The sequence below is a fragment of the Lathyrus oleraceus genome, chromosome 7 (assembly GCF_024323335.1).
Source record: "Lathyrus oleraceus cultivar Zhongwan6 chromosome 7, CAAS_Psat_ZW6_1.0, whole genome shotgun sequence".
Lineage (NCBI taxonomy): Eukaryota > Viridiplantae > Streptophyta > Magnoliopsida > Fabales > Fabaceae > Lathyrus > Lathyrus oleraceus.
The window spans coordinates 413,539,142-413,611,230 of NC_066585.1; the positions used below are offsets into that span (position 1 = coordinate 413,539,142).

The 72,089-nt window shown below is 37.8% G+C and overlaps 1 protein-coding gene and 2 pseudogenes across 1 annotated transcript; 2 read left to right on the top strand and 1 right to left on the bottom strand.

The window, feature by feature from the left end:
* Window positions 1-15,872: 15,872 nt before the first annotated feature.
* Window positions 15,873-16,798, top strand: LOC127104107 (choline/ethanolaminephosphotransferase 1-like; annotated as a pseudogene).
* LOC127104108 (cyclin-dependent kinase F-4-like) lies at window positions 16,799-17,645 on the top strand (annotated as a pseudogene).
* Window positions 17,646-24,217: 6,572 nt separating this feature from the next.
* Window positions 24,218-43,243, bottom strand: LOC127103042 (cytochrome P450 CYP82D47). Its single transcript, XM_051040335.1, has 2 exons — window positions 42,171-43,243; window positions 24,218-25,211 (listed from the first exon to the last, which is right to left on the bottom strand). Exons 1-2 carry the CDS (start codon window positions 43,113-43,115, stop codon window positions 24,579-24,581), a joined length of 1,578 nt encoding a protein of 525 aa, XP_050896292.1. The 5' UTR covers window positions 43,116-43,243; the 3' UTR covers window positions 24,218-24,578.
* Between the last annotated feature and the right edge of the window lie 28,846 nt (window positions 43,244-72,089).

Genomic DNA, 72,089 nt, shown 5'->3' on the forward strand with positions numbered 1-72,089 from the left:
GATGATTTGATGGACCAGTTGGTTGGTGCGAGTGTGTTCAGCAAAATAGATTTGAGATCTGGGTATCATCAGATACGTGTGAAAACTGAGGATATTCAGAAGACCGCTTTCAGAACAAGGTATGGACATTATGAGTATTCTGTAATGCCTTTTGGTGTGACTAATGCGCCTGGAGTATTCATGGAGTATATGAATAGGATTTTCCATCCGTACCTAGACAAGTTTGTTGTGGTGTTTATTGATGACATTTTGGTGTATTCGAAATCTGAAGAAGAGCATGCTGAGCATTTGAGAATGGTTTTAAGAGTTCTACGAGAAAAGAAGTTATTTGCTAAACTGTCAAAGTGTGAATTTTGGTTAGAAGAGGTTAGTTTTCTTGGTCATGTGATTTCAAGAGGTGGTGTTGCTGTTGATCCTTCTAAGATAGAAGCGGTGTCTAAGTGGGAAGCTCCAAAGTCTGTTGCTGAGATTCGCAGTTTCCTGGGATTGGCTGGTTACTATAGGAAATTCATTGAGGGATTTTCTAAGTTGGCGTTACCGTTGACGATGTTGACTAGAAAGGGGCAAGCATTTGTTTGGGACTCAAAATGTGAAGAAGGTTTCCAAGAGTTAAAGAGAAAGTTGACTACTGCTCCTATTCTGATATTACCGAGTCCGTCGGAATCATTTGAAGTTTACTGTGATGCTTCATTGTTGGGTTTGGGTGGTGTGTTGATGCAGAATAAGCAGGTTATAGCTTATGCTTCGAGACAACTGAGAGTTCATGAGAGGAACTACCCGACACATGATTTAGAGTTGGCAGCTGTGGTATTTGTTCTGAAATTATGGAGGCATTACTTGTATGGGTCAAGATTTGAGGTTTTCAGTGACCATAAAAGTTTAAAGTATTTGTTTGATCAGAAAGAGCTGAATATGAGACAGAGGAGATGGTTAGAATTTCTGAAGGATTATGACTTTGGTTTGAATTACCATCCGGGTAAAGCAAACGTAGTGGCTGATGCATTGAGTCGGAAATCATTGCATATGTCTATGTTAATGGTTAAGGAATGGGATTTAATTGAGCAGTTTAGAGACTTGAGTTTGGTGTGTGAGAGTACTTACAATAGTGTTAAATTGGGAATGTTGAAGTTAACGAGTGGTATTCTGGATGAGATCAGAGAGGGTCAGAAATCCGATGTGCTTTTGGTTGATAAGTTGACTCTAGTGGATCAAGGTCAAGGTGGTGAATTCAGAGTTGATGAGAATGGCATTTTGAAATTTGGTAATCGGGTGTGTATTCCGGATGTTACCGAACTTAAGAAGAGTATTCTAGAAGAAGGACATCGTAGTGGCCTGAGTATTCATCCTGGAGCTACGAAGATGTATCATGATTTGAAAAAGTTATTTTGGTGGCCGGGAATGAAGAAAGAAATTGCGAGTTTTGTTTATTCCTGTTTGACTTGTCAGAAGTCAAAGATTGAGCATCAGAAGCCGTCTGGGCTAATGCAACCGTTGGCTATTCCAGAGTGGAAGTGGGATAGTATCAGTATGGATTTTGTTTCTGGTTTACCGAGGACAAGTAAGAATTGTGAAGCTATTTGGGTGATTGTTGACAGATTGACAAAGTCGGCTCATTTCATTCCGATCAGAATGGATTATCCGTTAGAGAGATTAGCCGAGTTGTATATTGAGAAGATTGTAAGTTTGCATGGTATTCCGTCGAGTATTGTTTCAGACAGAGATCCTAGATTTACATCGAAGTTCTGGGAAGGTTTGCAGAGGGCTTTGGGAACTAAGCTGAGATTGAGTTCTGCATATCATCCGCAGACTGATGGTCAGACTGAGAGGACGATTCAGTCACTAGAGGATCTTTTGAGGGCTTGTGTTTTGGAAAAAGGAGGTGCTTGGGATTGTTATTTGCCTTTGATTGAGTTTACCTACAACAATAGTTTTCATTCGAGCATTGGTATGGCACCGTTTGAAGCTTTGTATGGTAGGAGATGTCGGACACCTTTATGTTGGTATGAGTCCGGTGAGATTGCTGTGGTTGGACCGGAGATTGTCCAACAAACTACGGAAAAGATTAAGATGATTCAGGAGAAGATGAGAATTGCTCAGAGTCGTCAGAAGAGTTATCATGATAAGAGGAGGAAGTCACTTGAGTTTCAAGAGGGAGATCATGTGTTTCTTCGTGTCACTCCGATAACTGGTGTTGGGCGAGCTTTGAAGTCGAAAAAGTTGACACCTCGATTTATTGGTCCTTATCAGATTTTGGAGAGGATAGGGGAGGTAGCCTATCGTATCGCTTTACCGCCGTCGCTTGCGAATTTGCATGAGGTTTTTCATGTGTCTCAGCTGAGGAGGTACATTCATGATCCGTCGCATGTAGTCCAAATAGATGATGTACAGGTGAGAGATAACCTGACTGTTGAAACATCACCTATGAGGATTGAGGATCGAGAGTTGAAGCAGTTGCGGGGTAAAGAGATTGCCTTGGTGAAGGTAGCTTGGGGAGGACCAGCAGGTGGCAATGTGACTTGGGAACTGGAGAGTAAGATGAAGGAGTCTTACCCAGAGTTGTTCGCTTGAGGTATGTTTTCGAGGACGAAAACTCTTTTAGTGGGGGAGAGTTCTAATACCCCGATAATAATATGGTAATTATTTAAATTAAGTTAATAATATATTTATTAATTTAATTAGATAATTGGATTATTATTATTATTATTTTGGAATTATTGAATTATTATTATTATTGGAATAATAATTATTTGAAAATATATAAGCTGGAATAAGTAAAAAGAGTTCATTTTGGAAAATAAGGTTTTCACGTGAAACTCAGAGAAGCGGCTGAAAGAGGCAGAGCAAGAGGAAGAGCTAGAGAGCAAGGGTTGGAGAACGGAAAAGCTTGAAAGCTCAAAGTTGCCGGATTAAATCAGGTAAGGGGGGTTTATCGTCGTTTAATGGGGATTATGGGTTAGCATGTAATGGGTAGTGATAAACCGTTGAATTGACCCTAATTGGGATTTGTTGAATGCTGAATAATTGTGTTGGATAAATTGTGTTGAATCTGAAATTGAATCCGTAATTGTGTGAGTCGTGTTTTCCCGAACGTATAGTTTTCTACGGAATTGGAATCGGAGGTCCGGAAGTCCTCTAACGGCGGAAAATGCGGAGAATTCTGCATTCTGCTTTGTGTTAGCGCAGGAACTGCTGTTTTGTCTGCGTTAACCGGTTAACCCAGGGTGTTAACCGGTTAACACTGTTACGAATTGAGAATTAGTGTTGTTTTGCCTGCGTTAACCGGTTAACCCAGGGCGTTAACCGGTTAACACTGATAAGTTTTGGGCAGTAAGCGTGTTTTGCCTGCGTTAACCGGTTAACCCAGGGCGTTAACCGGTTAACACTGTTGCAGTATGGAAAAATTGTTAATTTAAATGTTGTGTGCCTAATTAGTGGTTGCCTATATCAGTGTGTGATATGGTAGGGATTATTTCCCGCTGTTTTGAGCAGTATAGGTGTTAGTAGAGTGTGCTAATACTGTGTTCAATTATTTGAGACGATATGATGTTTTGACAAATGTGTTGATGATGTATGATGATATGCATAATGTTGTGAATGTATATATTATGCATGTATTTGTGAATGGACTGTTGTATAGCTTAGAGTATGAGCATATGTCCATTGTGGATTGTTGTTGATGTTGCATTGCTAGATGATTAGCGTGCATAGCATAGCCCTTGGGGTTGTAGCTAATTCCTATAGTGAGGAATTAGTGAGTGAATCATTGTGGATTTGTTGTTGATGTTGGCATGCTAGGTGATTAGTGTGCATAGTCTAGCCTTTGGGGCTGTAGCTAATTCCCATAGTGAGGAATTAGTGAGTGAGTCACGAGGTCTCAAATGAGTGGGACTAGTGAGCTTAGTAGCCGTATCTGGATTGATCGGTGAGCTTGAACTATATGTTCAAGAATAGTCGGTACCGCATGTGTGGAGTCTCATTGCATAATGTATGTATGGCGTATAATATGAATGGATGTATTCCAATATTATACTTGTGGTTGTGTTGACATTGAGTATGAGTATGATTGAGTTGATATTGCCGTTGCTGAATGTGTAATATGATTTGGGTGATGAAATGTGTTATTTACTTAACATGACATGATAATTTATAATGCTTATTATATCGATTGAGGAACTCACCCTTACAACTATTTTTCAGGTAACGAGCAATGAGTTGAGTAGAAGCTAATGCTTGGAGTCTAGTGTAGTCTCCTTAGTGGGTCATGCTCTGATAGATGTAACATCGGGATGGGATGTTTTAACTTGTTTTAAATGTTTTATTGTTGGTTATGAACCATTTTACATGTAAAGTTTTACATGATTGATGAGATTTCTATCCGCTGCGTTTTATGCAAATGCTTATGTTTTGAATTAATAAAAGAGCATGACCGTTATATTGGTGAATGGTGTGAAGTAACTGTGTGACACCCTTGATTGCATATTACTCTGTTTGACACATTGTTATTTTAATTAAATAATTGGGGTATTTAGAAGGGTGTTACAGGTTTCCCTAAGCGAGTCCCTCCTAGCTTTTGTAGGTTTCTTGTTTGTTGGGTGTTTATTCTTTTGTACAGTCGTTTACTTTCCGGATTTACCTGCTTTATCTTATTGCATTCATGTACATATGTTTGTTGTATCTGTGGGTTCTGTTGGGTTGTTTGTTTGTTGGGTTGGGACTGTTCTATGAGAGATAAGCCCACTACCCAGGCTTGAGTGCACACATAGGTGTTAGAGTGGATAGTCATGAGGCTTGCGTGGTATGTTGCTACGTTAAGTCGTTCATGAGACCCACGTTCCAGACGAGGTTTCTTTGGATATGTTTAGTCCTATGGGTGTTCCATAACGACAAACGTTCCTTTAGAAATCGTCGACTCTGGTGGCCATTTCCCGAGAACTCAGTCGAGGCCTCTCCTCCAAGACGCGTTTGTGTTAGCTCTGGTGGGCGCATTCTCGCTGCTCAATCCGAGGACCCCGAGACTGGGAACTTGCTTTAGGATATCCTGTTGAGGAGAGTCAGCAGAGGTCTTTTATCCCGTAATAATGCCAAACCTTCAGTGGTAAACGTATTATTCTCGACTGAAGGGCTAAAGCTGACAAACTTCTGTTCTTAGAACCTACCAGTGAGGGGCGGGCTAAATTCAGGAAACCTTAACCTCCAACCAACCCGGTTTTCTGGAGCAGAGTTTTGATCTTATATTATATTCTTCAGTGGGTTTTCTCTTCAGACAGTGCAACCCGACAGTTGCTCAAGCAGATACAATAGTCCTGATTTCCATGTCACTGCATTGCATCACATCATTCTGCATTCATATCATTCAACACATGTTTATCTATTCCCAGGGGCTGATATCTTCTTCTTGATTCTGGTCGGGGTTTTTCTTACACTTATTATCTGACGAGAGATTGGAATCAAAGGGTTAGAATACCTTTTGGAATTGATAAACATGTCATTACATTTGCATATCCATAGCATGTCTTGCATAACAGGTACCGTCGCGGTGTTCTCATTTTGTGGGGTGTTCCATTAGCAGGATAGCTGATTCAGGAATTCACTGGTACGGTACCCGCAGAAACCAGCAGAAAGCAATGGAGGGTCTACAAGCAGAACTTGCCGAGATGAGGGTCCGCATGAACCAATTCATGGATGTGGTTCGGGGAGTAGCGCAAGGACAGCAAGAGATTAGACAAATGATACAAAGGAATCCCGTAACTACTCAACCAGAGGTCGTGACTGATCCTCCAATTGCAGAGGTTAATGGACCGGGGCCTGTCCCGATCCCACATAACAACCACGATCAACGACCCATCCACGATGATCAAGATGATCAGTTCTTGCTGCCAGAAGACTTTGGTTTGGGCCATGGCATGGATCCCATGTTCAGGAGATTAGAGGAGAGGCTGAAGGCGGTGGAAGGACAAAACCCTCTAGGGGTAGATGTTTCTGACTTGGGATTGGTCCCAGGCGTGAGGGTCCCACCGAAGTTCAAAGTCCCAATCTTTGACAAGTACAATGGTAGCTCTTGCCCGAAGACCCATGTGCAAGCCTACTTCCGAAAGATGGTTGCATATTCTGACGACGAGAAGCTACTTATGTATTTCTTCTAGGACAGCCTAGCTGGGGCATCCCTGGAATGGTACATGAGGTTGGATAGAGTCCACATCCGTTGCTGGAGGGATTTGGCGGAAGCTTTTGTGAAACAATATCAATATAATGCGGACATGGCCCCGGACAGAACTCAACTCCAGAATCTGTCTCTAAAAAGCAATGAGTGCTTCAGGGAGTACGCTCAACGCTGGAGGGAGACAGCTTCCCGTGTTCAACCCCCCATGTTGGAAAAGGAAATGGCCAACATGTTCATGAATACGTTGCCTGGACCTTACCTGGAGCGTCTGGTGGGGTGCAATGCCTCCAACTTTGCTGATGTGGTCTCTACCGGAGAGAGGGTAGAAAATTACCTGAAGACCTACAAGAGCCACAATGGAGGTGGATCTTCATCAAGAGTAAAGAAGCCGTTTATGGGAGGACAGAAGCAGAGGGAAGGGGGTGTGAATTCTGTATCTTCATATCAAAATAGGAATAACCAAAGGAATAATTTTCAAAACTATCATCAGCGACCGTATGTTGCGGCTGTGACCATTCCAGCTGCAGCACCACTACAACAACAACAACCACAACGTCAGCAAGCTCAGTATCAACAACAACAACCAGGTAATAGACCCGCCTATCAACAGAGGCAGAGGATGATGGACCGGCGTTTCGACACTCTTCCAATGTCGTGCGCTCAACTGCTTGCTAGTCTTCAAAAGCTACAACTTGTGCAGCTACGCACTCTGGCTCCTCCGGTTGGTAGACTTCCGGTGGGTTACGATGCCAATGCTAGGTGTAGTTTCCACTCTGGGGCACCTGGCCACAATATTGAGAACTGCAAAGCTTTTAAGCACGTAGTTCAGGACCTCATAGATTCAAAGGCTATCAACCTTGCACCGGCTCCTAATGTCGTCAACAATCCCATGCCACAGCATGGTGGTGCAAACGTGAATATGCTGGAAGAGGAAGCCAAACCCATTAAGGATGTGCTGAAGTTGAAGACTCTGTTGTTGGAAATTAAGGAATGCTTGCTGAAGGCAGATGTTTTCCCCGGTTGTGGGAAAGGTTGTTTGGATTGCGCTACACAGGGTAAGGATTGCTTGAAGCTGCAGCAGGGTATCCAGGTCTTGCTTGACAATGGTACCCTCCAAGTTGAAGACTTGTCTGTCAAAGAGTTTGCTGAAGGGGTAGTTGAAGAGATATTTGAAGATGCTGTTGAAGAATTCACAGATGTTGTTCCTGCTGATTGTGTATTTCCCATTGATGTATTTAATTTTTCATATGTTGTTGCTGATATACCAAACAATGTGTCTAATCTTGATGTAACTGAACTTGATTCCGGTGTTCCGGATGTTTTTGTTTCAATGAATGAAATTCCCGAGTATGACTATGATGTCGCTACTATCACCATCTTTTACCCGACTAATCAGATCAGTGTGCCAGAAGCACAACCAGTGCCACCAGTGCGACCGGCCGCTATGACAATCACAACCCCTGGTCCTTTACCTTTCACAAGCAATAGGGCCATTCCTTGGCATTATGGGGGGAGTGTATACACACACGATCATGGGGTGGAACGACCTTTGAAGGTAGAAGAGGGTCAAAAGTCTGAACTCGAAGCTGAAGGTCCCGCAGTGGACAATGTTGGTGGAATCGGGCGATTCACCAGGAGTGGTAGATTGTTCTCACCACCGGTTACCCAAACTGAGAGCACTGATGCCGCGGTTAAGGCCAAAGGCAAACAAGTTGTAAATGAGGGTACCTCTGCACCCCAAGCTGGTTCTGAGCCCACTTTTGCGAAGGATGTGGACGAGCTCTTAAGAATTATAAAGAAAAGCGACTACAAAGTAGTCGATCAGTTGATTCAGACGCCGTCTAAGATATCCATTCTCTCACTCCTGTTGTGTTCATAGGCACACAGGGAGGCACTTCTGAAGATCCTTAATGCTGCATATGTGCCTCAGGAGATCTCAGTAAACCAGCTAGAAGGGATCATTGCAAACGTTCATGCAAGCAACGGGCTGGGCTTTACTGATTCTGACTTAACACCGGTTGGACGCAATCATAACAAGGCTTTGCATATCTCAATGGAATGCAAAGACACCGTGTCATCTCACGTTCTGGTGGATACAGGTTCCTCTCTCAATGTGCTACCCAAGAGAGCCCTGTCAGGTTAGAAGTAGAAGGTTTGATCTTGAAACCTTCCGATCTCATGGTGAGAGCCTTCGATGGTTCTAAGAGGTCGGTGTTTGGAGAGGTAGAATTGCCAATTCAGATTGGATCACAAACATTCAACACCGTATTCTATGTGATGGATATCAGTCCCTCGTACAGTTGCCTTCTGGGTCGTCCTTGGATCCACAATGCTGGGGCAGTCTCCTCAACACTGCATCAGAAGATCAAGTTCCCAGTCAATGGAAGAATTGTCACCGTCTGTGGTGAGGAGGACATACTGGTAAGTAACCTGTCTACCTTCAAGTACGTAGAGGTAGAAGGTGAAATTCATGAGACTCTCAGTCAGGCCTTTGAGTCAGTTCAGATCAAGGATGCAGCTCCGGTGGAAGGGGCTAAAGCAGGAGCCCCTATCTCATCTTTCAAGCAGGCGCAAGCCTTGGTGGATTCAGGTGTTGCTCCTGGTTGGGGGCGTCTGTTGGAGTTACCAATGAAAGACGACAAGTTTGGGATTGGGTATCAACCAGCGCTGACTTCTACAACTTAAGCATTTCAGACTTGTCAGGGGCCGATTACTTTCTCCAGTGCTGGCGTCATCCAATATGGCCAGATCTCTGCGATCAACGATGAAAATGGAGATAGTGATTGCGACATCGACAACTGGGTGCGTCCGAGGATCCCTGGTGAAGTCATCAACAATTGGTCTTCCGAGGAAATTGTCCAAGTCACTCTTCTAGAGGAGTAATTTTTCTTTGTTTATTCATGCATGTCCAAGTCTTACGTTCCGCCCAGGGCGTAATGACTCATTGTAGGGCTCATCTATGTGAATACCTTCATTGTTTATCATAAATGAAGGACATCTTTTGCATTCAAATATTTTGTTCACTGTCTTTCTATTTTTTGCAGTTTTCAGAATTTCGAAAGAATAAAAATATTTGGCAATGTTTTGTTTAGTTTTCACTCACTGTTCACACTCATAAGCACATACCATCACTCATGCAGATGCACATCACCGGATCCTATTGATAACAATTCTGCTATGGCTCGCTTCGACTTCGAAAACCCAATCTTCCAAGCTGAAGAAGAGGGTGATGAAGACTGTGAACTCCCTGAAGAACTTGCCAGGCTGTTAAAACAGGAGGAAAGGGTCATTCAACCGCATCAAGAGTCTACTGAAGTGGTTAATCTTGGCACCGAGGACGTCAAGAAAGAAATCAAGATAGGGGCTGCTTTGGAAGACGATGTAAAGAAGGGGTTGATTGAACTGTTGCAAGAGTATGTTGACGTCTTCGCTTGGTCTTATCAGGACATGCCAGGGCTTGACACAGACATTGTGGTACACCGTTTGCCTCTCAAAGAGGATTGTCCTCCGGTCAAGCAGAAGCTCAGAAGAACAAGACCAGAGATGGCTGTCAAGATAAAGGAAGAAGTGCAAAAACAGTTGGATGCAGGGTTTCTAGCAGTCACAAATTATCCGTCATGGGTCGCCAACATCGTTCCAGTACCTAAGAAGGATGGAAAGGTACGGATGTGTGTCGACTACCGGGATCTGAACAGAGCTAGCCCTAAAGATGATTTCCCATTACCTCACATCGACGTTTTGGTGGATAACACAGCTCAGTTCTCGGTATTCTCCTTCATGGATGGCTTTTCTGGCTATAACCAAATCAAGATGGCACCAGAAGACATGGAGAAGACAACTTTCATAACCCCATGGGGCACCTTTTGCTACAAGGTGATGCCGTTTGGTCTGAAAAACGCTGGGGCAACATATCAACGAGCTATGGTGACTCTATTCCATGATATGATTCATCATGAAATCGAGGTTTATGTGGACGATATGATTGCCAAATCTCAGACAGAAAAAGAACATCTGGTAAATCTGCAGAAGCTGTTTGAGCGGTTAAGGAAATTCAAGCTGAGGCTTAATCCGAACAAGTGCACTTTCGGGGTGAGGTCTGGAAAATTGCTGGGTTTTATTGTTAGCGGAAAACGGATTGAGGTGGATCCTGACAAAGTGAAAGCAATACAGGAAATGCCTGAGCCAAGAACAGAGAAGCAAGTCCGTGGTTTCTTAGGGAGGTTGAACTACATTGCAAGGTTCATCTCTCACCTAACAGCCACGTGTGAGCCAATTTTCAAATTGTTGAGGAAAGATCAGGCTATCAGGTGGAATGACGATTGTCAAAGGGCTTTTGAAAAGATAAAATAGTATTTGCAGAATCCCCCTATCCTCATGCCTCCAGTCCCAGGAAGACCGCTGATTATGTACTTGACAGTACTCGACAATTCCATGGGTTGTGTTCTCGGTCAACACGACGAGACAGGTAGAAAAGAGCATGCCATCTACTACCTGAGTAAAAAATTCACAGATTGCGAGTCGAGATACTCAATGCTTGAGAAGACATGTTGTGCACTTGCATGGGCTGCTAAGCGATTGAGACAAAATATGCTGACTCACACAACCTTACTGATCTCCAAAATGGATCCAGTCAAGTACATATTCGAGAAGCCAGCTCTCACCGGAAGGGTCGCTCGTTGGCAAATGGTACTGACAGAGTATGATATCCAGTATACATCCCAGAAAGCCATCAAGGGGAGTATTCTGTCAGACTATCTTGCTCAACAACCGATTGAAGACTACGAGCCGATGAAGTTTGATTTTCCAGATGAAGACATCATGTTCCTCAAGATGAAAGACTGTGAAGAGCCAGTTGTTGGGGAGGGACCTGATCCAGATGAAAAGTGGATTTTAACGTTTGATGGGGCCGTCAACGCCAAAGGAAGTGGAATTGGCGCTGTCATTACTACTCCGAAAGGTGCCCACATGCCTTTCACCGCTCGTCTGACTTTTGAGTGCACCAATAATGAAGCTGAGTACGAGGCCTGTATCTTGGGTATTGAGCAAGCCATTGATTTGAGAATCAAGACTCTGGACATCTTCGGAGATTCAGCTCTAGTGATCAATCAAGTGAATGGTGATTGGAATACTCTCCAGCCCACCCTGGTCCCGTACAGAGACTACACGAGAAGACTGTTGACTTTCTTCACGACAGTAAAGTTGTATCATATACCTCGTGATGAGAATCAGATGGCAGATGCTCTTACTACTCTATCCTCCATGATCAAGGTGGTTCGGTGGAACCATGCTCCTAGGATCGATGTTATGCGCCTTGATAGGGCCGCGTATGTGTTTGCTGCTGAACTGGTAGTCGATGACAAGCCCTGGTATCACGATATCAAGTGCTTTCTGAAGAATCAAGAGTACCCTATAGGGGCATCCAACAATGACAGAAAAACTTTGAGAAGATTGGCAGGCAGTTTCTTCTTGAACAAAGACGATGTGCTGTATAAGAGGAACTTCGACATGGTTTTGCTCAGATACGTGGACAGACACGAAGCAGACATGTTGATGCAAGAAGTTCATGAGGGCTCCTTCGGTACTCACGCCGGCGGACATGCAATGGCTAAGAAATTATTGAGAGCGGGTTATTACTGGATGACCATGGAATCTGATTGTTTCAAATATGCTCGGAAGTGTCATAAATGCCAGATTTATGCTGATAAGGTGCATGTACCGCTGAATCCTCTGAATGTGATGTCTTCGCCGTGGCCGTTTGCAATGTGGGGCATTGACATGATTGGAAAGATTGAGCCGACTGCTTCCAATGGGCATCGCTTCATCCTTGTTGCCATCGACTATTTCACCAAGTGGGTCGAAGCAGCATCGTTCGCGAATGTCACCAGACATGTGGTTGCCCGTTTCATTAAGAAGGAAATCATTTGTCGCTATGGGATTCCCGAGAGAATCATTACTGATAATGGTTCCAATCTCAATAACAAAATGATGAAGGAGTTGTGCCAGAACTTCAACATTCAGCATCACAATTCTTCCCCCTATCGTCCTAAGATGAACGGTGCTGTTGAGGCAGCAAATAAGAACATAAAGAAGATCGTGCAGAAGATGGTCGTTACATACAGAGATTGGCATGAGATGCTACCCTTCGCCTTGCATGGGTACCGCACTTCAGTACGTACATCGACCGGGGCAACCCCTTACTCCCTTGTGTATGGTATGGAAGCGGTCCTGCCTATCGAAGTGGAGATTCCATCTCTAAGAGTCCTGTTGGATGTCAAGCTAGACGAAGCTGAATGAATTCGAACAAGGTTCAATGAGTTGAGTCTTATCAAAGAGAAGCGAATGGCAGCCATTTGTCATGGGCAGTTGTATCAGAGTCGGATGAAGAGAGCCTTTGACCAGAAAGTGCGTCCTCGATGTTTCCAAGTTGGAGATTTAGTGTTGAAAAGGATCCTTCCTCCTCAGACAGATCACAGGGGCAAGTGGACTCCTAACTATGAGGGACCGTATATCGTCACCAAGGTTTTCGATGGTGGGGCCTTAATGCTTGCAACGATGGATGGTGAAGACTTCACTTCCCCGGTAAACTCAGACGCAGTTAAAAAATACTTCGCATAAAATAGACCCGCTGGACGGTAAAAAGAATAGTCCAGGAAAAAATGGGCATCCCGACGAACCAAGAAAATGAAAAGGTTCGGGAAAAAAATTAGGGATTTAAAAATGAAAAGATCGTACACCCGGTAAGTTGAAAACCTGAAAAGGCAACTTAGGCAAAAATGGGTATCCTGGTGGATTGAAAACCCGAAAAGGGCGATCCAGGCAAAAGTTAGGGATTAAGCGAATGACTGCGTTCTGAGTTAGTTCTGAATCTCATCTCATGTCGGTGACTGGAAACTTTCAAAAGGAAAGAAACAGTCCAATCACCCTTTCTCAGAAGGCTGATCATCTGGAGGATCTTGAAGACGAACAAGTCATAGCAGAATTGGAACCCAATAGAAATCCATTTCACATTGCCATTAGATTAATTCATATTTTATCTTTTGTGCAATTACCTCTTTCCAGGGATTGCTTCCTGATGTAAATGCCTATTCAGAGGCCATTCAATCAATAAAATCATGTTATTCAGTACATCTCTGTGTTCATTTTCATCTTACTGTTTTGTTTACAAAAATGACGTCCGAATTTTTGATAAACATTGCATCATGAAACATAAGAGCTTTACAGGTACATGCTGAATGAACATTTAAAATTGCTGTAAATTTTAAGTACTTTGAATCATCTATTCAGAACAGGTACACTCGGGGCATTTCCTTAAGATTCCCAGCAGGTTCTCACTACGGTGCTTCCCAAGCATGTGCTTCAGACTATACACTCCCCAGCGGAGTTGACAGTACCAGACTGTATCTTCCCAGCAGAAGCAGCTGCTCCTCGGAGTTCGATGGCAGATCGATGTTTTCAATCCCAGATCGATGATCTCTTTCCTAGAAGCATAACCTCGGTACCGTATCGGTGTTTGCCTCCCCCTGCTGAGTCATCTCTCATAGATTATGGTTTCCAGAACCACTATCGCTTCCCCCAACAACAGGTTTCCAGTGCCGTTCTCTCCCCAGTCAGAGTCTCGGTATCTCGCCATTGCCAGAACACCGCGCGGCCGGTCAGTTCCCCACATAGTTCATTATGCTGTGCATCTCCAACAGTAGTGCCAGGGTCCGGAAGATTATAATCATTTCCCCAACGGGATTCCTTGCTTCAGCTTGGCATTTTCCCCAGCATTTCGCATCCCTGCATGTAGAATCATATTGCATTGCATCCTCCAAAATCGCAAAGCATTTCCATTCTCATGGAGCATTACGCCATTGAAAAATTCAAACATACGCATGTAAGCATAAAACATTCTCGGCATCCCAAGTGACAAGCCAGAAGTTTGTTTCTAGTGCTCAGACTGAAGGTTGTTCATTACTTATTATCCCCAGCATGGGTCGTTGGCCCACGTGCCGCCTCAATTATCATTTTCCCTATTTCTGCCGATGCTGACAGGCATGAAGTTTCCGGTATCCAGACCGAAGTGGCATTCAGGCCAGTTTCCGGTATCCAGACCGAAGTGGCATTCAGGCCAATTTTCCGGTATTCAGACCGAAGTGGCATTCAGGCCAATTTTTCGGTATTCAGACCGAAGTGGCATTCAGGCCAATTTTCCGGTATTCAGACCGAAGTGGCATTCAGGCCAGTTTTTCCGATATTCAGATCGAAGAAGTTTCCGACATTCAGGTCGATGCAACTTGTGGCATTCAGGCCAGTTTCCGGTATCCAGACCGAAGTGGCGTTCAGGCCAGTTTTTTCCGATTTTCAGATCGAAGAAGTTTCCGACAATCAGGTCGAAGCACTTATGGCATTCAGGCCAGTTTCCGATATTCAGATCGAAGAAGTTTCCGACATTCAGGTCGATGCAACTTGTGGCATTCAGGCCAGTTTCCGGTATCCAGACCGAAGCGGCATTCAGGCCAGTTTCCGATTTTCAGATCGAAGAAGTTTCCGACATTCAGGTCGATGCAACTTGTGGCATTCAGGCCAGTTTCCGGTATCCAAACCGAAGTGGCATTCAGGCCAGTTTTCGATTTTCAGATCGAAGAAGTTTCCGACGATCAAGTCGAAGTACTTGTGGCATTCAGGCCAGTTTTCCGATTTCCATATCGAAGTGGTGTTCAGACCAGATTTCCGGTGATCAGACCAACATTGATACTCTCATATTCCGATGCTTAGTGTTCAGACTAATGTGCGGCGTTCAGGCCATGGGTATTCCTGTGTTACCATTTATTTTGGTATCCATGTCAACTTTCTGTTTCGGTACTCAGGCCGATTTTCACCGTACCAGACGGATTATTCTTTTGAGATTGCTTCTTTGACGATTCTGACAGGCATTGCTTCATAGGGATTCAGGATCAAAATCCGGGTCTTCTTAGTATTTAACCATCTCCCACTATGATCATATGAAGAACGAACTGCTTCATATTCTCTAGTTGAAGACGCTTAAATAGGGGCAACTGTCATACCCCGATTTTGGTCCTGAATCTTTTTTATGTTTTCACTTTTGTTTAGCACGTTTGGCCTAACCTTACTCTGGTCTTATATGAGGATTGGTCTTGGTCCAAAGTCATGGTGTGGTTCATGTGATTGTTAATACTCATATGGTCTTGGTCATCCAAACAACCAAGCTTCTTGTGTTTCAAGCCACTTGCTAGTCATGTTATTGGTTCATGGATACTATGTCAAAACCCTAACCTTATGGTCTCATTTCATGGCCTTGTTCATGTGCATTATCAGTCAAGTTATTTTTCAAAAGTCAAACATTCAAGTCATAAATAAACCAATGGTAAAACCAAATTTCAAATCATTTTTCAAACCATTTCAATCCATTTCATGTCATTTTAAGCCATTACATTTGATTCTACACAAGAAAATACAAGTCTTGACAATTTTTGACCAATTGTTGACTTTGGTCAACAGTTGACTTTTTGGTCAACATTGACCAAAGTCACCCAAAATCCAAAAACTCTAAAATTTCACCATAACCATTTATTCAATGTCCATTTACAAAGAAACTACAAAGAAAATTGAATTTTGACCATTTTGTTGACTTTGGTCAACAGTTGACTTTTTGGCCAACTTTGACCAAAGTTAACCTTCCCATTTTTGACCCTCTTAAACCTAACCCTTCCATTTCCATGAACCTTCTCCTCACGCTCCAACAGACGATTTCGTAGAGTTGAATGACTTGCATATCCAACTTTAAAAATTGGCATTGGATCAAAGATTAAGAACAACAACTTATCTGCAATCAGGTTGTTTTATTAGAAGTTGTGCTAAGGTTTAGCTTGTACTTGAAGCGTATTTCATAGTTTTGCATAGAGAGAATGGGTTATATTGGGTCTCATGGTGTTGCAGCTCTGCATAGATACAAATATAGTGGTGTAGATCATTCCTATGTGGCAAAATATATACTACAACCCTTCTGGACTCGCTTTGTTCACTTTTTCCCCCTATGGATGCCTCCAAACATGATAACTCTGATGGGCTTTATGTTTTTATTATTGTCTGCAACGCTTGGCTATATATACTCACCTCATTTGGACTCACCTCCTCCAAGATGGGTTCATTTTGCACATGGGCTACTTTTGTTTTTGTACCAGACACTTGACGCTGTTGACGGGAAGCAAGCTAGACGGACAAATTCTTCAAGTCCATTGGGGGAGCTGTTTGATCATGGGTGTGATGCACTTGCTTGTACATTTGAAGCACTTGCTTTTGGGAGCACATCCATGTGTGGAAGAAGTACTTTCTGGTGGTGGTTAATATCTGCAATTACATTTTATCTTGCAACTTGGGAGCACTATTTCACCAATACACTTACTGCCTGTTGTAAATGGGCCTACAGAGGGTCTTATGATAATTTACTTTGCTCACTTTTTCACTGCTGTCGTTGGTGCTGAGTGGTGGGCTCAGCAATTTGGAAAGTCTTTGCCTTTTTTGAATTGGTTGCCGGTTCTTGCTGATGTCCCAACATTCACAGCTATATTGTGTTTGATGATAACTTTTGGTGTTATACCAACAGTCGCATTCAATGTTATTAATGTTTCTAAAGTTGTTGCAATCAAGAAAATGAAGAAAAAGTATTACTCTTGGGAGGAGTGTGTAAACTTAAGTGAAGTCAAGTCATTACGAAAATGAACCACCCAAATATTGTGAAATTGAAGGAAGTTATTCGAGAAAGTGACATTCTGTACTTTGTTTTTGAGTACATGGAATGCAATCTATACCAACTTATGAAAGACAGGGAAAAATTGTTCTCTGAAAGTGAAATTAGAAGCTGGTGTTTTCAAGTTTTCCAAGGTCTGGCTTACATGCATCAGCGTGGTTACTTCCATCGCGACCTTAAACCTGAAAATTTGTTGGTTTCTAAGGATATTATCAAAATTGCTGATTTTGGCCTTGCCTGAGAGATCAATTCACAACCACCCTACACTGAGTATGTCTCCACATGATGGTATCGTGCTCCTGAAGTGCTGCTTCAGTCTTATATCTATAATGCCAAAGTTGACATGTGGGCAATGGGTGCTATAATGGCCAGCCACCGAATCATGGGCAGTTGGACTCAAACTTGCAAGAGATATTAATTATCAGTTTCCACAGCTTGCTGGCGTAAACCTTTCTTCATTGATCCCATCTGCAAGTGATCATGCAATCAACCTTATCCAATCACTTTGCTCTTGGGATCCCTGTAAGAGGCCAACAGCTTTAGAGGCCCTTCAACATCCTTTCTTCAAGAGCTGTTTTTTACATCCCTCCATCGCTTCGCACCAGAGCAGTAACCAGAACTCCTCCATCTGCCGGAAGAACAACCGTGACAGTAAGAATATCCTGCAGCAGCAAATCCAAGCAAGGCCAGGGCGCATTAAAACCAAGCATGAGAATTATAAAACTAAAATCATAACAAGCAATTAACTAATTCACAACTTGCAATGCGGAGCAACCAATGGCATGATGATGCAAATAGACCATCCTGAATCACACAAGTTGTGCAGTAGACCTAACACAATCAAAGATTTCAAGCCAACATCAACCTTGAGCAATAGAAACTCTACCTTGGTTCAGCTATGGCACAAAAACAGACAAATGCATTCCAAGTTTTAGATGACAGCATACCACAAGTCTACTGCAACTGGCCTGTAATCAAAACAAAATATCTAAAGACATGAATGCTAACAAGCCATACCAATAGTCATCATGCAAACAGGCCAACCAATTCACAATGCATCACAAACAAACCTGCAGTGTATCAGTTGTAGCTAAAGCATCAATGCACCATGACCTTAGCTTGCTACAGAAATTTAGAGGAAGCCTTGCAGACCAGTCATGACCTGCTACAAATATGACAACCATGGTCATTAACACCTACTGCAAGTCCACAAGGCCTACAACAAAAAGAATCGAGATAAATGAAATACTTCACACCCTTGGGTTTTTTTTAGCTGGTTTGATGATCTGGTCGCAGACAACTGATTTGCCCTTTTCTCTGTACAAAATTTTGTGATTGAGGCCCCTCATGGTTTTAATAAGCAAACACCATGGTTATTCTTCAGGGACATGATAAAAGGCATTTTTCTTTCCATAATAATTGGCCCTCCTATTGTGGTTGCAATCATTGTAATAGTACAGAAAGGAGGTCCATACTTGGCCATCTATCTCTGGGCATTTATGTTTGGTCTTTCTCTTGCGATGCTGACTATTTATCCAATTCTAATTGCTCCACTCTTCAATAAGTTCACTCCTCTTCCAGATGGTCCACTCAGGGAGAAAATTGAGAAACTTGCTTCGTCCCTCAATTTCCATTAAAGAAGTTGTTTGTTGTTGATGGATCCACAAGATCAAGTCACAGCAATGCCTATATGTATGGATTCTTCAAGAACAAGAGGATTGTGCTTTATGACACATTAGTTCAACAGTGCAAAAACGATGAGGAAATTGTTGCTGTTATTGCCCATGATCTGTTCCAAAGTTTTGGGTTTGATTCACAGCCAGTTCTCATTGGACTCATCCTCACCGATCCGGAACCCCTGTGACAGCCAAAGTTGCAAAATAATTACCAAGCAGTAAAATTTTAAAGAATTCCCAATTTGGCATCCAGACAAAACAGAGCAAGAAAGTACAAAGGTTCAGATTACCATTTTCGAACCTAGCATCAAAGAGGTCAATCCAATTTCTGAACATCCAAAGTGGTTGGCAGAATTACTCTTCTGGAACACAAAAGACGCCCTTTGAAACCCTAATCAGTGAGCATAAAAGGAGAAAAAGAAATCAGTGAGAAGAACAGAGAAAAACTTGGAGGCGAAGAGATTTTCAAATACAAAAACCCTAAAATTTGGAGGCGGCCGCGATTTCAAGCGAATATAAGCTAATTCCAAAATCAAAGTCGAATCGGGATAAAAGAGGCGAGGGAAGAAGATTCGAGATTTACCTGAGTCATTATCGTCGCCGGAAGTAAGTTTTCATTTGGGGATTTTCCTTTTTACCTTTGATCGTAGCTCGCCTTTGGATGTGAGATTGTGAGCTGAGAGAGCGTTTGAGTGAGATTGAGAGTTAGGAGCGCGCTTGAGAGAGAAGTGTAAGGTTGGGAGAGAAGAAAGAGCGTGAGGGCGATACCGAGAGAAGAGAGAGCGAAGGAGTGAGTTTGGGAAAGAGAGATTCGTGAGATGGAGAGGACGAGGAGGAAGGCCTCTGTTACTATTCCGATTTATTTTTCTTTAATTTGTTTTAAACAGAGTTTTTTTGAAACCATTAAAATTTTGTTTAAACTTTCTAAATAGGTAATAAATATTTCCTCCTTTTCAATTCATATTCCCATTGAAAAACCCAACAGCCAAGCGGCTGGGTTTAATTATTGGTAGTCCAACAGTTTCTTTTTTATTAGTTTTTTTTATTTTAATTCTAATTTTTAATCCATTTTAGTTTATTTATCCAGTCTAGCATCAAAATAACAACTAGTCATGAGTGGTCTGGTGGAGAGGGGTGATTTCATGGTCTTTAGTGTAGTGGGTTCGATACTTGTATTGAGCATTTTTCTATTTTAGTTTTTTTATTCTTTTAGCATTTTATTTTTTCTTTTAGTATTTTATTTTTCTTTTAGCATTTTATTTTATGTTTATATTTTTATTATACTCATGGTTGATCTACTTTCTTTTAATTTCATCATACATTCGAAACCATTTGAAAGCTATAAAAATCATATTTTTCTCGATTTAATATCGAGCCCATTTCCATACCCTTGTAAGTCGATTGCTTTTTAAGCATCGCCATCAACCTCACATAGCTTACTCTTGGGCTTTCTTACAATGAGCCGGTTCTCTTGCACTTACACTCATATTTCGCATCATTTGTTGTTTGGGCCTGATCTAATTATTTCATGATTTTGAATCCCCATTTGGACAAAATGTACCCCACTTCCCCAATGTGTATATAATGTTGTATTGTTTTATTTCTCTATTTGTTTTAGACACTAACCAAAGAGTAAAATCCACCATTTCTGAAAAAATACAAAAAATATGACTCGATCCAACGTCGAGTATTTTCTCAAATAAACAAATCAATTCATTTCTCCCTCCTATTCTATTCCATTTCTTTCCAACTTTCATCAAACGCTTGATTCAACGTCAAGCCATTTTTTCTAATAAAAACTCAAAAAATATTAATTCATAATTAAGACATTTTCAATAAAGATGGAAGTGGAACGTGGTGTATACCACGCACTCCTGAGACTAGGATTCGAGATGTATATCTCGCCAATCCTAGCTTTCGCCATCATCCAATTTACCCACCTTGTTTTCTCAAACACTCATTCAAATCTTTCTCAAACGTCCATCAATACTTGATATAGGTCAAGTCATTTTCACAACAAAACTCAAAATACCTAATTCTTATTTAACACTTTTTCAATAAAGGTGGAAATGGAACATGGTGTATACCATGCACTCCTGAGACTAGGATTCGAGATGTATATCTCGCCAATCTTAGCTCTCGCCATCGTCTAAAATTGTCAATGCGGTTTCTTCAAACCCTTTCTCAATCAAAATTCCAAAATACTTAATTCCTATCTTAACCTTTTGCAAATAAAGATGGAAATGGAACATGGTGTATACCATGCACTCCTGAGGCTAGGATTCGAGATGTATATCTCGCCAATCCTAGTTCTCGCCATCACTCAAAGCACATCCAACCAATCAAACCCTTATCCCTAACACTTCTCCTTGCTCCACTCGTCAATTCTTGTTCCGATTAGGTAGTACCCATTAGATAGAACCCTTTGTATGATAACATAGGTAGAATTCCCATATTCTTTGCATGCTAACATTAGGTAGATATTCCCATTTGTAAATCCTAACACCTAAGTACATATTGCATGACAACTCTAGGGCAGAGCTCCCCCACTTCTAGACCTTTCTGAGCGTGTCCGATCTTGTGGCATGTCAATCCATCCTATTGCAAAGAGGTAACTTCCTAAGACTCGATTCAGCGAGCTGCGACACCTACTGCTAGGACGTGAATACATTGCCCACTCTCCTTTGACACAACTGGTGTCCTCCTTTGTAAGTCCATGTTCAGATGGCAAGCCCTATTTAGCCGAACTACGGCAACTCTGATTCTCATGTTCAGATGAGATACGTAGGCACAAGATGCGATGTCTTGCCGAGTTTGACTAACGACTAACAACTAATCCTTGTTTTCTTTCGCCCTCGTTGCGATCCTTTCTCTCGCCCTCGTTGCGATCGAGACTTTCCTTTTCTCTTTCCCTAGTTGCAATCGAGACCCTCGTTCCCGTAGTTAGTTTGAACTACGTTTTGCTCTGATTCTCATTCCCGATGAGATACGTAGGCATAAGACGCGATGTCTTAGCGAGCACACATCTCTTTAACCCTTAGGTAGCCGAGCTACGAAGACTCTGATTCTCATATTCAGATGAGATACGTATGCAGTGGATGCGACATCCGTGCGAGTCATTTTCTTTGACCCTTTCTTTTAGTAAATAGTACATTAGATAAACACACACCCTTTAGACAAGAAACAACAAGAGTGGATCCCGTAGAGTACTACGGATGCGTAGGGGTGCTAATACCTTCCCTTCGCATAATCGACTCCCGAACCCAAGATTTGGTTGCGAGACTTTGTCTTTTCCTTTCCTCTCTTCAGGTTTACTTCGAGCGTTTCCTTTCCCTCCTTTGGGATAAATAACGCACGGTGGCGACTCTTCTGTCATTTTCTTTCGCCGGTTGTTTTTTCGCACTGATTTTGTAGGCTGGGACAATGATGAAGTTACACTAGATGATTATTTGGTTCATTTCGCTTTACTTGCATGTGCTGAACCAATCAACTATAACGAGGCCTTCAAAAATAAACAATGGAAGGAAGCTATGGTCAAAGAGTTACAAGCGATCGAAATAAACAATACATGGGAGCTAGTTGAATTACCAACATATACAAAAGCTATCAAAGTGAAATGGGTGTTCAAGTGGAAGCACAATCTTGATAGGTCGATTGCAAGACAAAAATCAAGATTAGTATCTCGAGGATTTCTTTAGAGAGAAGGACTCGACTACTCTGAAGTATATGCACCAATAGTAAGATTTAAGATTGCTTAATTGGTGGTAGCTTTGGCATGTAAGCAAGGTTGATCGACATTTCACTTGGATGGGAAATCAACATTTTTAATGGTCCTCTAAATAGAGAGGTATATGTCACACAACCTCACAGGTTTATGATATAAGAGGAAGTAAGTAACATATACAGGCTACACAAAACACTATATAGTCTCAAGCAGGCACCTAGGGCAGGAAATAAGAAGATCGAATCATACTTGGTCGAATTGGTATTCATTAAATGCAAATGTTAGTATGATGTCTATGTTTAGGTTGTGGCATAAGATATAACAATCATTTGCTTATATGTCGATGACTTGTTAGTAACTAGCAATAGCTTGGAGAGCTTGTCAAAGTTTAAAGAGCTGATGAAGAAGGAATTTGAAATTTAGGATCTGGGAAAGTAATAGTACTTCCTAGGCATGGAATTTCAAATGTCAAAGCAAGGTATGATGCTACATCAAAGAAAGTATGTTAAAGAGATACTCAAGAGATTCAGGATGGAAGATCGAATCCTGCATCCTCACTTGTCGAATCAAATTTGAAGCTGGAGAAGCATGGAGAGCAAGACAAATTCGATGTTACTTTGTTCAATAAATTGTCGGATCTCTGCGATATGTACGCAACAATCGACCTGATATATGTTTCTTAGTCGGATTAGTGAGCAGATACATTAATGAACCAAGTGTGTCACACGTGAAGGCTGCAAGAAGAATCCTGAGATACTTAAAAGGATCAATGAATTGTGGAATCATGTTTAGACGATATTCCAAAAGCAAAGAAGATGTGATTAATTGCTATTCAGATGATGATTGGTGTGAAGACAAGGAAGATCGAAGAAGCACAATTGGTTACTTCTTTCAAGTATTTGGGGCCCTAATCTCATGGTACTCGAGAAAGCAACCCGCGGTGGCATTATCATCATGTGAAGCTGAATATATAACATGAACCTATGCTACTTGTTAAGTAATTTATATAAGATATGTGATGGAAGAGATGGGGGTCGAAGTGAAGAAACCTTTGGTGCTGCAAATCGACAACAAGTCATCCATTAATCTTATAAAGAATCTAGTTCTGCATTGAGGGAGTAAGCACATTAAGGCGAGATTTTATTTCGTAAGGGAGAAGGTAAACTAAGGTGAACTTGAAGTAAGATATTTCTCGAGTGAAACACAGTTGACCAACATTTTCACCAAAGGACTAAAGATCGACATATTCTTAACTTTGAGAAAGAAATAAGAAATAACTCAGATCGATTATGATTAGTTTGTCTTTGACAACTTGGATTATAAGGGGGTTGTTGTGATATAATTTAAGTTGTAGCCCAAATCTAAGTTAGTTAGGGTTAAGGTTTATTACTTAGAGTACAAGTAACTTTGTATATATGCATATTGTGATTCAGTGTTAACACATTCAATAATAACGAAACTTATTCTTTATTCTCTTTTTCTTTCCTTACTAAAAGTGTCTCACGCACTAACAAAAAGTTCAAATCCATTGTTTTATCCGGCAACTTTCAAAACAATTTTAAAACCTCAAATTTCAATATTAGTTCATACAATACAATAAAAATCTTCATGTTAACTTCTTTTAAACAACACTTTCTCCGTCTCATAAAAAATGTCTTATATCTACTTTTTTTTTGTCCCAAAATAATTGTCTTTTTACACTATCAATCCAATATTTATTATTATTTTTCCACTATCATACCCCTATTTATTATCTTTCACTTTATCCGACCACTCTTTTAACTACAATTAATAGGGATATTATAGTAAATGATATTAATTTTATCATTAGAACCAACACATCCAATCATTTCATTAATAACCGTGAAGTGTTCAAATAAGACATTTTTTATGAGACAGATGAAATATATTTCAATAATTTTTTAATCTAGATTCACGCTATATCGATGACAATTTATATCGCAGCAATCCCAATATCCGGGAGTGTTACCTTAATTTAAAATCATGGTTCAATATCTTTAATCCACATTTGCTTGGGAAGCTTATTTATAAGACTTTTATCTTTGGAGCATTTACCTTCTCATTTACCACTGCCACAAACTAATCAACCGATGAAAAATAAGAAAATGGAAAAGCGGTGCATACAAGTTTCACGGCATAATTATTACACTTCGTTTTCATTCCTGCTTGCTGGTCTCCATCTGATTCAAACAGTCTTTACGGCCCAACACAATTTGCACTTTATTCTGAACACACACCAATTCAAGGTTAATGTTCACTAACAAAGAGCTCGTATGGCAAACGAGGTTTGGCTATAACCTCAAGTGGGGTGGTTTTGATGTTTGTGAGTCCAAACGTCGCACTCATATCAACATTGCCATTCGAAGGAGTTGTCACTTCAAACGCTTGCAAGAAAGCAGCTAATGCCAAATGTGTCATTTGAAGACCAAATGTTATGCCAGGACAAGACCTTCTTCCACCTCCAAACGGAAGAAACTCATAATGCTGTCCTTTAACGTCAACATCCTTATGAGTATTCAAAAACCTTTCTGGTTGAAACTCTAATGGTTCTGACCACACACGTGGATCTCGATGCATCTTCCAAAGGTTCAGAATTAGTCTAGTACCTGTCTGAATATGGTATCCGCCCACAGTACAATTTTCAGTGAATTGACGCGCACCTGAGAGTGGTCCAGCAGGATATAGTCTCAGTGTTTCTTTCACCACAGCTTGAAGGTAAACTAAGTTGTTTATGTCTGATTCATTCACTAGTCTTTCTTTCCCAACTTTTTCGTCTAATTCATCTTGAACTTTCTTCAATGTGTGGCGATTGTTCAGCAGTAATGAGAGTGCCCATGTTATGGTTACTGTTGTTGTGTCTGTTGCCCCGGCAATTAACGTCTGCAAAATACAAAATGCTAGCAATTACTAATAGCATCACATGATTTCAAGATTTGAATATATATACTACATCCGTCTCTATTTTGATACTACATTGAATGGGAATTCATGTCTGCCTGTAGATCTCAACCATAATCAAATTGGAGGATAGTAATATTGAGTTAAATATTAAATTTAAGGAAAATGCTAATGAATGTTTTTAGAAGATTCATTAAAGAGATAAATATAGAATTTCTTTTGTTAAAAAAAAAGTGAGTACACTCCTTTTGTAACTAACTTAAAAAAATGATTGTTGGATCAAACCTTATGCAGAATGATTAAACTAACATATGCAGAAATTGACCGAACCTTACAAATTAGGTTTGTTGGATCATTCTTTGTTTGCTCTGTATTCAATCCAAACAGTAATTTAGTTATTGGTAACATTCTTCATGTTCCTTTAATCACAAGAACTATGCTATCTGTTTCAAAGTTTTCTAATGATAATCTTGTCATGTTTGAATTTTATCATGACAAATGTTCTCCTTGAGGGATTTCTTGACTCTAATGGACTATAATGCTTTCCTAATATCATCTTGGATACATCATGTATTGCCTCAATCTCTTAAACTCACGGTCTATCTTCCGTTGTTTTAAAGTAAAATGTATCAAATTATTTTATAGTTAGTTCTAGTTATATATGGCATTGTAAAGTTGGACATGCCAAGTTTACTTCTTTCAATAGTATTTTCAAACTGTGTAATATACCTTCAATAAAAATACTCTTAAATTTTAATTTTTGCAAGTCATGCTTCTTAGGAAAATCTCATAGACTTAATGCTCATTTTCCATCAAATGCTTACAATGCTTCTTTTGATTTAGTCTAAACTGACCTATAGGACCTTCTCCGTTCTCATCTAATTCTAGTTTTAACCACTACATAACTTTTGTAGATGCAAATACTAGATATACATGGTTCTATTTTCTCAAACAAAAGTTTGAAGCTATGTATGCCTTTAAACTTTTTCTTGAATTTTTCAAAATTCAATTTAATACTACCATTAAAGTTGTCCAATCTTATTATGGAGGATAATTCAGACCTTTACAAAATATCTAGTTTTGGGATCATAGTTTTATGACTACAACTTATCTAATGTTAAATAGGTTTCCTACCGTTGCTTTAGTAGAGTCCAACTCTTGTTTCCATGTTTTACATAACAAAGATTCTAATTATAAATCTATTAGGGTTTTTGGCTTATCTTGTTTTCCATTATTATTAAGGCCTTACAATCGTGATGAGCTAGAATTTAGAATTGTTGAATATGTCTATCTAGGTCTTTCACCGCAAGAAATGTGTATTATGATGAGGTATATGACGTAGCACACCAACTATAGCTTTGGGCACACAAAAAATCTCTTAAATATTACCCCATTTGACCTAAAAGAAGAGAAAAATAGTCGATTTAGATAAAAATATCAACTTCATTTTCCTAATAGTTGGAGGTTGATTTGCGTTCACTGATGTGTTCATATGAGACTTGAAAACATAAGATTTTGAATCGTTCGTTTTAATCAGAGACTACAACTTGACATTCTCGTAAATACTAGGTTTTTTTCATCTAAAAGGGTTGAGGAGCCTCAAGAATACAAATAGAGTTTTGGATCCTTAAAAAGAAAATACATTTTTTTTATAATCACAGTACTTTGATTCCTAACACGTGGCATGAAGACAGAACAAATTTCAATGGTGATTAAGATTAGAAGTAGTGGGAAAAATAGATAATATAAGTCAATAGTTCAACCAACTAGTTCATTATTATTTGTAGGGAAAGTCAATCAACGATCATGAAAGACAATCGATGAATCAATTGGGAAGTTGAGTTTACCATTAGGAATTTATTTATCAAGAGTTAAGGAGGTTTCAACTATTCACAAGTTGGGGTAGAGTTTTTATCAGTTAGTTTTATGTTTTATGACACAATGATTATCCTATTTATGTGCAGTAGTTATTGCTTACATAATATCATCTTACAACTCAAGGTTATTGCATAATGAAACACATGAAAGGTGTTTTCTTACACGTAAGTTTTATACATATAAGTCGAAATCGAAAAGATAATTGATAAATGAATTCCCCTCAACTGATAGCAAACCATGTGTGTATGGACACTCTTGACTTAGGTTCATAATGGTTACAAAAAACTTTAGACACAATCAAAATGCTAGACTTAACTTGACTATTAGACATTATAGTCATGTTCTATGTTGATAATGCTAGTAACAAAAAAAGTGTATATTATATAACCACGATCTGAAGAAAGATGCATATGTAGGGATACGATCAATGGAAGATGCGATAAAATGGAAGGAATTAGCTGAATATGGGCTCAAATATTACTTGAAGTTACATGTCTATGATACATTAAGGGGGAGACCTCTATATGATTTTATTGCTTGTCTCTTAAGCTTTACTTTGCTTTAATTCTTATATCATTAAGTCTCCTCTACAATTGCATATTCAAGGATTAAGTTTTATATTCGTACATTTTTAGCATGCATAATTCAAACCATTTATGTTTGAGTTTCAAGAGTATGTTTTAAGTTAATTAGTCAAGTTTTTGGAACAAGAACCATAGTTGAGATTGGTTCAAGTCATATCACAAGTAAAATCTCAAAACATATTTGAAAACTAATAAATCTTTAGATTTTGGATATGTGATTCGAATCACACAATCTATTGAGTCAAATAAAATTGAATAGGGGGAAAATAGTAAATAGTGTGAGGTTGTGAGTCGAATCACAACTTACATATGATTCGAATCATGCAACATGTGAGTTGAATCATAGTTTGAACATGAGTCAAATAACAAGACTTCTTTTAGCCCCAACTAAGTTTGAGTCAAATTATGACTTGTTTATGACTTAAATCACAACTGGCATGAGTCGAATCACAACACATGCTTGACTCGAATCATATCAAAATGAGTTTCTCTTCAAGTGCAGATCTTGTTTCACATTACTTTTACACTTGACTCAAATCACCAAGTGTTCATGACTTGAATCAAACTTGATTTTTCACTCATTTTTGTGATTCATCTCCAACATCTATAACTCATTTTCTGTCTTAAAATCATTCACAATGTTAGTAAACATACACTTCCATTGATGATTTGAAAACTCAAAAACTACTTGTTCTCCAATTTTAAAAAGAGTTGTAAATCTTTCTTGAACACTTGCAAAAAATTTCTTTCATATTCTATCTCATTATTTTTCTATTATTGGATGGATCTGAATCTTATCTTTGAATATTCGTGATTGATTGAGAAGATTTGTTTTGAATTTAACATTTCTTTGAAGATTTGTTTAAGATTTAAGAGGCTTGCAGAGTGTGTGGTGTTGTGAACTGATTCTTATAATTCTATCAAAAAAGAATGAGGTTCTTCTCTCCATGTTGACATTGGTAGTGTTGTGTAGAAGCCTACGGACATGGTAAAACTTCTTCTCAATTTTAGGCCAAACCAACACTAAATATACTAGTGGATTCGTGTAAAGATTGCCATAGACTGAGACTTAATAGCAGGTTGTGGGGATGGAATATTCGAGAAGCGAATTCGAGTAAAGATTTCTCATAAAGTTCAGTTCATGGAGCTGTGTACAAGTCAAGATCCATAAAGAAGAAATTTAATTTTCATCAGCATTTATTTTGGATTAGTGACTGTACGAACTCTTGTAATTTTGTTACAAATCATAGTGGAAGATGAACGAGTTTTCAAATGGGTAACCATTTGAGAGTGGATTAAGCACAAAGCGAGGATGAACGTATCAAACCGCTATAAATCCTGGTGTACTATCTCTGTTTCTCTCTCTCTCTCTCTCTCTCTCTGTCTCTCTCTGTCTCTCTGTCTCTCTGTCTCTCTCTCTCTCTCTATCTATCTATCTATCTCTCTCTCTCTCTCTCTCACACACACACACACACATAGAGAAACACATACAAAAACACACACACACACACATTTAATTTCGTAGTTGATATCATGATTATGTTATTTTTATTGCTTCATAAAATTGTATGCTGATAGGTTTTTCTGTTGGTAGCGGTTCATTGCATAAGTTGCAGGCTTTGTTAGAATTGGTAATTCAATTTTGTCTTAGTGTCGATTAAACTGAAACTATGGTTTTAGAATCTTATTCGTGTTAAAATTGTGAAATAATATTTCTCGTGTAATTGTTCAATTATTCAATAAAATCAGTTTGTTCACTTGGTGTAATTCAATAGTCTAACTTGATTGTGTTGTAAACTGTTTAAGTACATTTGTAAAACTTCCAAGCATAATCTATTTTATGATAAATTTGTTTCTGCCACTCAAAATAAACTAACTCTGATAAAAACGATGTTCAAACTAATTTTTAATCTTTGGGAGGTATATTCACCCCATCCCCTTATAGACCATTTATTGTCCATATTCTCATCCAACATCATCCACAAAAGGGGATCCATGAACCACCCATATAAGTAACTATTGAGAAAATATCAAGTCCTATATTGATTAGACATAGAGCCTATAAATACTTTACATAGAGTGACACGCATCACCTTTGAAGTTGATTTTGTAGGGATAAGTTTGGTCAAACTCTATTTCTAATATGGTATCAGAGCATATCGATCAGACTATGGGTCACCCACCATTTATGTCCATGCACTAATCCTAATAATGATGACCGTGAGGAGGTGTAGTGACAAAATCTCAAGTTTCACATTGATTAGACACATGGACTCTAAAGAGTGTATATAGAATGACACATCTCACATTAAAAAACAATTTTGTAAGGATAAGTTATGTCAATCTATAATTCTAATAGTACCTAATTGTACATCCCAGAATTCTAAAGGTTGAGTTATAGGTCATTGAGGTCGAGTATGAAGAGATAACATGCCAAGTATGACAAAGTGTTGAGCCGCATAAATGAAACAAGTCGAAACCCCAACCTTTGGGTTATCAGAGACACTTTGGTAGATGACGTATACAAAATGGCATGACGGTTATGAGGAAGTTCCTGGATTGCATAAGAGTTACATAAATTTATCAAAAAGATGTTACATGATAATAAAGAGAGCGACATACGTTATGGTTATCATTGGACATGGAACTTGAGGAGACACTTCTTAATGATATGAGAGATTGGAGATTGGTATAAAAAGACTTCCCACAGAGGGAAGAGGACATAGAACAAATCTCCCCTAAATATAGTATGTTTGTAATCTCACTTGACTTGCCTCAGAGAGATTAACCAAAAAGTGTTTATCAGGAACATTTGGCGCCCACCGTGGGACCTCAGTAAAACTTTCCCAGGCCTCACAAAATAATACATTACACCATAGGAACATGGTGTCTGGATCATCTCCTAGAAGGAGAGAACCTCACACTCCATCAGATATGGCATAACTTCTTACAATTGTGGAAAATCTCCACCAGCATAATGGGTCTTTGGAAGAAAGTGTTCATACACTTTAGCAGATGCACAACACTAAGAAGGAGGAAGAAGAGAATGAGATTCTTAATCTTCAACCTATTTCAGAGGAACTCTAGGATGATCAAGTTCCATAAAATTTTAAACCATCACCTTTGCTATCCTTCAATGGTAAAAGTGATCTGCATGAGCATATAATCTCAATTAACAATCAAATGGAAATAATCAGGGCTTCCGACTCCTTGAAATGAAAGCTTAGGGTGGGAACGTTAAAGGATGTGGCATTACGCTGGTACATGAGCCTACCTATATTATCAATCACCGGTTACCAAGATCTAACCAGGAAGACAATGCAACATTTCTTTGTCAGCAAACATAGAAAGGTGACAACTACCAGCTTGTTCAACATCTTCCAGGGGCCCTCTGAATCCCTATGAGAATATATGGCGTGATTCAATGAAGAAACTATAAAATTCTCTCATCCAAACAAGGAAATGTTCGTGGGAGGCTTCCAAAACGGTCTAAAAGTCGGTCATTTCAATGAATCCTTGGAATTAAAAAAGGTGCAAATCAGTGCCAAATATTTCCAGGTCACACAGATAGGTTCGGGTCTATCTCAGGAAGAGAAAGTAGACATCATCAAGGTATTAAGAGATAACGTCAACCTCTTCACGTGGAAGCCCTCGGACATGCCAGGGATCGACCTAAATGTTGTGTTCCATGAGATTTCCCTTGATCCATCATCGAAGGTCGTAATGCAGAGGAAACGAAAAAAAATGGAGAAGAAAATAGAAAGCCTGTTAGGAAGAGGTTGATAAGCTCTTGAAGGCCGGATTCATCTGGGAAATAAAATATCCCACCTGGTTTTCCAATTTCGTCATGGTAAAAAAGAAATCAGGAAAGTGGCGCATGGGCATAGATTTCACCGACCTTAACAAGGCTTGCCCGAATGACCCTTACCCATTACTACACACCGATGCCACATCCGGGTTCCGCATGCTCCGCTTCATGAATGCCTATTCATGCTATAACCCAATATGAATGAATTTGGTAGATGCTCCCAAAACAACATTCATGACCAACATAAACAATTATCACTATGAATTAATGCCATTTGGTCTTAAAAACATCGGGGCTACATATCAAAGGCTGATGGATATGATGTTCTCATCATGGATAGGGAGAAACTTGGAAGTATATGTTGATGACATGTTGATAAAGACCCGTGAGGAGGTGAATCATGTAAAAGACTTGGAAGGAACATTTAAGTCAATAAGGAAGTTCGACATGAGTCTTAACCCCAACAAGTTTACCTTCATGGTACAAGCTGAAAAATTTATAGGATTCATGCTAACACACCAGGGAATAGAGGCGAATCCAGAAAAGTGTCAGCTAACCATTAATATGAGAAGTCCAGCATCAATGAAAAAGGTTCAACAGCTGACCGGGAAATTAGCCTCCTTGTCCTGATTTCTCTCTTGCACGGGCGATAAATCCATACATTTCTTCGCAGCTATAAAGAAGTCGATAAATTTACAGTGGAAGGAAGAATGTGAGAAGGAGTTTATGGATTTGAAGAAATGCTTCTCTTCCCCACCGATCTTGGTCCGTTCAAAGGAAAGTTCACCCTTTACCTTGTACTTAGCAGTCTCCGAGAAAGATGTTAGCTCGTTATTAGTTCAGGACTATAATGGAGATGAGAGGCTGATTTATTTTGTCATCAAGGTACTTAAAAGAGAAGAAGTATGTGATCAAAAGATTGAACAATTAACTTTGGCAAAACTAATCACCGCCAGGAAACTCAGACAGTACTTTCAAGGAAACCCTATTATTGTGAAGACAAACTATCCCGTAAAACAAATTCTAAAAAAGCCAGACTTAGCAGGCAGGATGGTGGCTTGGACTGTAGAATTGTCTGAGTAAGACATCACATACACACCCAAGAACATCATCAAATCACAAGTACTGATAAATTTTCTAATAAAGTTGAGTTCGCCCACCCTAGAGGAACCGCCCGAGTAGTGGATCCTATTAGTGGACGACTCACCAATCTCAAAGGTAGCGGAACAGGGATAATACTAGAGGGATCGGGGGAATTGATAATAAAGTATATCTCTGTTTCAATTTCCAATCCTACAATAATCAAGTAGAATACGAAGCCGTAATTGTCGGCTTGAAGTTAGCTAAAGAAGTCGGAGTTTCCCATTTTCTAGTTCGTACTGATTCATAATTAATTACTAGTCAAATCAAAGGAGATTATCAGACAAAGGATACATTATTACTCAAGTATCTACAAACAGCTCTGCAATTAGCCAAAGGGTTCACGAAGTTTGAAGTATCACAAATTCCCCAGGAAGAAAATACTAGATCTGATATGCTAGCCCGTCTAGCTAACACCAGAGGCCATGGGTTAAACATAATGGTAATCCGAGAAACTTTGGAAGCATCGAGCACGAAAATGGAGAAAGTCATTGTATTAGAAAATGCACGGGGCTGAATGACACCCATCATTCAATACCTGACTCAAGAAAAGTTTCCAGATGAGGAGACTGAAGCTCGAAGCATAAAAAAGATATTCTCATGATACCTCATGGTAGCCAACCAGCTATACAAGATGGGTAGGTCCTCTCCAATGTTGAGATGTATCGCTGAAGAATAAGTAAGACTTATAATGAAAGAGGTGCGTGAAGGAGTGTGTGGAAGTCATATTGGGGGGAGAACATTATCGGGAAAAATACTCAGGGCCAAATACTATTGGCTGAGTATGCTACAAGACTGTGTGCCGTTTATGAATCATTGTGAGAAGTGTCAGATTTATGCTCCGTTCATACACTCTCCCCAGAATCTGTTGCATTCTATAATCCCCCCTTGGAATTTTTACCAGTGGGGAGTTGATATTCTTGGACCTTTCCCTTTGGTCGTCGGGCAACTGAATTTCTCATAGTTGCAGTGCATTATTTCACCAAATATGTAGAAGCTGACAGCGTATGTAACAACCCAATTTTAGTAATTATTTCATATATTATTATTACTATATTTTATTTTATTTATTTGGAGTGTTAAGTAATTAATTGGTTGTTAGGTAGTATAATAATCGATCATATTAATTAATTTGGTGTGTTAATTAATTATTTAGTTGATATGAGATATAATGAATAATTGAATTAATTAACTTGGTGTGCATATTGAGTTGGTTTAATTTATTTGAATTAAATAGAGATATTATAATACTAGGTCTTATTGGGCCTAATAATTAAATTAGAGGTATCATTCTTTAAGCCCAAATAGAATACTAGTATATAAGAGGTGAGGAGAGTGAGAAGTAGGATTATTTTGATCATTTGACGGCAATAGAGAAAGAAAAGAGGAAAAGTGAGGAGAAGAGGGGAAGAACAAGAGAGAAGCTAAGGTTTTCAGAAAATTGAAGAGGTAAGGGGGAGAATCCTTATTATTATGGGTTAGTATGATTAGGTCAATGGATAGAAGTATGTTTAGGTTAAAATCCCTAATTTTGTATGGTTGTTTGAAATTGTTAGGTTTTGATGAGTATTCTTGATCTGTGCTGATTTTATTGTGTTAAAATTGCAAATTAACGTTATATACTTAGAGTATTGTAGGAGTTATAATTTTCTGAACGTTTGGATTTTTACGGAATCGAAATCGGAGGTCCGAAAGTCCTCCAACGATGAAAAATGCAGAAAATTCTGCATTCTGTTTTGTGTTAACCAGTTACCCACCGAGCGTTAACCGGTTACTTGCTAAAAATCTGCGCAGGAAATTACATTCTGTTTTGTGTTAACCGGTTACCCACCGAGCGTTAACCGGTTACTTGCTTGTTTTGTGTTAACCGGTTACTCACCGAGCGTTAACCGGTTACCACTGTTGAAAAATAAAAAAATTGAGATTTTAAAAGTTGTATTTATTTTGAAATGCAATCTAAGTGTGAGTAGTTGATAATTAGCCTATATTTGTGAATGATATATTGTTATGAATGTGTATATGTACCATTGGTGGATAATTCATAGAGTTGAATTATGGTGATATGTGGAATGTTAAGATGGTAGAGATGATCTTAATTGCATATGTGTTGGTATTTGTACATTCATTCATGGCATGGTCGGCTTCATGGTGGAAGCGGTGAAACTGTGGGTTCACATGGTATTAGACGTTGATCCTTGAATGGAAATAGGCATAGCAGACGTTGATCCTTAATTGGAAATAGACGTAGTGGCTTGGGTTTTAGATATTGAATCGGAAAGCGGTGAAACTGTGGGTTCACATAGACGTTGATCCTTAATTGGAAATAGGCGTAACAGACGTTGATCCTTAATTGGAAATAGACGTAGTGGCTTGGATTCTAGATATTGAATCGGAAAGCGGTGAAACTTTGGGTTCACATTGAGGTACCACATGCATAGAGTCACATTAGAGTTATGTGATAATTGAATGTTTGCATTGATGTGATTGTGAAGTGTGTATGAGATATAGTAATTGAATTTGGTGATGTTTGGATACATAATTTGGCAAAATATGTGATTATGCGATAGTTGTAGTTATGTGTATAATTGGGAATATAATATTGGACTGTAATATTATACTCCCTGGGTTTTGATGGATGTTTGAACATGTGAAATAAATATTGGTTAGTATTATTTACATGGTTATACAAAGTGTGATGAATTCCTTTAATTGTTGATTTAATCATTGTGCTTTATTATACTTCTTCATAATGATTTGAATTCTCACCCTTCTGTTTGAATGTTGCTTTACATGGCATCGTGCAGATACTCCAGAGTAGTATTGCGGAAGTAAGTGGACGGTAACTCACTCGAGATTAGCTGGAGAGTTTCTGTGTTTTGTTTTAGAGACTAGGTAATGAGTCAATGCTCTGGTCATGTAACACTGGGTAGATTAGTAGTATTGAACTCATATCTTGTTTGGATACGTATTATGTTATTACTTGTGAACATGTTTAATTGCAATTGATGTTTGAGAGGCCATAGTGCCAAAGATTCTGGATATGGTTTTATTTTATCTTGAAGAGATTATTGAGAGATGATCATGGTATGGGACATGAATCATTTTATGAAATACATGAGTATTCATTATTTTCCGCTGCGAACGCATATTCTTGAATATTCATGATAAGTGAAATGTGTTATTTTAAATGACCAGGTGTATTGTATATTGATGATGAATGATGTTGGTTTTTGAAAGCTTTTAGTTTTTGAAAACGTCGATGTGACGCCCTTTCGTTTATATGCGTGCTTATTTACTCTGATTATATGTTAAGTATTTTGGGGTAGAAAAAGGGGTGTTACAGCGTACCCCGGATCACGACAGAAGGGGTAAAGAGGTTTTATTGGAGAAATATCATATGTCATTTTGGTCTACCACGAATCATTATATCCGACAACGACACACAATTTGTAACTTCATCATTCATATATTTTTGTAGGCGGCTCGACATTCATAACTAGTTTATTTCTGTCGAATATCCCGGGGCTAATGGTCAGTCCGAGGTAGCAAATAGAATCATACTCTCAGGAATGAAAAAGAAACTAGATGAGATGAAGGGGATTTGGGAAAAATATCTGCACGAAATTCTATGGTCTTACCGTACTACGCCTCACTCTACCACTAAGGAGACCCCCATTCGAATGGTGTGCGGGGATGATGCGATGATACTAGTAGAAGTTAGAACTTCAACCTGGTGCCAAATGAATTTTGACAATATCCTTAACGAAGAAGGATTAGATAACTCGGCCGAACTCATAGAAGAAATCAAGAGAATGGCTCATGTTAGAGAATGTGCAGCGAAACAAAGAATGACCATGAGGTTCAACACTAGAGTTCATCTGAGAAGTTTTCAAGATGGCAACTTGGTTTTGAATAAGGTTATAGATACAAAAAAGAAGGGAAAGTTCTCCCCAAACTAGGAAGGACCTTACCGAATCCAACAAAAGTTGAATAATGGAGCTTATAAACTTGAGAGTTTGGAAGGAATAGAAATACTATGGGCTTGGATTGTTTCCAGCCTAAGGTTATATTATAGTTAACATTATGTAATACTAGCATTAAATAAAAATTGGGGGTAACACTCTTTTCCCTTGCAAGGGCAATGATTTTTAATGAGGCACCCTCAATTCATATGGTTATGTGTTATTCTCTCTAGTTTTTAAGAATAAAACCTAGCTCGTCCCATGAGCAATAAGCGTGCTAGACATCATCAGTGACCTAATCAAATCATCCATGTAAATAAGAACCTATGGCAGGGTTATGATAATTAAACCTCTAACCTAATCAAATTGGCCATGTAAATAAGAACCTTTGGCCGAGTTATGTTAATAAAACCTCTGACCTAATCTAAGATCCAAAGAACCTCTAGCAAACCTGATTAATTATCTTCTAACCTAACCAAAAGGTCTAAATTAAAATCATCGGCAAGTCAATTAGTACACTGAAGATCTATGACTTAAATTAAAGAAAGAGCGAGTTGGTATGCATCGGGGCCAGTTTCTGATGCATACCACTAAAATATAAACATGCATCTAAAATACACCCATGGCTATACACACAATGAAGGAGTAACATGCATATAAGATAATAATAATATACCCGAAAAGGACTCAGAGGGGCTTAAGCATTGTATTAGAAATAAAATGGACATTATCCAAACATTATAAAAAGTGCATCATCTTGGATGGCTAACAATAAATACAAGCAAACTTAAACATTGTGTTGTTCATCCTCTTGAGAGACATGGATCGGATCATCAGCCGTCACATCCTTAGAGACCTCGGCTTTAGAGGAAGCTTCCTCCACATCTACAAGCCAACCATCCACCACGGTCTTAAAGAAGTCCATCTCGGACAAATTGAGGTCATGTTTGAGGCATAACGCTTGAGCTTTAGCCCTCTCAAAAGTCACGTCGCTAACTGAAAGGAGGTCTACCTAGGACTCTTGCAAGGATTTGTTCAACATCTCATTTAACGCCCCGAGCATGTTAAACATCTTAGATCAAGCCGACTGTGGTTGTTTCAAGTTCCAAACACTTAGATTCTACAGTTCCCTTCTGTTTCTTCACTTCCAATAATTGTTTGTTAAGATCTTCCACCTTGTCAGTCTGAACCTTAAGGTTGTCCTTTAATTGGGTTACATCCTTAGTAAGACGGGTTTCATTCTGCTCATAAGCCTCACTGACTTGAAACGGTACCTGGTTCATAACAGCACACCTCATCAGGTAAGCCCCAATGTTTTGGATTAGTTGTTGATCACCTATATTTTTCACCTTCTCGATATCCTTTATAACATTCAGATGATCATAAAGAAACTTCAGACCATCAAAGATGTTGTAACAAAACTTGAATTTGGTTGACGGATTAGATTATTGGTCGTCACTAGAATCCTGCATCAAAGTAGTAAATGCCAAGTCGACATGACTTACAGGGTCACTCATCAAAGTTATCATCCTCTTAGGAGATTTCTATTTCGATCCTCCATGAGGGGGAACAAAGGAAGTATGGGGCTCCAAAACAGTTGGGGATACTTTCCCAACATCCATTTCTTTCTTTTAAGAGATCGGGTCTGGATACCGAACATGTTGATCTTAGAAGCAGATTGTTCTCCCCGCCTCTCCCTCACTTTAGCCATTAAATTCTTTTGTTTTGTCAGCTTGAGGTTCGTCATTTCGGCTGAAAAAGAATAAAAAGCTAAGATCAAATAAAGAGGTCGCTAGAGTATAACAAGAGACCTATAAGGACTACCCAAGAAATTAGAGATTTGTTCCGGATCATCGACCATGTTTAACAAATATTTGACCTTCACTACCCGGAAGGCATCTAGAATAGCTAAAGCTCAGACTTCTACAGCGTCTAGCTTGTCATAATCAAAGTCGGACACCAGAAGAGGGTTATACGTCCAATAGATCGGAAAGTGATAATCTTCATCCAACGCATACATAACCTGATGACATATTTTCCCACTTTTTACTCGAAGAAACTCATCCTTGAAACCTTTGTAGTTGGTAGTGTAGACCTTGAGGAAACTTTTCCCTAGGATTCCACTAAGGGAAATACAACCTCCTTTATCTGCTCCTTTCATCTCAAAGAAATAGAAAAACAACCCTAAAGTAGGAAGTATGTTCATTTCCTCACAGACGAGTTCAAAATCTTTAGTAAAACCCAACCATTTGGGCGCAGTTGAGAAAGGGAAATGTTCAGGGTTTTAAGGAGATCAAATTCAAAATCATGAAAAGGGATACTGATCTTAAAATCCTCGATTACCTCTGAATAGAAATAAAAGTATTCATCTGATACTCCCATTGATCAAGTGATGCAAACTCTTTCGTCGATCACACTGGATTCCAGCACAACATCTTCTTCATTCCCAATTGAAGAAATATTTATGTTAGATCATAGCTTTGAAATATATTTATCGTCAAGTACGTTGTGGTCGTAATTTAGGACTTATTTCTCAATACAAGACCCTGTCATCTCCATCAAAATGTCCACCGAACTTGACGACGAAGATTCTGAGTCAGTTTCACTATAAGGTGAAGAAATGTCACAATAAACTTCCTTAATAATTTGATCAAACTCTGCTTGCTTCAGATGACCCTCGCATTCTTTCATACATTCATCATAGAGTTTTCTTCTCTCACGAGCATTAAGGAGAATTGGTACTTCCTCCGAATCACCACACTCGTGTATTATAACCATAATAAAAGAATTAAAAAAGAGTAAGTAAGGAAAATAAATAATACCTGAGACTTATGCTTGTAGAAACCATTGGCAGAAAGTGCAAAAAATTTGGCCAACAAATGTTGAAGAAAAGAGGACGAGAGTCACAAAATATAAAGGAATAAAGATGGAAATGGTTTTTGTGGAAGTAAGTTTTACAACGGTTAGGAAACTCTATCGAGCTAGAGTCATGATAGAAATTGGCTTCCCCGTAAAAATCATCATAAATTGTGATTATTACTTTTTAAAATCCACTATCACATGTTAACGTACCATAAAGTTGACCGACTCAAGAAAGAAGGAATTGCAGGACTTTATGTCCGAACACTTCATTTTGTTAGACCTCGTGATTGGGGGCTTATGTACATCCTAGAATTTTCAAGCCCGAGTTATAAGTCATTGAGGCCGAGTATGAACAGATAACATGCTGAGTATGACAAAGTGTCGAGTTGCACAGATGAAACAAGTCGGATCCCGTGCCTTAGGGTTATCAGAGACACTTTGGTAGATGACATATACAGATCAATATAACGGTTATGAGGAAGTTCCAGGGTTGCATAAGAGTTCCCGAAATTTATCAAAAAGACGTTACATGATAATAAAGAGAGCAACATACGTTATGGTTATCATTAGACATGAAACTTAAGGAGACACTTCTTAATGATCTGGGGGATTAAAGATGAGTATAAAAAGGCTTCCCATAGAGGAAAGAGGACAAACAACAAATATCACCTAAATACAGTACGTTTGTGATCTCACCTGACGTGCCCCAGAGAGATTAACCAAAAAGTGTTTATCAGAAACACTAATAAACTAAGGATGGAAATGGGTAAGGCATGAGTAGGATACTATAATACAAGTCCCCATACCCGCGATTTAAAGAAATCCCTGTATCCGAATCCATACCCGTGTGGACACTAACGTTGGTACCTGTACCCATACTTTATAGGTACCTAAATACTCATATTCAAACACATTTACCCATTTCTAATAAAAAAATTGATTAATTAATTTATTAAATCATTTTAAATTATATTTTAAAATAAATTTAAAAATATTATTGTTAGCTAAAAAATTAGAAACGCTTATATTAAAATGCATACAGAATTTAATAAAATTAATAAGTATACATGCCTATATAATAATAATAATAATAATAATAATAAATAATAATAATAATAATAATAATAATAATAATATTAATAATAAAAAAAAAATCTATTATGCGGGTATGAATATTAAGTCGTTTATTTTAGTGGAAATTTTTTTATGGTCATAATTTGGATTTCACTTTATTTATTATGAATAATTTTTATGAATTTTTATCCTAAATATTATGAATAATTTTTGCAAAAAAGGATTTAATTATCATCTCTCTAATTAATACTAAATTTAGTAATGTAGTACCACATAAGTAAAGTGTTTGACTATAAATATATATTTGTAACTATTACCTGACACAATCAATCAAAAGAAACAATTTCACACATTTTCATCTCTCTTACTTTACATAAAATTTTGCAATGTAGTCTAAGTTTATCTCTCTTACTTTTCGTAATATTTCTAAATTTGAAGTTCAATTTTTGCAATGTAGTCAAAGATTTCAGTAGTCAAATTTCAAATTATCACTCTTTTAAAAGAAAAGTTGAAATGTTGCGGGTCAAACTTTGTTAGTTTGCATTTCACACTCACATTAAAATAATTGCTATGCTTTTTAATGAAATCATGTTGAACCTCGTCTTAACCAGCTCGCTAAAACTTTTTTCATCTCTACTCTTACGTTTTTCTGTATTACATGATTCACAGTGGACACTTATTAAAATTTACATACAATTTTATTTGCAAGTTTTTCTGATTCGCCGTATGGTATAAAAAATCAAGGTTCTCTTAAATTTTCGGAAGTTCTATAGGTTAATCACAATATAGCGTGTTAAATAGTATTAACTTTATTTTATAATGCTTTAATCATGAAAAATGTTTTACAAAATTTTTTTTAAGTATTAAATTGAACGGTAATGACAATGCTATTCTTAGCTCCACTTTTGTATATTTACGTAAAAAAAATATATTTTATATTTTATAAACAGTGAATATCTTTTGTGAATAGTATTCGTGAATACTAATTTTAAATAGAAAATAAAATTAATTAATAAAATATAAAAAATTAGTTAATAAAATGGTAAAATTGGTTAATAAACATACAATTATTTTAAAATAATTTTTAATTGTAAAATAAAATAATTAATAAAATATAAAAAATTGATTAATAGAATGATAAAAGTGATTAATAAATATTTAAATATTAAAAATATTTTCTTATAATAAAACAAAGTTAGTTAATAAAATATAAAATATTGATTAATAAAAATATAAAATTGATTAATCACTTAATTTTAAAAATAATAATAATTTTTATATTTTTATAAATAGAATATTTATTACTATAATATTTCAAATATATTTATGTAGGATATTAATATATATATATCAATTAAAACATAAAGTAGAGATGTAAATTAAAAGCAAATGAACATGTAGGTGTAATAAGAAGGAGAATTTAATGATAAAAAATTAAAAACATATTGTTTATGGTGTAAGGTTAGCAGGTATTGTAAAAATATCATTTCTCTAACTCGAATGTTTTCGGGTTAGCTCGTGTTACACCTATTCAAAAGCTTATAAAAACTTATGAGATTACTATTAACTAATGTGTAAAAAAAGACTAAAAATGATTGGAAAATGATGTTATAGTAGTGGTAGTGATGCTTACCAAGCAGGTGGCTTTGATGACAGTATCAAGATCATAACCATCAAGATCAACACCATCAAGAACAGACAACAAGACATCCATGAAATCCTGCTCACTCTTAGTGGTCTCCCCCAAATCATTATTTTTCCTGCGATGTTCTTCCAACCATCCACAAACAACACTATCCATCTCACACGCAGCTTTTTTCATCTCCTTCACATGTCCTCCCAAATCAAGCCATCCAAGAAACGGAATCGCATCTCCAACCACAAACAAACCTGTCAACCTAAAAAACTCTCTAAAAACCCACCTCACCTTTCTCACCTCTCTCTCATCACTACCATCACTCGAATATCTCTTCCCAGCAATCATCCTCATAATCACGTTCAAGTTCATATCTCCTAAAAACTGTTTCATCTCCACTTTTAAATCATCAAACCGATCAAATCCATCACTCTTATAGAGCTCTATCAATGATTTCTTCACCTCCGAGTCTCTAATATCTCGAAGCGCTTCGAATCTTCGAGCTGATAACAACTCTGAAGCCGTGACCTTCCGCATCTTTTGCCAGTATTCTCCGTAAGGAGAGAATCCAAAATTAGCATAGTCATGTCCTAATATTTTAGCGGCGGTGAATTTAGGACGGGACGAGATTATGACATCGTGAGTGGTGAAAATCTTCTTGGCTAACTCCCAACTGCTTACCACAACGGCTTTGTGTACGCCTATTCGAAGGGTGAAAATTGGTCCGTATTTGTCAGCTAAGTCTCCTAAGGTTATGTATGGAGGTTGATTTGAACCGCCTAGGAGATGAAGGTGGCCGATCAAAGGCCACCCACCGGAAGCTAAAGGTGCAAGCTTGGGTCGTGTCTGTGCTTCACTTCTAAAGAAGGCAGAATAAGTAATTATTAGTATGCTCAAAATTCCGGCAACAACTGCGTATAGATACTCAATTGTTACATCCATGGTGATATATGATATGCGGTGTGATGAGGTGTGGAGTATATCCTTGTATGGAATGTGAAAGTAAAAAGATACACACAAATATAAGACTAAAGAAACCAATAAAACATATAGACTCAATGTGTTAAAATAGTACACGCATAACAAATTACACGTATGTGTACATTTATAAAAATGTTAATAAAATCATACTATAAATTATACATATTTATAAAAATAAAAAACGAATCAAAATGACATTTTTTTTTTTGAGAAAGTCATAATTCTTATCGAAAAGATCATAAAGGAATTCTAAACCCTTCAATTGTCATCAGTGACGGAATTGAGGGGGACGTGGGAAGGCCACGGCCACCCCTCAAATTTTTATTTGATTTTAATTCATATATATTAAATTACCAAAACATCTTTATTTTAAATTAAAATTAATTTTTATTTTTTCTTTTTCACTCAAAGTTAGGTTAAAGTACAGATAAAGTAAAAAACTCATACCTTTTCTTTCTTTCTCATATGAGTTTGCTACCGGCACCGGAACAAATTAAAGTGATCGGCATCTAACAGGTAAAAAACTTTATTCATTCTTCTTTTATAAAAAATAAAAAATTAAAGTGATTGCTTGATTTGTGTTTTTGAGATTTTTAGCGTTTTTCTTTCTTGATGTGTTAAAATAATCTATACGAGGTTTATTAAGCCAATTCATAACACTGTAATTTACAAATATAGTTATACACTGTAATAAGGTTTATTTAATCATTGTTGCTGCTAATTTCTAATAGTGAAGTTACCGGTATTTGAAAATGGATTAAAGTTGATTAATTAAGTTTATTAATTTTTTTCTCTTTTAATTTTTATGTTCTCTAAATTGATTTTTGGATCTGATATGATATTATAGGAAGAGTAAAGATGAATAATAGGAAAATTGATTCTTTTTTCAAAAGGAAAGCATGTGAAATTGAAAGAGAAGATAGAGATGAAAAATTTATAATCCCGACATCCGAATCTGAAGCAGTTCTTGAGAATCCAACAATTGAAGAGCATCATGATTTTGAAAATTCTTTGGAACGCGATCCTGGAAAGCCTCCTCCGATTTGCCAATATCCACCAAATCAAGTGGATGCAATACAAAGAGCTTATCTAAAATGGGGTCCATATCAAATTCATTTAGAAAACTATCATTTGTCCGGTAACGAGGATCATCCGAGAAGGTTTCAACATACTTGGTTTAGCATATTTCCATCATGGTTAGAATATTCACCATCTGAAGATGCCACATATTGCTTACCATGTTACCTTTTTAGCAAAAAACTAAGTGGACGTCCCGGATCACTTGTCTTTATTTCTATGGGTTTTAGAAATTGGAAGAAAGTTAGGAATGGAAAACATTGTTCCTTTCTTAAACACATAGGGAAAGATCCTTGCTCACCACACAACAATGTAATGAAAGCTTGTCAAGACTTGTTGAATTAAGATGGTCATATTAGAAATGTTATTCAAGTGCAAAGTTCAAGTCAACGAATGAATAATCGGTTACGACTCAAGACTTCAATTGACACTGTTCGTTGGTTAACACTGCAAGCTTGTGCTTTTAGGGGTCACGACGAAAGTAGCAAATCAAGAAATCAAGGTAACTTTCTTGAGTTATTGAAACTTTTAGCATCCTACAATGATGAAGTTGCAAAAGTTGTGTTGGAAAATGCTCCACAAAATTGCAAGTATACTTCACATCAAATTCAAAAAGAGCTCTTGCAAATTCTTTCTAGTAGGGTGAAAAAGAGTATTTGTGAGGAAATTGGTGATTCCAAATTTTGTATTGTTGTTGATGAAGCTCGTGATGAGTTAAAAAAGGAACAAATGGCTCTTGTATTAAGACTTGTTGATAAAGTTGGTTTAATACAAGAGAGATTTTTTGATGTGGCACATGTTAAAGACACCACATCTTTAACTCTTAAGGAAGCAATATGTGATATACTTTCTCAACATAACCTTGATGTTTCTAATATTCGTGGCCAAGGGTATGATGGTGCTAGCAATATGAGAGGAGAATGAAATGGTTTACAAGCCCTCTTTATGAAGGATTGTCCTTATGCATACTATGTTCATTGTTTTGCTCATCGATTGTAACTTGCATTAGTTACATCATCAAGAGAAGTCAAACCTGTTCATAAATTTTTTGAGAAGCTGATCTTTGTTGTGAATGTTGTTTGTTTTTCTACAAAGCGTCATGATGAGTTACAAGCTGCCCAATTAGAAGAAATTTCTTATTTGTTAGAGATTGATGAGATTGTAACTGGTAAAGGTGCAAATCAAGTCGGTACATTGAAACGAGCTGGAGATACTCGTTGGGGATCACATTACGATTCAATTTCTAGCTAGATAAACATGTATGAAGCAACTTGTTTAGTTTTAAAAAAATTGCAAAAGATAGAGGGAGTTATGCTACACGTGGGGATGCAGATAGTTGTTACAATTACTTGAAGGCATTTGATTTTATATTTATTTTACACTTGATGAAAGAAATCACGGGAATAACAGATATGCTTTGTCAAGCCTTACAAAAAAAAATCAAGATGTAGTTAATGCTATGAACTTGGTTCGTTCAACAAAACATCTTATTCAAGGTTTGAGAGAAAATTGTTGGGATATATTGTTTACTAAAGTGGTATCTTTTTGTGAAAAGCATGGTATTGAGATTCCTGATCTTAATGATGTTCATTCAACATTAAGATTTGGACGCTCCCGTCTTGAAGAGAATCAAGTCACAATTCAACATTACTTTAAAGTTGAAATCTTTTTCACTACCATTGACAAACAGTTACAAGAGTTGAATAGCAGATTCAGTGAGCAGGCAATGAATTTGTTAACTCTTTCTTGTTCTTTATCTCCTAAGGATGGATATAAAGCTTTTAGCATTGATACTATTTGTTCTTTAGTTGAAAAATATTATCCTATGGATTTTAGTGATCAAGAGAAGAATAATTTGCAATTTCAACTCCAATATTTTCTATTTGTTGCTCGTCAAGCATCAAACTTGAATAATTTATCAACTATTCAAGAACTATGTTCATGTTTGGTTGCATCTGGACAGGCTGGAACTTACTTCTTGATTGATAGACTATTTCGTCTTATCATGACTCTTCCCGTTTCTATGGCCACAACTGAGAGGTCTTTTTCAGCAATGAAAATTATTAAGACTAAGTTGAGAAACAAGATGGATGATGAGTTTCTTGGAGATAGCATGACAGTATATATTGAAAGGGAGATTAATGCAAGCATTAGTTCGGAGTCAATTATTAACGATTTCAAGTCACTCGGAACGCATAAAGCATTCCTTTAAGGTAGTTTTAAGTCATGTAATTTAAATTTTTAGTAATTAACTTTGTATTTATTTTAACTTTAATGTTTTATTTAAAATACTATTTATATTTTATTTATAATCTTTATTTTACGTTAGCGGCCATCCCAATTTTTTTTATCTGGCTCCGCCACTGATTGTCATGTAGGATTATATCATGCAAATTTATATGTAATCTTATATTTATTAATATTACAATTAAGTCCTTAATATTTTTATTTTTAAAAATCAAAATTAATAAAATAATTTTTGTTACTTTGTCAACTTTATCTTTTTTCTCCCACCCAACTTCATCTTCGTTAATTTCATATTCTTTCTCCAACCAACAAGAACTTCATCTTCTTTACCCCAACCTGTAGAACTACTTGTATCCATCGTATATAACTACCTACATTCATCTTCTTCCATTGCAATTGTAAAATGTGTTTCATCTTCTTCTTTCACAATTGTAAAAGGAGTTTTCATCCCAGCACGGTTCAACGAGCGAACTTCAATATTCTTCCATGCAATCGCTCCTCACACAGTTCATATTGATAGAAAATTTGCTAAGGTATTTGGATTTAATATTTAATGATTTTAATTTCTTATATGATTTCAATTTGGGAATTAGGTTTTGTGATCGATATTGTAATCATTAATTGGATTTCAAGTTTAAGGACTTCGATTTTCAATTTGTTAGTTGTTCATTACTTTGGATAAAATTTATTTCAATATGGGAAATAGGTTTTATGATTGATGTTGTAATCAGTAATTGAATTTCAAATTTAAGGACTCTGATTTTCAATTTATTAGTTGTTCATTACTTAGGATAAAATTTATTTCAATTTGTGAATTAGGTTTTATGATTAATGTTATTGCCTTGATTTAGATTTGTTAGTTACTCAATATGTTGGTTCAGATTTCATTTCAATTTGGGAATAAGGTTTTATCATTGATATTGACTTATGTTGTGTTATATATTGGTCGATTTCAGATGGACAACTCCACCGATTCTGATGGGGTTGATTTGAATAATGTTCATTACACTGACTCATCTAATGTTGAATATATTTGTGATGAATATGTTAATGATGTTGTATCTAGCGGACATCAAACTTCAAATGATGAAGATGATTCTGATAATGACGCTGATGAGGAATCAGTTGGAGTGGAGCGCTCAAATAACCATGCAGTTGTATGTGATAGATTGGTGAGTATTGATTCCATTACTTCCGGTGAAATTCGAGCTATGGAGTTTGGAATTGTGAGTGAAGCATATGACTTTTATTATAGGTATGGGAAATAGAAAGGTTTTTCCATAAGGAAAAGTGATGTTAGGCGAAGAGGGTCCAAAGGTAGTGAAGTAGTAGTAACGAGATAATATGTATGCAACAAACATGGAATAAGAGACAAGAAACACTTAGCTAGGATAGATAGGAAAAGAGATCACCGACGTCTGACCCGTACTAGATGCGCAACTATGTTCCGTGTGCATTACAAAGCCAAAAAGGGTAAATATATGTTATACCCTAAAATTTTCCATACCCTTCATTCAACTTCATCTGGCTCATGCTTTCAAATTCATTTTCATTCATCAACCCTAAAAAATATCCATATGCATACAACCATTCATCTTCATTCATTTGCACAAGGTAACACCCTTGGTTCAAAAGGTTCATGAATTCAACAGGATGTCTCAACACTTGTACATGAGTGATTTGATCAAAGGATTTAGTGGTTCTCATTGGTTACTTATGGTACAAGATATTCCAGAAAATGCTATGAACTAGGGTTTCTTTTTGTGTTGCTTTGGTTCATTGGTCATCATGTATGGAGGGTTGCTTTGAAAAGGAGCTATTTTGTTATAGTTGACTTTTTGGTCAAAGTCAACTTTGAATGTTGACTTTTTGACCTAACCTTTGGAGTTTCCACTCATGTTCAAGGCATAATTATTGTATTGATGTACATCATGGAAGGAAAGGGTTTAGAAGACATTCACGACACAATTGACTTTTGGTGTACTTTTCACTTTTGGTTAAAACAGTTGACCAAGTCTTTTGGACTTTCTTATTTATTTCAACTATGGATAGGCTATTAGCTTTTGATCCAGGCATTCTAGATACAATGCATTCAAGATGAAATTCGAATTCAAATTCAAAAGAAGGGACAAGTATGTTATTTCTTAAAGAACAAGCTATAATGGAAAGTCACCGAATTACAAAGTCAAACACAAGGAAATACACTTACAATGTATCAATTACAAGACAAAATGGTAAAGTACATTGAAAAAACCCAAGTTTGACCTACAATTGACTTTTGGTCAACTGTTGACTTCTGGTCAAACAATTGACCAGAGTTTGACCTAATCTAAGTTGATCCTAGACATATTTCCAAGTGATCTTCAAACATCTTCATTCAATGTCAAGATTTCTATTCATGTTCATTCACCTTGGCCTTCATATGTTCAAAAATCTCCAACGTATGAACTTAGCATGACAAGCCACTTAGCTTCAGGACTAAACCAGCCATCCAACCTACAACAATTTCCAAAATAACATCATCACATTGCAAGGACAGATTCACATCATAGCAAGCATCCTATGCAATGCACACATACACAAAACAGTTCCAAGCATAACACAATGTCAAGAGAACTACAAAACCCTAATTATGATACAATCCACACACACATCAAAATATATCATATTTCTATAACCCATAACAAACTAGATAGCAATATATCCAAATAGGATACAAGCTATGATGCAAGCATTTTGAAATCTAAGTCAACCTTAAAATAATTTCAGCACACCCAATACCTAAGCACAACAAGAACCATGACAATGCACCAAATGCTGTAAGCATTCATGTCATCACAAACGACACATCATCATGCCGCATCAGTACAAAAAGATATCCAACATGATGTAATGCATTCATTGTGGTAACCAACCCAAGAAACCACAAACATCATCATAACACAGTTAAATCACCATGGACACAATGTAAACACACATACCATGAGCTCAATGCTCACATATCCATATATGAAACTTTAATCAGGCTAGGAAACTCAAACCCCAACTATCATGACCACACTTTGATCACTAACCCAAACTTTAACTACTAACTACCTATTTTGCTAACTAACTAAAGTTAGTTACTAACCTCACCTCTAACTGAAAATTGCAAATAAATAAACTTCCAACCAATAAAATACCTCTAAACTTCCATTCAATAAACTTAAAACACCTAACAATTGCAGCTCACAACATAAACTTCTAACAAACTCCTAACTGCATCCTAACTGCCAGTTGCCACGTGTCCTAGCAAAATTACCAATTTCCCCCACATTTCAAAATTCCCTCCAAATTAGTTTCAAACTTCAAAATACTTCTAAATAACCCATGACCTCCAAAAAAACAAACTCCTACTTCATTTTTCTACTGAAATTAGCACAAAACCAACATAAACCCTTCCCAATTTTCCTCACTCAACAAAAACAAAACCTAACTAACTTTTGATTCATCTTTAGCCATTGATTAAAGTGGAACTTGGATCACTATCCAAGGGTCCACATTGAATCATTTTAAACTACTTTCTAATTGAACTCCCTCTATTTTCCCTCCATTTTTTCCTTATACACTCACCTATAAGAACCCTAATTCTCATTATCATCAACATCCATCATTTTTACCCTAACAAAACTCTGTTGAATTCACTCCCAAACTTCACTGAAGCTCTCATCATACATCAAATTTCAAGAGATTTAATATCTGAAGTTCTTAGCAATTGAGTTAAACCTCAATTGTTCATCACTCTCACACTCTTCTTCATAAATTGTCACTCTCTTCTAACAGTCAATTGACTGCACCCCCCTCCAATTTTCCTTACCCAATATCTATATAAACCCTAACATAATTTCTTCAAAAAAAGTCATCAATAACCCCATTGTTAGTTTGTCCAATTCTCACCCAAAACCTTACTCAAAGATCTTCAATCCATAATTGATCAGAGCTTGAAGTTGAAGCTCTGAATCACTTGAGCTACAACTTGCATCATATAACCCTGATTCAATTTCCTCACCATCTCTGCACTAATTATTCATCATCACCATATTCAACAAGTTCTTAAACTCATCATTCTAATCTTTATTCTATCCTATCAATAACAATCGCAGTCCATACAAAAGAAAAAGGCAGAAGACGACGATGAAGAAAGGGATTGAGTTCGAAAGCAAGGAATTGAAAAATACGCGTACTAGTGAAAGTACGTCATTTCATATATTTAATCGAATAATTGGAGAAAAAAGGATCCGAATTCAGAAATAATCACATGCACCATGGCACAACATCACACGCGCGATAAGTTCATGAAAGCTGCATCGCGTGCGTGATGTAAGGTATCACGCTAGCGATGATCACTTTTCTAGGCTTTTTCTAACGCGTTCTGATTAACTCTGAGGCATTTAAAAGAGGATTTATGCACTTTCATCAGGGTTATAAATTTGGGAGATTAAAGCACAAATTTGAAAGCACAAGTGGAGATTTTTAGAGCGTTTGAAGCCATTACTTCAAGGGATTTCACATGTTATCATTATCTATCAATTATGGTATTTTTAATTTCACTATGAGTAGCTAAAATCCTCTAGGTTAGGTTGGGTTATAATGAACCCATTTCTATATTGTTGGATTCAATGTTGATTTGACCATTGTATAAACATATTGATCTATAATCTTATTTAATTGCTTCTTGTTCGTAATGCTTTTTATGTGAGATAGTTTTTAAATATGATTTTGGGCATATATGGAATAATGACCATTAGTCTATGTGTTGGACCTAGGGTAATTGTTGTACTTACATTGGTTGAATAATAATAGGAGACCCCGAGTAGTGGCATAGAGAATTAATATTCTATACATCGCCTAACCCTGCTTACATTGGTGGAGTAAGGATAGAAAGCTCCGAGTAGTGGTTAGTGGGTTATTTTGTGAGAGATCGACTATAAAGGTTTTATTAATTCTCTGTGGGATTATAGTGATTAGGTCATTCATACAGGGCATTAAACATCAACAATAGAGGAATATGGGATTCTACAACACAACCTGACTGCTTTCGTGTCATTGTTTACTCGTTTATTTACTTTTCACACTGAAACTCGAACCTCCCCATTTTTTACTAGTTTTTAAACATTGCACACATTTTGTTTTGCTTGGAGGCATTCCCTGTGGATTCGGTCTTTTTTATTACTTCGACATTATTGGTACACTTGTCGAGAAGTCATAAAGTTTTTGGCGCTGTTGCCGGGGACTGTTGATTTTTCAACAAGGCGACGTTTGCGAATTTTTTATATATTATTTTTAGTATTTTTAACTTTTGTTTTAATTTCTTGTTTATCATATTGCTACTGAGGTATTTTCTGGTTGTGTGTGTTCAGTTCAGGATAAACATTAATACTACTGGATCTAGAAATTGAAATAAATGCACGTGCTCTCAGAAAAACAGTTAGAGAAGCAACTCTAGATGGAGGAATACCAGAAGAAGAGAAACTATCAAGTACTTATGAATATGAATAAATAGTCATGGAAGTTACACAACCCCTAACTATGATGAAGGACAGGTTTCAAGAGGGTTTGTACTGGCAGACCCTGCTAAGTTTGATATTAAAAATTATGTACTTTCAGGTTTAAGAGAAAACCCATTCGACTGGAATGCAATTAGAGGCCCATGGGCACATCTTGCACACTTCTACGAAACCGCCTCAATGTGCATACTAACTGATGTCACTGAAGACTATATTAAATTGAGGTTGTTTGGGATCTCACTGATTGGAAGGGCGAAAGATTGGTTGCTTTGCCTTCAAAATGGAACAATCTGGACTTGGAAGAAATCGGAGGATAAATTTATTGAAATATTTTTCACTACTAGTCAGTTTACTGAGCGTCGAGCAGAAATTATAAATTTTGAGCAGCAGGAAATTGAGTCATTTTATGACGCTCGGGAAAGATTCAAAATTTTGTTACATAGATGCCCGAATCACAACATGAATAATATGGAGAATATGCAAAACTTCATCAAATGTCTCAAGAGTCAAACTCGTGTGTTATTAGATGCTTCCGCGGGAGGTACTATCCGCCAAATGACTGGACCACAAGTAAAATACCTCATTGAGAATATGTGTATGAATGAATACCGTTTGAAAAGTGAAATGTCGGTCAAGCTTTAAATTATGGGAGTGCCTAAAGGTATGTTACCTCTTGATACCCATACTGCTCTTTTAGCTCAGATTGAATTATTAAATAAAAAGCTAACTGAAAGTATATTAGGTAGAGCTAACGTGAGCCAGGTACAAGCCATTAGGTGTGATTTCTATGGAGGAGAACATGTAAATGGAAGGTGTTCGTTGGAAGGGACAAGTGTGGAGGTCCAATTTACGAAATTTCAAAAGAATAACCCTTATTCAAACATATATAATCCGAGTTGGAAAGATCACCCAAATTTCCATTGGAATAATAATCAGAATGCAAATGTTAACCAAGGAATGCAACAAAGCCAACAAGCTCAGTCTCAAATGAAGTTGTCGTAGTTGGAAGAGACCTTGTAGAATTTCATTAAGGTGACTCAAAGTAGTTTTGATCAGGTAAATAAGAACCATGAAATTATGAGTAGAAACCATGACACGTTAATCAAGGATTTGGATACACAGATTGGTTAATTATCCAAACAAATAGTTGCTTTTCCAAGTTCAAGTGGAGGATTCACAGGTAACATCGTTGATAATCCTAAGAATGAAACATAGAAGGTTATGGAAAAAGATTGTCAGGTAGTTACTAAAAAGGTTGAAGTTGGAAGAGTTCAAGAGGATGAAATTTAGAAAAAGGAAGGTGGAATTGAATAAGAGGATAGTGAGAATCAAGGTGATAAAGAGAAAAGAGGAGTCACCCTTGATCAACTTATAGACAAAAATTCTCCTTGGAAGAGAACAAATAATCAAATCCTGAATGAACTGAACCCACCTTTACCAAATTATATAAAACCATCATATGCCATCATTAAGAAGAAACAGGTACATGAGGATGAGGCTGGAATGTTTGAAAAATTGAAAGAAGTGTTGACACAACTTCAGGTAAGTATCTCTTTTCATGAAATTTTAGAATTAATTCCCAAGTTTGCTAAGTTTATGCAGGTATTACTGAAAGGTGGAAAGCAGAAGTTGACTCAAGAACAAGTCAATATGATAAAGAAAGAGTAGACGACAGAACCGTCAAAAGTTCCACCAAAGATTAAGGATCTAGGGGAGTTCAACATCACTTGCACAATTGGTGGGTTAAAAATCTCACATGCTTTATGTGGATTAGGATCGAGCATCAATGTTATGCTGTTAAGAAAATTTAAGGAATTGAAGATAAGAGAGATCACATTGTGCAACATGACACTCCCTTTAGCCGATTCATCTGTGACGCACCCGCTTGGTGTTCTATAAGATGTGCTAGTTCATGTCGATGGTTTGACCTTTCCTTCTGAGTTTTTGGTGATCGACATGAAAAATGATTAAGAAGGGTCAGTGATTCTCAGGCGCTCATTCTTGGCAACCGGGAAGGCAAAAATAGACGTGGAGATAGGTCAACTGAATTTGAAGTTCAATAAGGAAAATGTGATGTTTAATACATATAAATGGATACCATATGTGGAGGATCTAGAGACATGCTATCAATTAGAATAGAAATATAGTGGAGTTAACAAAATAATGGAAAAAGTAATTTTCACCGGCGTGAGGGTATTCCTTGTGCCTGACGTGTTTTAAGCTTGGGACGTCAAGCTAATGACGGGAAAAAATTGTTGGATAGGAGGAAGCTCATCATTTTTAATCAGTTTTTGTTTTGAAAAGTTTACTTTATTTTCATTTAAGACCATCCACAAGAGGAATTAGCTTTTCAAGCGTAACCTTGACATGAAAATATATATTATCTTTAATAAACAAGTTTGTAGCTGTTTTATTTCTTTCAGTTTGCAAGTTTAGCACTTTAGCATTGAATAGATGATCCAAAAGAAACTTGATCATCACAATATTAACTAGCAACTTGAAGGAAAAGGATGATAAAAGAATCAATGTACTTGTGCTCAACCTACAAACACCTCATCTAGTCAGGTTTGAGTCAAATATTTCCACAGTTCACTTTTTTTTTCTTATGAGTGTATCCATGCATTATTATTTTATCTGGTTTGATATATTTCCGATTAATTTATTTGGTTTAACCAATACACACTGAGGAAAATTTTTGCTTATAACTTTGAGCCTTTTTTAAAACCTCCCTGTAGTAATAGGTATATCCGTTGCTAACCACTTTGAGCCTTAGCATTTCTTTCGGTGAGATATCCTAAAGTTCTTAGCCATATGACTTGAAAGATCTTTTCTTTCCACACTCTATTTGGATTTAGGTAGAAGTATAATTCTCAAAGTATATTAAACAGATTAAGTTTGGGGTTGCTCTTGGAAGTGAGCAAAGTTGTAAGTTTGGGGTTGGGGTAATAGAGAATATGTTCCAAAATTTCAAACAAAATTTTGAAAACAAGAAGTGGAAGAAGACACTTCTTCGGAAAAAAATGAATGAGAAAATAAAAAGAATGATATTATAAGAGTGACCAAAAATTTCTAGTACCATCAAAAAGGAACAAAGAGGTATGGTGATAGAAGGAGAACTAGAAACCTAACTCCAAAGGCTTAAGCCTACTTTCCTCAAAATATTCTACCCTAACATAAGCCAAGTTACAACCTGAAAAGACCTCTAAGGTGTGTGTTGTGATTTCTGTGATGAACTCTATTAGAACATGATCAAGCTAAGTATAATTGATTTTGCATGTTGATTGAGATATCACCTTATCTATTAAGTGAGTTATAGTGAGCTGAGAGACAGGTTGAGTACTCGTCAATGTTAAGGATGTTTTTCCAAATTCTCTGGATGGAAGTTGGGAGCTATAACAATGATCAGGTAAAAGAAATATTTAATTTGGTGATGTACGATTGTTATTATGCGACTTGGTGTCTTTTGAATTGTGCAATTGCATGCGAGTTACTTGAGGATAAATAATGATTCAAGTTGGGGGTCGTAATGACAGCCTATCATCACATATATTTAATATAAGACTTGGAGGAAAACAAGTGAAAGCTGAGATAAAATGAAGAAGAATGAGAAAATAATGAGGGAAAAATAGCTAAGTGTTCAAATTGTGGACTTAGTGAAAATTTGAGTGAAAATGGAGCCAAAATAGGATGTAGTTTCGGAAGTAACGAGTGATACAGTCATTAAAGTTGCATTACACGCGCGATGCAAGATATCACGCGCACGATGGTTAGTTTTCTAGGCTTTTCCAGACGCGTTCTGGTCCATTCTAACGCCTTTAAAAGAGGATTTTCTGCACTTTCGCAATGGTTACGAAATTGGTAGATTGAAGCAGGAATTCGAGAGCACAAATGGAGAGTTTTAGAGAATTTAAAGCCATTAGAGGCCATTACTTCAAGGGATTTCACATGTTATTATTATCTATCGATTGTGGTATTTTTAATTTCACTATGAATAGCTAAACTCCTCTAGGTTAGGTTGTGTTATGATGAATCTATTTCTATATTGTTAGATTCTAGGTTGATTTGACTATTGTATGAACCTATTGATCTATAATATTATTCAATTTATTGTTATTTGTAATGCTTTTTATGTGAGACACTCTTTTAATCTGATTTTATGCACATACGAAATATCGACCTTTAGTCTATATTTTGGACCTAGGGCAATTGTTGTACTTACGTTGGTTGAATAGGAATATGATACCCCGAGTAGTGATATAGAGAATTAAAGTTCTATACACTGCCTAACCTTACTTACGCTGGTGGACTAGGGATAAAAAGCTCCGAGTAGTGGTTAGTGCGTTATTTTATGAGGGATCGACTATAACAGTTTTGTTAATTTGTTGTGGGATTATAGTGATTAGATCATTCATTCAGATGATCAAACATCAACAATAGAGGATATGGGATTCTACAACACAATCTGATTGCTTTTGTGACATTGTACACATTTTGTCTTGCTTGGAGGCAGTCCATGTGGATTTGATCTTTTTTATTACTTCGAGATTATCGGTACACTTTTCAAGAAGTTATCATGTACCTGAAGTTAGATTTGGAACCTCCCTTATGGATTTCTACCTACTTCATCATCATCTTCAAGCTTGGCATCAACAACTACCAGGATGTTCTTTTGTTCTGTAGGTAAACGCGAGCCTCAAATTCTTCTCCTTTCCTTTTGATTCTTGACACCATGTTGTGATATTTAGCTTGTTGAGCCCCATCATGCCTCAAATTGCTTGATTGCATAGAGATTTAGGGTTTGATTTAAGTTTTTCATAGTTAGGGTTCAGTTAGGGGTTTGGGGATTGGGAGAGGCCCATGAGGTGATACAAGAAACGAAGGTTGGATGTGGGTATATGGTAAATATATGAATTAAATAGTAAAGGTTTGGTAGCATTCTGGGCCCCGCCACCACCAGATACGATTTCAGGCGCGACGGAAGCGATTTCAGGTGAACATAGAAATAGAGAGGAGAAAGAGAGAGTCTTGGGAGTGAAGTTTTGAATGAGGGAGCATTCTTCCCTCTTCCCTTATTCTGACTTCCTTCTTCATAGGCCATGGAAACCAGGCCCAATGGCCTTTGCTACAATGAATTCTTTCATTCTAATTTTACACCCCCAATTTCGAACAATAACAATAAACATAGGTCAGGCAACCATGGGCCATTCTCCCGATTATTCTTTGCACCCAATCTCTTGAAGGAGAATAGAAATCCAAAACACAGCGGAAATTAAAATTTTTCTCCTTTAGTGATCCTTATGAATGGGCATGATTAGTGATAGAATCGTTACCTCTTGTGGCGATTGAAACCTTTGATGCATATCTAAGGAGTGATAACGAACGTTGAATGGTGACAACGCCTCTACTCAATTTACACAAACGGATTCCTTCAATCTCAATGCTAGCTGCTACGAATGAAGGCCTTGAGTGAGAGAGAGAGAGAAAGCGAGAGAGAGAGAGAGAAATGAAATTTCAACTGCACTAATACTTCTAGACATGGGTTCTATTTATAAAACCACTTGAGTGGGCTGCAAGCTAAAAAGCCCACTTAAGTGTATGTGGCCCATATCTTATGATATGCCAAAATCACTTAAGCGCATGGTACCTTACCATATTTTGTATTCTACTTAAGTACACCGTACCTTACGATGTTCTACAATTCACTTAAGTTCACCGTACCTTACGGTGTTCCTTATTTACTCTATCTCTCATCAGTCCGTCCTTTTGTATGTGACCCTGTAGGTTTTTGCGACATTAGCAATTATATTAAATCACATATTTAACATAATAAACAATGAGCGGTATCTAACAACATATCACTGCTACCCAAGACACGAAAATGTCATGTGATATGACAAATCCTTTTGTGATAATACTTATGTGTATAATTACCCTTTTTCCTCTATGTCTATATTGAACACAAGGCATAAATCGTGTCATCCTTGTCCAATTCAATATTGGGCCCGTAGACATTTATCCTGTTATGCAGGATGGGCAAATTCCATCTAGGTCACTCATGTCCCTCAGCATGCTTCGTGGAGTACCCATCAACTGTCTTTATGGTCATCTAATTACGGACAACGTTTGATCAACAATAAAGCACTCGACTCTATATCTAGGGTCCATAGTGGTTTCAGGTCGAAGGGTGGTATACACCACTATCACCATGAGAATAACTTATGACACTTTGCATAACATTCTATATGGTATTCTCATAGCGGGTCAATCCAGTATAAATATTACTTTAAGAATAGTGTCCTTATATTTAATGCGGTCTCATGATTAAGTCACACTTGATACATTAAAAGGACTATCTATTCTAGGGACTTTATTAAACAAACATAATAAAGAAAAAGCCTTTTTTTATTAATAAATAATTCGACACAAGTACCAAAAGCATTGACCTCTAGGGCTTACACCAACAATCTCCCACTAGAACTAGAGTCAATAAGGCATACTCCTAATGCCCATTGATCTGGTATGGCCATCATGCTTTTGCTGTGTAAGAGGCTTTTTCAGTGGGTCAACAATATTGTCAAGTGTAGATACTCTGCATATTTTTACATCTCCTCTATCTATTATCTCTTGAATAAGGTGATAATGCCTAAGTATGTGTTTGGATCATTGGTGAGATCTAGGCTCCTTAGCTTGTGTGATAGCACCATTGTTATCACAATAGAGACCAATGGGATCCACAATGCTAGGAACTATGCCAAGTTAACTAATGAAATTTTTGATCCAAACAACTTCCTTTGCTGCACTTGAGGCAGCAATATACTCGACCTCGGTTGTAGAATCAACAACTGTATCTTGCTTTGAACTTTTCCAGCTCACAGCGCCACCGTTTAAGAAAAACACATAACCAGAGTGCGATCTAAAGTCATCCTTATCCGTCTGGAAGCTAGCATCGGTGTATCCAATTACAGCAAGCTCTTCCTGACCTCCATATACCAAAAATGAGTCCTTAGTCCTTCTCAAATACTTAAGGATATTCTTGACAGCTACCCAATGAGCCTCACCGGGATCAAATTGGTACCTACTCGTTGCACTTAAAGCATACGAGACATCTGGTCGAGTACATAATATGGCATACATGATAGATCGTATTGCAAATGCATATGGAATCTTATTCATGTGATCCCTTTCTTCCTTAGTTGAAGGGGATTGTATTTTTGATAGACACAAGCCATGTTGCATAGGTATGAATCCTTTATTGGAATCATGCATATTAAAGCGTCTCAACACTTTGTCTATGTATGTACTCTAACTTAGGCCAAGCAGTTTTTGTGATCTATCTCTATAGATCCTGATTCCTAATATATAGGTTGCTTCACCCAGGTCCTTCATAGAAAAGCATTTCCCCAACCAAGACTTTACTTGTTGTAGGGTAGGGACATTGTTTCCAATGAGTAATATGTCATCTACATATAATACCAGGAAGACGATCATGCTCCCACTAACCTTCTTGTAGACACAAGGCTCATCTTCATTCTTGATGAATCCATGTTGTTTTACTGTTTCATCAAAACGAAGATTCTAGCTTCTGGAAGCTTGCTTCAATCCATAGATTGACCTTTGTAACTTACATATCTTTTGAGCTTCTTCTGGTATGTCAAATCCTTCAGGATGTGTCATGTACACATCCTGAAGAAGATTCCCATTAAGGAAAGAAATTTTGACATCCATCTGCCATATTTCATAATCATGATATGCAACGATAGCAAGTAAAATCTGAACAGATTTAGGCATTGCAATTGGTGAAAAGGTTTCATCATAGTCAACCCCATGAATTTGTTTATATCCTTTTGCAACCAGTCTTGCCTTATAGGTATGTACCTTACCATCTATGTCAGTCTTCTTTTTGAAGACCCACATGCATCCTATAGGGTTAACTCCTACAAGAGGCTCTAAAGGTCCAAACCTGGTTTGTGTACATGGAATCCATTTCATATTTCATGGCTTCTAGCCACTTCTCAGATTCGGGACCAGTTATATCCTCTTGGTAGGTTAGGCTCATCTTGATCTATGAGTAATACATAACCTTGATCAGTTATGATATATCCATATCTCCCAGGTAGGTGACATATCCTGCTTGACCTGCACTGGTCTTGTTCTACTTGAGCAGGTTGCTCTTCCACAACTACTTGTGTTTCCTGCTCTAATTCCTCCATAGGTGTATCAATACTTTGTGATTCTTGAATTTATTCAAGCTCTACTTTCCTCCCACTGATTCCTTTGGAAATAAAATCCTTTTCTAGGAAAATTCCAGTTCGAGCGACAAACACTTTGCCCTTAGAAGGATTGTAGAAGTAATACCCTCTTGTTTCTTTAGGATATCCCACAAATAAGCATTTTCCAGATTTGGGCTCAAGCGTATTTGAAATTTGTCATTTCACATAAACTTCGCAACCCCAAATCTTCATGTAAGACATATGTGGTTTCTTACTACTCCATATCTCATATGGTGTATTCTCAACCTTTTTGGATGGAACACGGTTAAGTGTGTAAGCTCCTGTCAACAGTGCATGTCCCCAAAAGGAGTTTGGAAGATCGGCATGACTCATCATGGATCAGACCATGTCTAACTAGGTTTGATTTCTTCTCTCAGATACACCATTCCATTGGGGTGTTCCAGGAGGAGTAAGTTGGGATAGGATCCCAAACTCTTTCAGATGGTCATCAAACTCTACGCTTAAATACTCACCACCTCGATCTGATCGAAGAGTTTTAATATTCTTACCTAGTTGGTTTTGTGCTTCATTCTTGAACTCCTTGAACTTTTCAAAGGACTCTGATTTGTGTTTCATTAAATACACATAACCATATCTACTGAAATCATTAGTAAATGTGATGAAGTACTGAAAACCTCCTCTGGCTGGTATGTTCAGTGGTCCATATACATCAGTATGTATGAGGGCCAAAAGATCATTAGCTCTTTGACCTTTCTCTGTGAATGGAGACTTTGTCATCTTCCCAATTAAACAAAACCTGCATGTCTCATATGATTCATAATCAAAAGAGTCCAAGATTCCATCTTTATGGAGTTTGGAAATGCGTTTCTCATTTATGTGGCCTAATCGACAATGCCAAAGGTAAGTTGGATTTAACTCATCAGGTTTCATCATTTTAGTATTAATGTTATAAATAGGAATTTCAAGATCAAGGATATATAGTCCATTTTTCATTTGTGCAGTAGCATAGAATATATCATTCAAATAAATGGAGCAACGATTGTTCTTTATTATAAATGAAAAACCAAACTTGTCCAAACAAGAAACAGAAATAATATTCCTGGTAATTGCAGGTACATAATAACAATTCTCTAACTGAATTATTAAACCACTAGGTAAAGTCAATACATAAGTTCCTACGGCTAAAGCAACAACTTTTTCTCCATTGCCAACTCGTAGGTCAACTTCACATTTTTCCAAATCTCTACACCTTTTTAGCCCCTGCACATTGGTACAAATGTGAGAACCACATCCAGTATCTAATACACATGATGCAGAAGTAGATAGATTAATTTCAATAACAAAAATACCTGAAGTTGAAGTCTCTACTCCATTCTTCTTATCTTCTATATACTTTGGGCAGTTTCTCTTCCAGTGTCCGATCTTACCGCAATGGAAGCAAGTTCCTTCCTTTGCTATGCCTCCACTGGGCTTCGAAGCAGGAGCAATGGGTTTGGGTTTGGCAACTTCCTTGCCTTTCCCTTTATCACCCTGCTTGGTGGGTCTTTTGTTCTGTCTCTTTCCATTTCTGATCATCAGAATGGACTTCCCTTTTGACTTCAGATTCTGCTTAGTATTTCTTAACATGGCTAGAAGTTCAGGAAGAGATTTGTCCATATGATTCATATTGAAATTAAGGACAAATTGACTGAATCTATCTGGAAATGATTGCAAGATCAAATTAGTCACAAGTTCCTTTCCGAGGGGAAAACTCAACCTCTCAAGGTTCTCCACATACCCAATCATCTTGAGCACATGGGGACCTACATGGGCTCCTTCAGCTAACTTGCCTTGAAAAAGGGCTTTTGAAACTTCAAACCTTTCATGCCTTTCCAGCTCTTGATAGAGCATCTTCAGGTGTTCGATCATATCGAATGCTGCCATGTTCTCATGTTGCTTTTGCAACTCTGAGCTCATGGTAGCTAGCATGAGGCAAGAAGTTTCTTTGGCATCATTGAAATGCTTCATATAAGCATCTTTTTCTGCCTTAGGTGCAGAACTAGGAGGTTCTTCTCAGGAACAGGTTTCTCCAAGACATACAACTTTCTATCATGTTTGAGGATAATCCTCAGATTTCGGTGCCAATCCAGAAAATTTGTCCCAGATAATTTTTCCTTATCAAGGATTGATCGCAAAATGTTGTTAGAGGTGTTTGTTGTCATGATAATCTACATGAAAATAATGAAAATATAAGTATCAATAACATATTTAATTAGGCCTTTAATTAAATATGCTCCCACTATTTTACTCAAAACAAATGACCCTCACTATTTGATTCGGAAAATCCCGTTGGAAGATTTTCTAGTGGGTCGAGATCCACATTTCACTTCGTTTTAAGTCCGCGTAGGCGGATTACAAAAAACTAGGTTATTTACCTAGGAACTCCTTCCAATTATATCTAATACAACTCTCGAATATTTTAGTTGGGTGAATAACTCCTTATTCCAATCCATCACATGGATCATTTCCAACTCTTGCTTCTAAAGATATATAATCTTATTATAATTTGTTTAGTTAAGTTTGACCCATTTTTTTAGCAATTGGATATTACAATTATTCTATTGCACCTTACTAATATAGAATATGCACCTCGCGTAGGCGAATCCTACATTATTCGACACTAGTCTTGATGAGTGCTAAAGCTAGGAAAGCATAAACTTAATATTTAATTTGAGGGAATTTGCAATTATTCTGATCTCACTGGCTTATTTATTATATAAATAGTCTCTCACATGCATCAACATACATTCACATGCATCAACATACATACAAAATGAAACAGTTATGGACCCTAACGCAATTGTTCTCCCAAGCCAATGAGAGAACCTAAGCTAACCTAATAACGATCTAAGCTTCTCTAAGCAAGATCTTTAAGTTTGTCCTTCTTTGATATTGTATTCTTCTCTTTCTTCATTACATTAAATTACACGTTTTACATACAAGGTAATGAGATGAGAAAAGAAGTTACATTAAGAGATTAAAAGAGAGGCACGACACGCAGGTCGTATTTTAAAATCCCAAAACAAAATAAAGGAAAACTAAGGCCATAACCGATCACCACAAGACAATAATAATAAACACATTATTATTAATTTAAATTCTATTAACTGAATAAGCCAAATTAAATTTCGGCGATCGATCACACTACGCAAAATTTTAATGAACAATTCATTTGAAATCGACATCCATTTTCGTATCAACACTTGATACTTTAAAGCACAAATCTTGCGCAGTTGTAGCGGGGTATTCGTTACCTTATGATTTATTGACTAAATCAAAAGTAAGCATACAATTCGAGTCGCCACCGCACTTCTATTTATCCAAAGGAAAGGTTAGAAAGCGAACAAAAACCGAGAAGTTTTATCAAATAAAAAACTAATAAAAATGTCAGAGATTTGGGTAAGGGGGTTGGTTATGCAATGGGAAGGTTTTAAGCACCCAAAACATCCTTAGTATTCTAAGGGAGCCCTTTTTGCAAAGTTGTATGGTATGTTGGTATTTGTGAAAATATTTGTGCAAACATGATCGGGGAGATGAGAAAAGAATATACATTATTTACAATTTGTTATTTGAATGGATAAACCCATTGCCTACGTACCATCACAAAGGTAGGATCAAAACCTCGTAGTTCGGGGTAAAAATATCAAAATAAGTTGGTGAATTGATTTGTCAAAAGCCTTAAGGTCTTTTGTTATCAAAGGGAGAAAACTCAACCTAAACCATCAATCCACCATGTGAGGAGAGCTTCAACATACTAGCGAGGGATCCACCCTATAATAAGTATGGAAGACTTATAGTCCAATTACTAAGGATAAGGTGAGGTTTACATCAACCACTATGATAACTCAAACCTATGGCTAATGTTTATATTAAAGTTTTAACAAAAGTGGTCATTGGAACCAACACAAATAACTTGAGTGAGTTGTATTTACAAGTTAGAAGTATTCACAAAATGAAGTCAAAGTTGACTTAAGATTCAATTCAAAATAAGTATTAATGAAAAGAGTTTGAAAAATCAAAGGCATATGGCCTAGGTTTCTATTTTTGAAAGCAATGTCAATGTTTGCACAAAATGAGTTTGGCTTGGGTTAGAATGGAGAGAAGAAGAGAAGGGCTAGTCCTAAACATGCAAAGATGAGAGAAGAGATAAAACCCTTGGAGTTCCTTTCTTGAGATCATAAAGATGATTCAAGATGCTCCTTTCCTTTGGACTAAGCAAGCAACAAGAAATCAAAACAATTAAACATTCAAGCTCCTAGGATCTCCAATTGGCTTGTCTTTCTCTTAACTTGGTTATTCATGATAACGGTCCTTCTTACTATCTCAAGCCGTGGTTACCGCTTGAGGTTTTGTTGCATTGAATGGTGAAGGTGTTACTCTGAGGAGTTTAGCATCATGACGTCAGATCAGCAATGTTCCCCAGTAGTGCGATATTGGAGGAGATGTTTCCGTCAGACAGAGATGGAGATAAAATCAGAAGACGTTGCGCGATCAACGCGATTTTCGGGGTTCAATCAGAGAAGAGTATATGTTGAGGCATTTTCGGGGTTCAAATGGAGAAAAGGAAGTGTTGCGGCATTTTCTGGGGTTCAAATGGAGATGGAGTTGAAGATTATATCCGGGATGAGGTCCTTAGGATTACTTTCTGTTCATGTGTCGCCTTAGACTCTGGTTGAGGCCAATGGAGGTCGTTATAGGTGTCTTCTGAGGAAGAGATACACATGCTACCTTCCTTTGTGAAGGTTTACCCTCTGACATGTCGCCCTCAGAGTGGTTTGGTGTTATTTCCGACATTGCCAGCGGAATTATCACAGGAGATAGGAGATACTGAGGTATTTTCTGGGGTTCAAATGGAGAAAAGAAATGCTGAGGCATGTTCTGGGGTTCAAATGGAGAAAAGAAATGCTGAGGCATGTTCTGGGGTTCAAATGGAGAAAGGGAGATGTTGCGGCATTTTCTGGAGAACGGGGTTCATATTGGCGATCGCGGGTTATCGTCAGGCGACTGGGGTCCAAATCGGAGAATGGGGTCCATTTATTTTGGCAAACAGGAGAATGGGGTTCAAATGCAGAGATCCGAGGGTCGTTTGCGCAGAGAAAATTTCGGGGTTCAAGAAAATGAAAAAAAAGGAAAAAAATTCGGGGTTCAAGAAAAGCAGAAAAAGAAAATAATAATCCCGAGCGGATGAGTGGTGTTCAGGCCATGGTTATCCCTACGTTACCATTTATTTTGGTATCCAGGTCGACATTTCTGTTTCGGCATTTCCGGCCGACTTTTTCCGTTCCGGACAGATTCTTTCAGAAGATTGTTTCTTCGCCGCTGCTGACAGGCGCTGTTAATTATTCATCCCATCAGAGTGCAAATTGTTCGTCTGTTCTTGGTATTCAATCACTCTTCATCCTGATCATCCGAAAGCCGAGGCTATTTCGTATCGACAGGTTCACAGTGGATTGAATAGGGGCAGCTGTAACACCTCAAAATTTGCCCTCTTCTCTTGGGACTAGCATTAACATATTTGCATATCATTTTAGGGCATTAGGCATTGCATATTGCATATCATGTGGTTACATTGTGCAAGCCATCTTCCCAAGTCTTGATCAGAAGATGAGGAGGTTCAAAGGTGCAAGCCTAGGGTTTACTGACTGATCATTGGCCATCTGAGGATTGGGCTGTGAATTAGGGTTTTGTGATTCTCAAGGGTATTGGTCTTCATATTGTTTGAATTGATACATCATCATCATCATGGTTGGATGTCATCAGGAGATTGAAGAACATTCCTTGAGATTAGGGTTTTGACCACTGGTCAACCCTAATCAGTTGTATTGGGCCAATCAGGGCTGGATCAGGAGATGAGGTTTATGATGGATATGAGGTTCATTTTGTGATTATGTTGTGCTTATTGAGGCTGGGGTTTCACCTTTGAGCCATTTCAGTTGGAAGTTGGGGTTCAAATTGATCTATGCATTGCCAGATTCATCTGTCAGATGAAAAGTCAACTGTGGTCAACTGTACATGATCTGATGGATTTGGAGGTGGAAATGAGTTGAAGACACTTCATTCATGTTGGAACAAGTGTTGAATGACATCTCAAAGCTTAAAAATGAAGAAAATCAGGTCAGGACAAAAACTGCCAAAAATAGCAAGTGACTTGTAACTGAAGTTTCCAAAAATGGAAAGTTTTTGACCTTAAAAACAGATGTCCAAGGAAGCTTCAAATGAAAAATTGTTCAACATGACAGATGTAGATCTTGTTCTCACCTTTCCAAAAAGTCCAAGAACTTGAAAATCCAATGTACGGTTTGCAAAATATGGCTCAGTGAATTTCAGAAAAGACCCGTAATCAGGAGGCCATAACTACCACATACTTTGTCCAAATTGCAAGTTCTTTATATGCACAAACTCCATTTGACATGTACTTTGAGGGTGCATCATTGGATTTGTTCAAAAATGGCCAAGGCAAAAAGTCACTTTTCAACTGGACAGCTGAATTGGACCAGGGGCAAAATCGTCCAAATGTCAAAATAATTGGAATTTTTGAATGGGACTTTTTCCAACACCTCAGGAATGGCATTTTAAGTGTGTTTGAATATTCATTTTGTGGTTAATGCACATGGTTTGAGTTTTGGGTTGAAAAATGAAATGCTAAAAATGGATCAATTACCACACACATGTGATTTTGAGAAATACTCCACCAATGGACATGAAACAAGTTTCTACACATTACATATGGCATTTGGGGATTGCTTGAGCTGTCAAAACAGCTGGCACTAGCTGTCATAGTGCATTTACCATTTTACCCTCCATTTGCAAAATTACATTATCACTTAACATGCTAAATTGGTTAATTACATGATTAGTGATGGATTAGTGCAACATATATATTCTAAATCACTTGCTAATCATAACAGAAAATCACATTCTCCAAAGTTGGATCTAGAAACTCTCCAAATTCTCTCCATTTTCTCAAGAACAAAAAAACTTCAATTCCAAGTTTCTTCACCAAAACTCAATCAATTTCCATAATTCCTTTTGCATTCATCTTCTCTAATCATTATCTTGGACTGTTTTGGAAGGTTGGAGCATGAAGTGCATCGAATCGCAGCTGTCCAATATCACTCCATCCATGGTGAAATCGAAGTTTGAGCAATAGGAGCGAAATTGAAGGGAGCTGAGCTTCACATCATCTTTCCACGAGCTTGTACCGTCTCTGTTTCAGCAAAACACGCGCTAACTACACTGTTTTCACACGGCCATTCCAGGTATGTTGGATTTTCGATTCTCATGATAGGCTTAATGATTATATGCGTTAGAAAGGCCTTGCTATGTAGATCATGGATATGTGTTTGGTTTTAGAAATAGTGACCTGTAGGGAGAGAAATCTGGAAATGAAAGTATGAGCATAAACCCTAACTCACTCGATTTGGAAGATATAGGAACTGTTAGGACAAATTGAAGTGATATTCGGATTGTGTGTGGAAAGACGAATCCAACGGCTATAGGCTTGTCCATTTTCGTTAACTTTTGTTGTTCTTCATTTTTTTCGATTTCTGGAAATACGCTTGTGGAAGACGATGCTGGAAATTGTTTTGATCCAAAATTCTGTTTAAACATTTGAAAATGGCGTTTCCCGCCCTCGCCAAGAAGAATTACGATACTGCCACTGTGCAGTTTTAATTAATTCATTTAATTTCTAAAAAATATTTAACACCTTAAAAATTCATAAAAAATAGTAAAAAATTCCTAAAAATATGGAGATTTTTTCCTTGACTTTGTTGACTTGTGTAGGATTTTTTTGACCTATTGGTCAAAGTTGTGCTTGGCAAATGTTTTATTTGGCATAGGCTTTTCTAATGTATGTCACATTTTGATACATTTTGGCAATTTGATCATGAAATACTCATATCATAAAATAAATGGCTGAAAATTTTTGTGGTGGTTCTTGACTCATTGAGGATTATTTATATGTAAATTTCATGAATTTTTGATACCTGGTCAGAGAGCAGCAAATTCTGGAACTTAGGTGTGACAATTTGTGTCACACCTCTTGATGTCAACTTGTTGAGTTTAATTGGATAACCTATGCATGTTAGAATTGAATGAAATTTGGCATGGTGAATTGTTGATATGTTAGGATGTTGTATGAATTTTTGTAGAATTTTTCACTGCCTTTTCTAATTGATCATGATTTTTCATTTCTGGTGATTGAAATTGCAAGCTCATGTGATACATGTTGGTAGATTGATTGGGAAATCCTCATATTGTATTGTATGGCCATGAAATTTGATATGCATGAACTAGACACGTTGTGTGACCTCCCTGTTTTGGTCTCATCCATTTCTTTTTTGTTTTCAATGAGATATGAATTTTTGAATTGGATGTATGCATTGATGGTGTGAATTGAAGCATGAAATTGTGTCTGTTTTTGATGATTTTCATTGACATGGTTCCATTTGCCCAATTGAGCTCAAATTTGACATGGTAGACCTTGATTATCCCCTGTTTAGGTGTATTTAATTTGAGAATTTTTGGATTTATTTTGATAGGGATTTGAATGCAATACTTCTGTTTGTATGCTTGGTGGTTCATTTGACCTCATATGGATTGTTTTGTGCATGAATTGAGCATGATGGATGATATAAACATGAGACCAATGATGTTTGATCTTGTTTGATGTTAATTTGATGTTGGATGGTGGATACCTTGCTGTTTTAACTTTTTTCTTGCTTGTGGACCCTAGGCTTGGCCTAGTGGTCTAGTTGCTAATGTTTGCCTGGTTTTTCAGGATCAAAAGCATAATGTACATGGAGAATGATACAAGTTGATTTTAATTGATGTTGTGGATGTTTGTACACTAACATAACCTTGTTTTGTAGGTGTTGGAGCTTGGGCTTAAGCCTTGGGCTTGTTTTGTGTTGTATTGTTTGAGCTGTTTAACTGTTTGCTTTACAGTTTGTCTGATTGAGTACTGACTGAGTTTGATTGTTTCCAGGTACTTTAGTTGCTCAGTTCCTTGTGAACTATTGCTTTGCTTTGCTTAAGCAACTTGCATTTGAGGTATAACCTTCTTACTTCATGTAGTCTGGAGACCCGGCTGTTACCGGGCCGGGCAAATAAATGTCTGAAGTCCTCCTTAAGAGGCAATGATTGTGGTTGTTTATTTTTAAGCCCAAGCAGGTGAAAGTCCTTTAAATAAGGCAATTGGTGGAAGGTAGGGGTATGCAGCCTACCCCCCACTATTCAGTTGAGTCTTCTCCTTGCTCCCATTACATGGTTGTAGCATTGAGATCAAAAGCCCAAGATCTTGTGCAGTGCACATTGTGTCAGAGTCATCGAGTATAGAAGGGTTCCCCTATTCTGGACCCATGCTCATTTGTCAGCTCTCCCTGGTTAGGGATAAGAGCTGTGAGGTCTGATCCTCACTTCATCCTTTCATCTGCTTCACCTTAGCCTCGTAATGGCAAGGTTAAGAGCAAAACCAGCCTGTACATACGACTTGCTTAGGCAGTCAAACCTGATTGATTGAGCCCCTTGTTTGGCTATAGTGCGTGTTATGTGGATATCTGATTGACATGCTTGTTTGAGATACCTGTTCTCATTTGATGATATATGATTGTATGCTTGTGTGCTAGCTTCTTTCCTGGTTAGGATAGGCTTGTTTATGCAAGTAGGATAGAAAACCGAACTTAGGGTTAACGATGCATGACAACATTAGGCTCGAGTCTCAGCTCCCTAGTTGTGTGTCTTTCCCCGGTCTCTGGTTAGCAATTTAGTCCCTTTCAGGGGAACTACATCGCCCTGATCCTCGTTCCAGACGAGGTATGTAGGCAGGTGGTCGTGCGAGACCACTCCGGGCAACCTTTTTCTTTTTTGCGTGTGTTTGTTTGTTATGTGCTGACTGTGTGTTTTGGCTCGGATGCCGACGTAAGCCCAGTGATTGGTAGTCGGGCTCCACGTTTGCCCTTTTGAGTGTGTTTTGGTTCGGATGCCGACGTAATTCCATCAAGTGGTTGTCGGGCTCCATGTTTGCCACCCTTGCTTGTTTGTATGTTTTGTGTTGTTTGGCGTGCGTAAGCCGAACTACAGAGGCTCTGATTCTTGTTCCAGACAAGATATGTAGGCATAAGGTGCGATACCTTATCGAGCCCGTTTCTCCTAACCCCACCTGCGTTCCCCGTGTGTGTGTGTGATGTTTAGCAACCTTTTCTTTATCCTCGGACGTGGATCCCTAGGAGTACCTAGGACGTGAGGGGTGCTAATACCTTCCCCTTGCGTAACCGACTCCCTTACCCTTTCTCTTTGGTCGCAAGACCATTTCCTTTCCAGGTTTCTCTGAGCGTTTCCTTTCCATATTTTGGGATAAATAACGCGCAGTGGCGGCTCTGTGTGTGTTTTGTTTTCGAGCCTCGCCGGTTGATTTTTCGCAGGATGCGACAGCTGGCGACTCCACTGGGGACGTACTGATGTAGACCTGTGCTGATCCATCGTCCCTAAGCGAGTCCTTCCTAGCGTTCTAGGATTGGTTTAGGTTGCTTGTATGTGTTGATTATTGCGTTTATTATTCTAACCAGTGTGTATCTATATTTGCATTAATGTCTGCATGCATCATACTATCATGTTGTTGCCGTCCTCTGTGCAGGTGGTTCCTCTGTTTGGGGTGGGTGTTCTGAGTGGGGCTAAAACCCAGGCCCGAGTATACACCTAGGATTAGTGTGGTCTCATGTTCCTCATTTGCTGGATCAGCATATTGTTGCAACGTGACATACCACAAGCCAGACGAGGTTCATTTGATAGTGCTTTCCTCTGTGGAGTATCCACTTTGGTTTAGTTACGTCTTCTGAGCTATTGACTCTGGTGACCGATCATTTCCCGGATCTTTGGTTTAGACGATCTTAAGGGAGCTACAATGGCACACCCGAAAGGGCAAACCCATTGAGTATCTCTGCCCGATTGTCGAGACTATTATCCGCCTTAGGATGACCTGTTTAGAATTTACCTGTGAGGGGAGGGTGATTCGTTCAGATGCATAATCAGATGGTGACTAATTGTTCCGTGGATCAGAGTCCTTTTTATAAGTTGGATTTATGGTCATTTATTGCCGTGACGCCGGAGTACTGTCCGTGATTTATTAGTGGGGATCCGTTTATTTCGGATTCCCTGGGCCGAGATATTTATCAGTGGGGATCCGTTTATTTCGGATTCCCTGGGCTGATTCAGATGGTGACGGTGTGTCTGCTCAGAGACCAGTGGTGATGATGATGATGTATCTGTCTTCCGTTTATTTCGGAACCCGTGGGTCAGAATTGTGATTGTTTGTTCCTCAGATGGTTATGATCAGTTCAGAGACCAGATTCAGTCCAGATGATCAGATGGCTTGGAGGATGGCAACGCATTGCATTCATTCATCAGCATCATTACATCTCGCATTTACCTGCATCTAACACATGTTTATCCATATGCAGGGACATTTTTGATCGAGATTCTGGTTGAGAGACTTTCTGCTAGAGATGAGAACCGGCTTGAAGCATGATGTTGTCTACAGTTTCTTCAACCCAGAGATTGATGAGTTGAGAGACATGATTGCATTGATTACACCTGATCATGTGGGGATGTTCAGGGAGTCATACGGTAGTATCCTGAAGATGGTTTTCAGACTCACTGACAGTGACAGAAGCGCCATTCATACTCTTCTCCAGTTCTATGACCCGGGGCTGAGATGCTTTGTATTTCCGGACTATTTGTTGGGACCTCTGATGGAAGATTATGCTAGCATCCTGGGTGTTCAGATCCGCGATCAG

Excerpts from the sequence above, each read along its gene's own strand:
- LOC127103042 (XM_051040335.1), bottom strand. The coding sequence starts at position 43,115 with ATGGATGTAACAATTGAGTATCTATACGCAGTTGTTGCCGGAATTTTG. Across the intron at positions 25,212-42,170 it reads TCATCAAAGCCACCTGCTTG|ACGTTAATTGCCGGGGCAAC; the intron begins GTAAGCATCACT and ends TGTATTTTGCAG.